Source organism: Mercurialis annua, linkage group LG7 (assembly GCF_937616625.2).
Source record: "Mercurialis annua linkage group LG7, ddMerAnnu1.2, whole genome shotgun sequence".
Lineage (NCBI taxonomy): Eukaryota > Viridiplantae > Streptophyta > Magnoliopsida > Malpighiales > Euphorbiaceae > Mercurialis > Mercurialis annua.
Window position 1 is genome coordinate 34,536,610 of NC_065576.1, and position 72,089 is coordinate 34,608,698.

A 72,089-nucleotide genomic window follows, 5' to 3' on the forward strand; every position below is an offset into this window, starting at 1 on the left:
ACTAAGTCACGCAATCAGGGGACCCGGACCGAGATACCCTATCATTGAGTAAACTCGTTTAACGTGAAGAAAACCGGAACGGAGAAGAAGGAAAACGGTATCTCTGTAAGAAAAGGAATCTGATACAGGGAACGAGCTAGCCAACATACCAATGTTGTCATATGACGGACCGACTTAACTCTATCAAAAGACCGAGTTAACCTCTTCCACCCTCAACAAACTTTTGGGACCATAGACAAGATCTCGGTCACGGAGAATGTTCCTCGCATAGCATATCTGAATCAACATTTGAGTCGCAGCAAGAAGTTGCCACGCCAGCTAACCGAATCGTGGGGACCAAAAGAAGGGAATTCATCCGCTGAGGTAGGTTTGCACCGGGTGAACCTATAAAAGGCACCTTACATGCAAACCCTCAGGTAATTACTTTTTACCCTACACCTTCTCTTTCTTTTCTCTTTCTTTTTCCCAGTCACATACTTGACCATCAGAGCAAGTTTCCGTTGTCCCCCACCGGGATTCGGTCTTACGGTTGTTGTTTTCTTATTCCTCAGGTTTCTGTTGACATATAGACTATAAAAGAAAAGTAAAGATAGAAATAAAATATTTATAATAAAAAATATAGTAATTAGCAATTTTAAGTGTCAATTTAAATATAATACGCTCATTATGATATTAAAAAAAATATATGTGATATAAATATTTTTATTCATGTGTAATTGAAAATAATAATTATATAAAGTTTATTCGATGATAAAATTAATATTTTCAGTAAAAAAAAATAAGTCAAAATTTTTGACTTATTATTTTAAGTGGTTTTTGGCTTAACTGAATAAATTAAATTAAACTTTTTTGTTATCAAACCAACTTAAAATAATTAAGTGCTTGATACATTAATTTAAATAATAAGTTGGGCTATCAAACACCCCTTTATTCTGGTTTAAATTAGAATTATATAGCTTGATTGTTATTTTTTGGTTATTTTTTCAAGATTAAATTACTATGAGGTCCCTCACATTTTACATAAATCACATTTTAGTCTCTCCTGTTTGAAAATTGAACTATATGACATCTCATTTTTGTTTCTGTCAACAGTTTAGTCCCTCGTCCATTTTTATTATTATTCAACGAAGTCAAAACACTTAGGAGTAAATTAATTTTCAAATATGAAGGACGAAATTGTTGACAAAAACAAAAGTGAGGGACCAAATCATTAAAAAAAAAACAAAAGTGAAGGACCATATAGTTTCGTTGACTTTGTTGACTAACATCAAAAATAGACGGAAGGGCTAAATCGTTGACAGAAACAAAAATGAGGGCCCATATCATTTGATTTTCAAACAAGAGGGACTAAACTGTAAATTATGTCAATTATTAGGGGTGTCATAGTAATTTACTCTTTTTTCAATCAAGATCGGTCAAAATATATCGGAATAATGATCTCATAATAAATTAAAAATTTGCGCGACTAAATTATTTTTAAGAAAATACAGTCAAAATGTCTTATTTTCTTATGTTCGCCCATCATTACCATTTCGTTTCTTATAGCAAAATAAGAACCTTATGGAAGTAAGAGGAGCTATAAAAAAACCATGGAACTTCCTCTTTGGGATATTCTCGTTGTTCGGGAGAAGAACCATCACCCGCTAGATGCAAAAAGAACTCACGAATTGTACGGCTCGGAAGAAGTAAACTAGAAATAACCATAACACCAAGGCACAATTAATTTAGCATAAAAACATCTAGATATAAATCCTACAAAACGAACACCAGCCGCATACATAACTAAACTAAGAGCTTAACATTCTTATCCATACTAACTTATCGAATGTAAATCAATTAATATGTGACTGATTATCACAATTATAGAGTTTCAAGTTCTAACTAGAGTTGATTTATTAAAAAAACAAATCATAAAACAAAAGAAAACAAATAATCAACACTCTTGCACAAGTTTGAAAGAAACAATAGATGGGGACTTAAATTTCAAAGTAAAAATATTCAAATCGGTTTCCTGGTAACCCTAACTTTTAAGCCCTGCTTCATGTGAAGAATGATGGAGTTACTTGCTGGGGACACATGATGTCCTTCCACTAAATCAATATTGTAAGAGTTGATGATGGAAGCTGCAACTGCCTTCATTTGAGAGAATGCGATTTCTTTTCCTAAACAAGTCCTTGGTCCTGCATTAAATGCTAAGAATTTGTATGATGGTTCGTGTTTTATCTTCCCTCCTTCACTAATCCATCTCTCTGGCTTGAATTCTAAACAATCTTCTCCCCAAATTGATCTCATTCTCCCCATTGAATATAACGAAAACATAATTTTAGTATTCGGTTTGACTTTATGCCCACTCGGAAGAACATCTTCTCGAATAGGAGCTTTGTGCTGGAATGGAACTGGTGGGTATAGCCTTAATGATTCACATAAAGCTCCATGAAGATAAACTAGACCGTTTAGCTCTTTCGGTTCGAATATGGAACAGTTTTCGGGTATTTTTGCGTTGATTTCTTCTCTTATCTTGGATACTACTTGTGGATTCTTGAAAACAAGCCAGAAAAACCATGTTAGTGCAGAACTAGTCGTGTCTCTTCCAGCTATCAAGAAATTTATAATGACATCTCTTAGGAACTTATCGTCTAATTTTGCGCTGTTAATTTCGGCATTGTTGCTCATGTATGATGTTAGCAAATCAACGCCTTCTCCATCTTCGGGATCAAGCTGTTTCTTTAGTTGTTCTCGTTTTCTTGATATGCATTGGGTTGCTACGTCGTCAAGAACTTCCCAAGCTTTTTGCATTCTCCATTCTGGACCAAACCGCAGCCACCTTTGTAACTTCCACGAAAATTCAGGGAAGAAGTGCCGATAAAACATTGCTTCTTCAGCATCGTGTATGGCCTTGGAGAACTCTACATCTGGAAAGTCGATGGATAGGCATTTCGGATTATAGCCTGTCACCAATACGCATGTAATATCAAATGTAAACCTTTGAAACAAATCTTGTAAGTCGACGATAGATCCTCGATCAGCGACGTGCTCAAGAACTGGAGCAAGCCCTTTCTCCATCATATTTTGACATGTTTTCATTGAGAAGTGGTGAAATCGCGGGTGATGAATCAATGCTTGAGCAAGTTTCCTTTGGTTCTTCCATGAATCATCATTCGAATTGAAGATTCCATCGCCCATGATGCTGAATATCTTGGAGAATTCAGGCCCTTTCGGAAAATTTGTGAAATTGGAGCTCAATATATAGTGGATGTTTAATGGTTCCACTGTGCCTAAAAACTTAACACTGGAAAACCAAGGACCTTTGTACGAAAATGTGAGACCATTTTGCTCTAGAACTTGTGTGATCCTATCATGAGCTTGGTGGATGTTTGAGATTGTATCCGGCAGCATTCCGAGGATCGGCCAATTTATGGGTTGGCCCTTGGTACTCGAGAGAGAACGAAGAATGACAAAGATTATAACTGCTAGAAAGATTTCTGAAAGGCTTATTAAGGCCATTGTTGCATAATGCATTTTTTGTTGCAGCCGCACTCTATATACATATATAAGACATGAAAATTAGTCAAATGTAACTAATACTATCTTTGAAATTATATATATATATATATATATATATATATATAAGGAGATTTGGAAATACAACTACACCAACGTGCATAGCATACCACATCTTTATTCGATATTAAAAGATTTCATTTCTGAAATCTAGATTTTGCTAAACCACATCTTTTGGGAAATGAAACACGGCATGTTATCATAGAATGAAGGAAAAGATTTCATTTTTGAAATCTCGATTTTGCGAGTGTTACACCACTAATACAACCTGAAAATAATTGTATTTAATGATTATTTTAATTATCCTAAGTGGGAGACCAAGCGGTATGCGAGCTTTTAGTGGTTATGTTATGATATCCGCATTGGTGTATAGTTTGGCCAATTATTAGCATTCTAGCTCAAACTCACCCCATTTCACTTCTAAATATTTGTTTTAAATTTGTTGAACACCTAATTAAATGGGACTAATCGAGGAAATTAACTCGCATTAGTGTCACAAAGGATTAAATTGATAGAAATAAAGTTTGGTTTACTTAAACATATTTTTTTATAGATATAGAAATTCGTCCAAAATTAAATGAAAAAGTAGAATAATTTACCATAAAAAAGTAGAATAATTTTCTAAGAATATTCCAATAATATAGAATTATTATTAGTATTATTAGCATAATATTTTTAAAAATAGTTCATTTTTATTATTTATATAATAAAGTTTTAATAGTAGTATAATAAAAAAAACTGCTTATCAAATAAGTATAAAAATTAATAAAAAAACCATTGAGAAAAATTATTTTTTTTATCTATAAATTGGCCCAATTTTAATAAAAATTTATACCAACTGACTATTATTTTCATTCATTCAATAAATTAAACGTAGCCCTAAATAAATAAAAATTTATTGAAATTGATATATTTGGTTTAAAAAAAATCATCTATTGAAATATTATATACTATATATAATTAATTATTTTATTTTTCAATAAATTAATGAACTTATTTTCAAAAATATGTGATATTTTAAAATTTAACAATATTCTATTAATCTTTAGTTTAATATTAATTTATTTAAATACATAACTTAAAAAAAAAAAAACAAGTTCAAAATTTGCTTAAGATGTATCAAAATGGTCCTGTGGCAACCATGCATCACCTCTCTTTCCAGGCATGGTGATCCCATACTGCCATTAGTAGTCAAACACAACCACATGTATTATTCACATTGTAAATATCTCTTTTACGGATTAGTAAATGTAGAAGTATGTGAAGTAACCGATGATGATTTTTTACATTCAGATGACGAGCTACTAATCTGCTTTATAAAATTCAAATAAACTTGATTAACATACAAAAAAAACTATAGAAACTAAAACATATTTGTCGCAATCAGTCTATAAAAATTCTAATATTTATGATAAAAATTTAAGATATTGGATTAATCGGCATGCCTTAATATTTATTGACCAATTTTCGGGGTTTGTTGACCCTTTTGAACCAAAATCTAACCTGAGTGACTTTTAAGATCTTTTCACTCTTTCAGAGACTAAAAAATTTTTTTTTTGCCATTTTTTATAGCATTTTTTATTCAGTCTAAAAATTGAAAAATAAATACAAGATAAACAATAATTAGTGATTAATTCAGTGGCCAACCTAGCACCACAATAAACGGGTCAATTGACCACCTTAATATTTTACTGTTTAATAATTTATATTCAAACTAATATAAAGTTATGTATTTAATTATTTTTTACGAGTATATTATCCACCTTATTCATGTAATTTATATCTAATGGTAATTTAAAATTATAATCCGTAAAGTTTTTCCCCTTTCCAAAATGATTTAGACTTCGCCCCTATATGACGTCAACTCTTACTTTTCAGTTGACGCCATCCTCTGTATTCACATATTTTCGATCCCAGTCAATAATTTTTTGTTTTATTTCTGACCTTCTCAAGTTTTCAAATAGCACTCGATATAGGCCAATAAACTTGTATTAACCCAAAAACGCTTATTTTTTTTATAATCAAATCACGTTTCTCTCATATTGCCAGAAAATTGACAGACATCCACCAAACACCTTAAAGGTTCAAAAGTATTCTAACTTTACATGTTTAAACTGTTTTTTTAGTTATGTTTAAACTGTTATATATAATCAGTGGCGAAACTGGAACCACAATAAAAGGGTCAATTGACCACCTTTGATTATGTTTTATTAGTATATTACACGTCTTATCCTTATAATTATTTCTAATAAAAATTTAAATTTACAATATATAAAATTTTGTGCTCCTTGAAAATATTTTATGGCTTCACCCCTGTGTATATTGATACTTCGTATTGCATTAAATGTATGTCCAAATTCAATTTTAACATGATTAATAAGAAAATCATGTTATTTAGTTCAAAACATATAGAAATCTTAAAACTGACATGTAATATGTAACTAGTGGTTGTATATGGTAATTTCTAAAATCACCTCATATATACATCCGATTTAAATTTTATGCATGTAATTAGAATAAAATTATTTCACTTTATTATGTGTTAAAAACATCCATGGTTAGATAATTATTTAAAGAATACTTGTTTGCTACTTATCGTGCCAATCCGTATTAAATCATATGTTAGTTTATAATGTATTTCATGTTTATGTCATTTTGTATAATTTATTTCTGTCATTTATTTTTTAATATTTATTTGCTTTTTAATTTATTTGATTGGGATGATATTGTTATGGCATGTATAACATGAAATTATCTACTTGACGTATGTCTCTTAAATTAATAAAAGTAATAAATTAAGTAGAAGAATTAATTGTGTTCACAATTTCGGTATCTTTTTGTCTAATGCACGATGTCTTGTGTCTCCGTAAGCGAATAACTCACCAAGTATAAGAGTTAATTTTTAGCATTGTTAGATGGCGACTCTATTTTTTAGTTAAAACCATATGTTATCATGAGATTGACTGAACTAGGCACCCCACAATTCTCCCCGTTCCCACATATGTCTTTGATAGAGATGATAGTTCCAGAATAAGGAGGGATCACGTGCCGAAATAGCGGCAACAAGTTTCCACCACTCGTTCAATTTGCCATTTTCCTTTAAATTAATAAAAATTATATTTTCAAAATGTGATTGTAAGTTTATTAAGAAATCATTCTAATTTTTTGTAGATTGATTTATTTTTTCTGATAAATATTTTTGATCAATCAAATTTGATATATTAATTTTGATTAATTTTTTTTAAATAATTTTTAGATTATAAATTATAAAAATCAATATAATTAGTTACATTGTTATTGAACCCATTTCTATAGTGTTTTATATGAAAGGCTTACAAATAGACTTACACCCTACAGCGGTCCATAAAAAGAAAAAGCTCATGATACAAAACCGTGGAAGATGAAGAAAAATATGGACAAATGTGCAATTGTGTTACAATATTGATAAAGAACAATTTGTTGATTATGTTTCTTTTATTCCTAGTGAGAATTATGTTGATTCTGTTTATATGATTCATGTTGTCAATTCTGTTGACAATGATAATTATGTTATAAATACTAAGGATTCTTGTTTAATTGATTATGATTATACAAGCAATTTATGACATTTTAGAATAAGACACTTTGCTAATTCTAGATTAGAATGTATGAACATATTGATTCATCAATAATAGTTCATGTTAGTACTTATTGCAAAACATCTCATTTATCAAAACAAAAAAAAAATTCCTTTTTTAAAAAGTAACTCTACTGTTAATAAATGTCTTGATCTTATACACATAGATTTATGGGGACCAACTAGGATTAACTCTTTATATGGACATAGATAACAGTTGTTAAAAAATGAAAGTAGGTTTAAATAGTTATTTTTATTAAAAAAAAATCTAAAGTAAGACTGTTAATTCATGATTTTTTTATAGTTATATGGAAACTCAATTCGATATTAAAGTTAAATGCTTAAAATCTCATAATGGACATGAGTTCCATATGCGTGTTTTCTTTGGTAATGAAGGAGTTGTTCAACAAACAACTTTTGCGTACACTCCAAAACAAAATGTAGCGGTGGAGAGAAAACATCAATATATACCTAAAGTGACTAGTGTTGGACGGCACAGTGGAATAACGTTGTCGAAAATAAAATTAAGGACGGCATAAATAAAATATAAATGACACTCAAATTTTTTAACGTGGTTCACCCTTAATGTAGGATTATGTCTATGGGGCAAAGTCCGAATAATTCTTCCACTATCAAAATAGTAGGCTTACAAAGATAGTAATTTTACAGAGAGATCTCACAAAAATAATGACACTCAAGTGTTTTTCACACATCCGAATTATCTCACTATTTTTATCTCGCAATTCTCTCACCTCTCACCCTTTAAAGAAAACGTTTCCCTACCTTGTCTATTAGCCCGAAGCTAATAGCACTCATAAAAGTTTTTGTGAAAAATTGATGATGATGTAAGACCTTCATCACCTCCTTGCTATTTATAAGCAAGGAGGTGAGCAGCCTCCAAGAAAATTTGCTTGGAGGCTATGTTGCTTGCTTGGAGTAGCCTGCAAGCAATTTGTTTGGAGGTTACTCCAAGTAAAAGAGTTTATATTTTTTTTTAATATTAAACATGTGGGGCTTATGTTGGAGGGACCACCACAACAAATCTCCCCCTCCCGACTACATGGGAGGCACCACCATTCCTGCTGCTTGTCGACAATATTCAAACTTTTCCCTTGGAAGTGTTTTGGTTAACATGCCAGATCCATTTTCATTAGTATGGATCGTTTTTAGCTGTCACTGCTTCATCTCCAATACATCTCGAATCCAATGATATCTCACATCAATATGTTTTAGATCTTGAATGAAAGGAGGAATTCTTCCCGAGGTGAATGACGCTTTGACTATCACAAAACATCTCGTACTTTGACTGGTGGAAACCAAGTTCACTTAAGAACTTCTTCATCCATAACAACTCTTTACAAGCTTCAGTTGCTGCAATAAACTCTGCTTCTGTTGTTGAGAGCGCAACACATTTCTGTAGTCTCGATTTCCATAACACAGCTTCCCTTGCAAATGAAATCAGATAACTTGATGTAGACTTCCTCGAGTCAACATCGCCAGCCATATCTGCATATGTGTAGCCAACTAACATAGGTTATCCATCTCCAAAAGAAAGACACATTCTTGATGTACCTTGAAGGTATCTAAGAATCCATTTCACTGCAGCTCAATGTTCTTTTCTAGGATTTGAAAGGAACCGACTCACTACTCCAATTGAGTGAGCAATATCTGGTCGTGCACACACCATGGCATACATAAAACTCCTAACTTCTGAAGCGTATAAAACTCTTTCCATCTCCTCCTTCTCTTTCTCAGTAGAAGGGCACTGTTCAGAACTCAATATAAAATGATTAGAAAGGGGACAGCTAACCGCTTTAGCTTTATCCATGTTGAAAATTTAAAGTACTTTTTGAATGTACTTCTCCTGTGATAAACATAGTCTCTTGGAGCCTCTATCTCTGGTTATCTTCATGCCTAGAATTTGCCTTGCCGAGCCCAAATCTTTCATAGAAAAAGACTTCCTCAACTGCTTTTTCAAGTTGTTGATTCTTGAAATATTCTGGCCAACGATCAACATGTCATCCACATAGAGCAAAAGTATAATAAAATCATCATCAGAGAGTTTCTGCACGAACGCACAATGGTCTAAAGTAGTCTTCATGTAGCCTTGCTCCCCCATAACAGACTCAAACTTCTTGTACCATTGCGTATAATAAAATCATCTTTGATCAAAGGTAAAGGATTATAGCTCATCAATTTGAAGTTTGTGTGGTTTGACTTTGAGTTATATGGTTAGGTTTGAATTTGATTTTTCTTGAAATTGTAAGCTTTGGATTGTTGATGATTAAATTGATTTGAGAGGTGAGTTGTGAGTGTTGGTTGCTATTGATTTGAAGCAAAATTGGTCCCTAACTCCGAAAAGGATTCTGGCAAATGAACCTTGTTCCAGAGAGGAAAGGAATTCTGCCATTAATGGAAGAATTGCTGCCGGGATGAAGCAGAATTCTGTCATTGGCAGAAAACCGTCGTGAGCAGAGCTGGGCTCTACTCCGGCTGGACTGCAATGGCAGTCCATATGGGCTTCTTGGACAGTCCCTAAAGGTCATGGAAGACGATAGTCCGATCATAAATAATTAGCTTGACGATTTGGCGATTTTATTTAGAATTGAATAAAATAGTGTGACATTTTGCGATAGAATGTTACGTTAGCTAAACGTAGATTGTTTATGAATTAATAAGTTAATTTGGAATATAGGATTAATGGGATTAATAAAAGATGAATGGATATAGAGCGTTAGTTTATTTAATACGGAAAATCAAAAAACAATAAGAATGGAATATGCAATAGAAAGTTCGACAAACTAATGACGCACTAAAAAGTTAAAAGCGAGATTAATTGTTAAGTCGATTATTTGATAAGGAAATCAAATAAACGTTATGATAAACCTGAAAGCATATATGTGATAGAATAGTATTTCAACAAATTTATATAGCACGTATCGCTATTACACGCAAAAATTTGACGAGTCGCGTATACGATTAATTCTCTTATCTAAGTGTTTAGTTTAATCCTTACTCGAGCCTTATTGTTAATTGTCATAGATCCGGAAAGGCGGCGTAATACCTGGCAAGAATGTCAGGGAACTTGACGGATATCGAGAACAAAGTTTTTGGAAAATAGAAAGTAGTGAGTTTATAAATATCTTTGCGTTTGAAGTATTTAAAATGCATTTGTTTTACGCAAATTGTATATACAATTGCATAGCATTATTTCAAATGAAATGCCTTGTTTAAAATGCATACATCATAGGTTTAAAACCTGTATGAATCCGATGAAACGAGCATTGCTATTGAGCGACAATAGGAACTGTTTGATAACTAGTTAAGATCAAAGATTATACAAGCATCAGAAATGGGCAGATACCTTCTCAAGAACACGACATGCATAGGTTGAACTCAGTGGATGTATCTCGCGACCTATGTCCAGGGAGTTGAATTTGATGGAATTATCCCGGGACTTGCCTCATTTATTGGATATAAGATAATACTAGTTAACTCGATTGAATTATCCTGGGACCATACTATATGGTTATAGTTAACTCGGTGGAACTATCTCGACACTAAACCATCAGTAATAAGTATCATAAATTTGTTCAAGACCGCAGTGGATATGGGTTATGACAGTAAAAGCTGAGGTTTAGGGTTTCAATTAGAGTATTATATGTGGATGCAAATAAATGATTGTTTATAGCATTGTTTGAATGTTTTATGCAATACTCATTTGTAAACTTATGAAATCACTCAGTTTTAACTGACCCCGTTGATATAACAATTTTTTCAGGTAAATAGTCTTTTTAAGAAGTAACGGACTTCTATCCTTGTTCTGAAATCCATGTTTTGGGAAGTATGTACAGAGGAAGTTCCTGTCAGTAGTGTAGCAGCTAGTTAAAGTCCTAGTTTATATATATATACCTTTTGTCAAACGGTTATAAAAAGCTACAGCTTTACTCTAATGTAATCAAAAGTGAATGGTTTTAAAAAACTACGCTTAAACCTTTTTTGCTACGAAATAGGGCTATGCTAGATGAAATATCGCGACGTAAGACCCTAGTTTCTATAAATTGTTTTCCGAGAACAAGCGAAAGTTTGTATTCGCAACTCTTTAAATAGTTTTGTTTACGAAAGGGTTTTTATGTATACGTTTGGGTTATAGAGATCGATTGAAAAAAAAATTATTGCATTTTTAGGCTTTCTACGGGTTTCAAAACTACCATTCCCATTCTATAGCGCCAATCTCGGCCCGAGATTTCGGGTCGTGACAAACGTGGTATCAAAGCATTGCTCTGAATAAGATCGAAGTTGTTTGTACCTAGGATGGACATTGTCAGTAGGTTATGCTAAGAACTACTGCACCTATAGGACTCCAGTCATGTCATTGATAAGTCCTCATTGTTTTCTAAATTTTGAAATCTTCCTTATAGGATACGAGTTTGTTTTGAGTTTAGGGTTGCAATTTGCAACTAAGTGCATATGCGTATATGGTCAGTTTTGCACTTATAAGAATATTGATCATGACATTGTTTGCTTTGGTCAGGATGGCTGACCAAAGGCAAGTAAGAACACGTGCAACTATAACACGCGAAATGGCACAAAGAGAACAAGGAGCCGAATAGGCTCAAGATGAATCTTCTATCCAAGGAAGACTACCTGAACCGGTTGAAGTAGCCGGAAGAGGTAGAGGCTGTGGAAGAGGCCGAGGTAGAGGCAGAGGTCAAACTGCCAATGTACAAGAACCAGAGATGCCTGCCCTAGGAATGCCACAACCTGCGAATCCCGCACGTTTTAACATGGACTGGTTTTTGAATGGAGTTGTGGCTTTGCAAACCAATCAGGCAGTAAATCAGACTATGCGTAGAGAGCAGATGAAGCAACAACAACAACGCTTAGTCGGAAACGTTGATTGAGATATCGTTCTAGCTTAAGTGCGTATTAAACCAACAGATTTCAATGGCTTTGGAGATGCATTAGAATTCCTAGAGAAAGTAGAGCGTAATGTTAGACGTTTCCAAGCTGATAAGAGACACTCTATTATTCTGGAAAAAATGTCATTGAAAGGACCAGGAAAGGATTGGTTTCAGCGACTAATTCAGTTAAATATGGGTCAGATGACATGGGCTGAATTTGATTGCTATTCATGGAATCCATTTCGAATTTATTCCTTCAAACCATCTTAAATAATTTATATCTCATATAGCTTCCTTAAAAGTTGAGGGATCGACTGTAGTATCCCGTGAGTTTCCAGCATGTTTCGCCCAGGTTTCAGATAGCTTCCGATTATTTTCTAATTTCTTTCGTGTTAATTTTGTCTGTGTGTTTGTTTTTAATTGGCTTGATTTGATCATTTGGTTTTTGGGATAAGATTTTTAGTATTTTTGTGCATGGTGGGATGTGAGTGTTATCGGGTTTTATAATCTTTGTGTTATGGTTATCGTTCAAAGTTTAAAAAATTGATTTAAAGCTTAGGTTCTTTTTAAATTTTGGAAGATCGTCCAGTATTTTAGACGATTGTCTAGACCAGTCTGTATAAAACATTTGGAAAATCGTCTAATATTTTAGAAGATCGTCAGTTCTTTTTAAACTTTGGACGATCGTCAAGTGTTTTAGACGATTGTCTAAACCGGTGTGTATAAGAAGTTGAATTTTTTTTAAACTTAATTTATACTCAAACTTCATAACACCAACAATATACATTTTCTCTCCCAACTCAAATCTCTTACCCTAAGCCTAACCGTGGAGATTTTAAGATCAAATAACATGTTCAAACACCCTTTCCAAAAATTAACCAGAATTTGGCACATGCATTAATGATTTTTAAGGTTTTTCGACTTGAACTTTTCTTGAAGCTTGATTTTCGGGTTTTCAAGCTGATTTCCATATTTTTAGTCTTCAAGAGGTTATTAATTTGTCAATGGAGTTACTCTTTCAAGTTTTATGTTGAATTGGTGAATACTTGTCGAGTTTTTCATGATTTTATGTAACTTTTGAGTTAGAAAATGCTTATGATCTTTATGCTTTGATTCTTGATTTTTGAGTTTGATTTCTTTGGCATAGAATCAGTTCATATAGTCTATAATTTCTGGAAAATTCAAATGCATGTGGGTTTGATGGGCTAGATGATGTGATTTGATGTTTAAGCATGCCAAGTGCTGATTGTATGGTGATTTATGCTTTTAAGGTGAATTGTAATGATTTCTTTGAACATACAACATGATTAAAATTCATATTAAATCTGGAAATATGTTTTGATGGGTGGATTTGCATGTTTGGTCCTTGGTTCATATGTTTTTGGCATGATTAATTAATTAAGGGTGAAATTGCCATTGTTTGCAGGTCTGGAGGCCATTGTGGCATGTTTGGCTAAGTGTTGGTACGAATATGGTTGCTATAAATTATGTGAGGGATGATTATGCATGTTTGGCTTAGTTGGTATGTTTTGGTGTTTTTGGCAAAATTCAAGTTTAGGGACCGACTTGCAATTTTTGGCAATTTGAAGGGCTAAATGGTAATTTTGTCAAATTTGTAATTTTGTTGTCATAGGGGCTGTTTGTCATGTTAGTAAAGTTGGTTTGGTTGCTTGGAAATGATTTGGTTTGAATTGGTTTGGTTTTGGTCGATTTTTAAAGTATAGCACTAAAGTGCACTTTTTATAAAATTCAAGGTTTATTTTGTAATTTGACCAAATCTACATGTTTGCCTAAAGGGGATTTTTTAATAAAATATTTTATGAAAGAAAATGAAATTGATTTGAAATGTTTTTACTTTTAACTAAGCGTTTTGCCGATTTTTTATAATCGGTGAGTTTTTGGCATTTTTGCCATTTGACGATATGGGAACCATGAGGGCTGATTTGAAATAAGTTTTATGATGAGAAGTTTTAAAATAGTTTTGGATTTACCTTAGAGTCTAGAAGCGTCACGAATAAGTACTTTGTCGATTTTTACGAAAAATGAGGTTTTCGTGTTCTTAAGCCGAAATTGTTTTAACGTTAGAACTCGTTCTCAAAATGGAAGTGAGTTAGCATATTTCTAGAAGAACTAGAGTTTAACTATGTTTTGAAATGTTTTACCGTGTTAACAGGTTTTCTAGTTTCAGGCTTGGTAACAGGGTTTCAGCCGAAACAATTGTTTAAACACTATAGCAAGTTTTGAAGGTTTTAAAATTACGTTGTGATTTTAAAAGTGGTTTTTATCATTTTCGGAAAGATGCTTTTTGAGCCGGAGTGTGGTCGGGATTCGAAAATCCTTTAAATTTGGGAATATTTGAATTTTTCGATTTACATGTTTCTACTTGTTTGGGTGTAATCGAGTATTGCCTTACTTGTATTTTGTTTTAATGCGTTATGGCTTGATTCAGTGTTTGCCTTTTTGATATGGCTTGTGTTAGAATTCTAAAGTTAGGCGGGGTCTTTTCTGCGTGATTAGATATTAATGTTACCTCTTGTTCCTAGACCCGTTTGTATCGAGGGAGTCTGCGTCGGAGACGGTGTAATCTTGAGGAGTGTTCCAGTGACGGAGGCAGTTTTTGTGAGTTTTATTTATTACATTTATTTTACTAAGTAAATGTATTTTAGCATTGAAAGATTTTAATTATGATTTTCGAAACAGATTCCGAACGATCGTATGGAAAACATGGAACGTGCTACTTAATGGGCGTCATTAGGGCTGCGGGTGTACCAGTGCGAATCGTACTTAGGAATATGACCATACACATGTATTGAGGATGATAGATCAAAATCGATGGATTAAGTTTCCGGGCTATATGTTTAGCGATAATACTCGGTTGATTAATTCTCGGGCTATGTGCTAGTGAGTGTACTCGAGCTTCACAAGTTAGGATTAAGTGAGTCGGCGATTTACTTGGTGATTAATTTTTCGGGCTTCACGACTCCTTGGATTGTGGAATTGATTGAGGTTTAAGTGTTTGATAGGCGGAGCGTCTCGGTGGATTAATTTTTCGGGATCCACGACCACTTGGAATATCGATGGTATTATTGAATATCATGATATTAAGGTTTAAGGCTCCATTGTTTTCACTATTGATTTATATATGTATTATGGTTTTGTTTTTTAACTTAATAATTAGATTTAACTTATAGAACTCATTCAGTTTCGACTGACCTGGTTGTTGTTTCAAAATTTCAGGTTTTATCGAGTAGTTTGTGGACTTCCATTTTCTTTCGAAGGTTAAATTTTCAGGGAAAATAAGTCCAGTTGTTTTACTTCTTTTGTCCGCGGTAGTTGTTAGACGTTGAGTATATCTGTTGTATTTTCGTTAATTTGTTTCCGCACTCTATTTAAAATGATGAAAAGATTTCATGTTTTTCTCTATCTTGCATTTATTTACGTTATGTTGCGGTGAGATGAGACTTGGAGTATCGGGTTGCCTACGAGCATGCAATTGTGTGTTTTAGGTAACTAAATTGTTCGTCGTTTTCTGAGGCTTGCTACGAGTTCTGGAGCAACCACTAGTGTCGGATGCGATGCCGTGAAATCGGGTCGTGACATCAACACTTGATCTTTTACTCCATGACTAAACAACTCTTGCTTATCATGCGGAAAAACTATATCTTTCCGGTGGACGAGATACTCTACTTTTTTTCGTTATGTTATTTTAGATACATCTTATACTAACTCTGACTCCTATATATTGTGTTTGATCAATTTTTATTGATTCATTCTTTTGTTCGTCTTTAGATGACTTCTCCTCTAATTCTATATTCCTTTCTTAGTCTGCCTCTTGAATAAATGATTTATCAAGAAAGACTATCACCGAGAAAAACTAATTGGTTGTTGGGTTAGAATATAGATATAACATCCTAAATTGTCTTTACGATATCTAACATAACCTTTCCATGAATTATTTTAATTTCAAATTTATCGGATATCAGTTTCTTGATATGATCCGAACACCCTCAAATATTAACATCCTTAAGATTTGATTGCACACCATATCTCATAAAGTATCTATTTAGTTGGAATTAGAATTTCATTTACGGTAAGAACTGCATGACCCCAAACCTATATGGGAAAGTCAGTATATAACTCATTATTATCATATCATGTCCCACAATGTACGATCCCTCCTTCTCAGACGCATCATTCAACCATGGTGACCCGGAGGAGTAAGTTGAGAAACAATACCATATTCTTTTTAGAAACGTACCTAATTCAATAATCAAGTATTCTTCTCTTTTTGATCACATAGTAAAGTCTTAATACTTTTTCGAATTTGGTTTTGTACTTCATTATTGAAGTATTTGAACATTTCAAAATCTTCATGTTTGTTCTTCACAAGACAATCTTAGCCATATCGTGATAACACATCGATATAGGTAGTGAAGTATAAGTATTTATCATGTTGCGTTCTCTAAACGTACCACATACATCACTATGTATGATTTCTTAAACGTCTTTAGTTCTACCACTTTGTACTACAAAGGATGATCAAATCATTTTACCTTTAAGATACGACTCACAAGTTGGAAGCGATATAAAATCGTGATGGCTCAAGATTCCCATCTAATCTAACTTGTTAAATACGTCTTGTGCAATTTATTCTTGTCATGAGCGCCAAAGTAGTTTAGTGGTTTGGTATTAAGATACACTTATTTAATAATATACCAAAACTTTATAAAAAAATGGAAGCACAGAAATTCTATTAAACTGAATTAACCGATCTATTTTACTTAATTCAGTTAAGGTTTTTAATAGTTCGATTTGGTTCGGTCTACTAACTATGCGAGTATGTAATGAACTATACTAATGTATTACTGCTACGCAATTATGGAGAAACTGCAAGTTTAGGGTTTACTTAAGATCTAAGTCTCAGTTTAAAGGAGAATTTAATCAAACGATGAATAAAATACTTACGATTTTGAAGAATTTTCTTTTATTATAAATGGAAATTCAAGCATTGGCTGAAACACAAGCTAGCAGACAATGTTGTTGTGGTTAGGGTATGTAAAAATCGAACCAGACTAAATAACCAAATTGAATCGATTAATTTAATTGATTCAATGTGGAATTATAAGAAAAGAAAATTATTTTTCGGGTAGGTTTTTTATTTTTTTTCTCCTCACCACACTCAAAATCCAATAAAACTAGCAATCAGAATAATAACCCCCAAGCAAGATGCCATGCTCAAGTTGCTGACAAATGAAGCTCCGCCATTGCGAGGAGGAGCGGGCGCTGCCGGAGTGGAACCACCGGGAGCTGCCGGAGTAGAACCACCAGGAGCTGGTGTTGATCCACCACCACCCATCAACTTCAAAACTCCCATGGATTTCATGTGATCCGAACTCATTTCATGGCCAGCAGGATGTCCAATAGTCACAGCAGGGCCATTTTGCCATACTTGATTAACCTCGGCCGCCTTCTCTGGCACCTTAACAGAACCGAAAATCACCAAATTATCGCCATTGGACTCACCGCTCAGATCCCAAACCTCGAACGATAGCTTGGATTCCGTAATAGGTCCAGGAGATTTAATATTATAAGTTTTTACCACAACCGCGTCCTTATCGGATTTATACGCAAGTAGAGCCTGTGCACCGGCCATACCCGTCGCGGTTGGATTAATAGCCCATGCAACCCAACCATCAGGCTTCGGAGGCGCAGAAACATAACCAATTGAAAGTGATGAATTGGTTGCATTATACGTGTAATGCAAGTAAGAATCCAATACAGGAAGATCAATGCAATCTGTGAATTTTTTATCGCTCGTAAATTTCTGTGATGTACAAGTGGTGGCAGAGTATGATGGGGTGATGAGCAAAGCTGCACATAGCGTGAGAGTTATTATAATTCTAGCAGAAGCCATATTATAAACTCAGAATTTAGAAAACGAAATAAAAAATTATGATTGGATTATGATGATGAATGTGTCATTTTATAAAGAGAAGACAGAGGCGTGTGGTCAGCATGTGATATGCTGTCTGATGCAATGTTTACGGAGTTAACTTGTGGTCTAATTACTTCAACTCTTTGAAATCTGAATTGTTTTGTCTATTTTTGTATGTTAACTGGATCGGTGACTGCTTCAATCCCTATTTGAGGTAATAATAAGTTTCATTTTGATATCTATTGAGAATGTCTAAATAAAGCATGAGCGTGTGTTGGCCCTACGTGTTCTATCTTGGATATATTTTTATTTTTAAGTCAATTTTGAATCTTTCTACTTTCTAGTATGTGGTTCATCGTTTGTTACACCAGTTTAATTCACTACAGAATTTATTAAGAACTTCATTTTTTATATTTCATGTACTAATAGTTATGTTACATTCAACTCAAAAATACATGACGATAATCCCAAAGCGCAGATGAGTTGGTAAGGCGCTCTTCTGACTTAATTAAGATTGCGGGTTCGAACCGTACTCATGTATGCAGCCGTTAAAACATGAGGGCCAAAATTTGTCTGCTGTAAGGGACCTACACGGTTCGAGTGAGGATTAGTTTGAATGTGGAAGGTTTAATGGTGTCGTCTCATCGTTAAGACCCGTTCAGGAAACCTCATGCACTCTGTACCAAAAAGAAAATACATAACAATTCATTAAATACAAATTGTAATGTAAAATCTAGAAGGATTAACCCATTTTAAGATCTCTTAACTTTCCGTGTTTTGGTTATCTGGTCCCTGAACTTCACTTTACCTTTTATGATCCGTGAATTTTGATTTTTCGCTTTCTCAAATTCTTAAACTTTGATTTTTCGCTTCTCAAGTCCTCAAACAGGTACGGATCACTAAACATAAGTTGACTAATAGTTTAGGGGTTTATCTCTCTCCCAAAATTGTAAACGAACAAAAAGAATTGACAGAGGATCTGAGAAAATAAAAAACTAAAGTTCGGCGACCAGAAAGGACGAAAGTGAAGTTCAAAATTTACATTAAAATATATCATCTTTTAATTTTTTCGTAGAGGCAAAATTTATTTATATCCACAACTTTAACTATGTTGTTCAATTTATCGTTAACATTAATTTAAATTTGTTTGTCAAATTTACAAATTGTTGTAAATATATCCAACACTCAATTTAAATCTACTTTTGAAGCACTTAACCCTTTACTTATCTCGGTGTTCCCCTATGTAAAGGCAGACCTAAGATCTCTTATTTTGATAAACTTTTGGATTCGATGCGCGTTAGATTAGCGGGGTGGAAGGCTAAATGCCTCTCTCCGGGAGGTAAACTTATTCTGATTAAATTTGTCCTTTGTAGCCTTCCTATTTACTCTCTTTCTATTCTCCCTGTTCTTATGACTATTCTTAAGGAATTAGAGAGAATTATGGCTAACTTTCTTTGGAACTCTAGAGATATTGATCGTTTTCATTGGATTTCTTGGAGCAAGATTTGTAGACCTATTTCTGCCGGTGGCCTTAATATTTGTAGACTTCCTGATATGTTGGAATCTCTTTTGGCTAAGATGGCTTGGCGCTTTATTTCCTTGGACTCGCTTTGGTCTTCTTTCATGCGTGATATGTATGGTTCTGTTACCCATTACCATTCTGCATCTTTTTGATTACTAGTGGTTCAACCCTTTGGCGTAAGATTCATTCCAATATTGATGATATTCTTGTTAATTCTATCTGGAATATTGGTTGTGGGAATGTTTCTTTTTGGTTTGATAATTGGAATGGAGTTTGTCTTGCTCCCTTTGCTCCCTTAGATTTTGATCCTTCTTTATCTATTGCTGATGGCCTTTCTGATATGGTTGCATCCTTTAGGTGTTTTTTCCACTTCTTTCTTCAATTCTTGGAAATTCTGCCCTTCCTCGTCTTCTTCTTGTCAGTGGAATTCTAGAATTTGGAGTATTGACATTCCCACTAGAATTAGTTTTTTTTCTTTAGAAGCTCTGGTATAGAGGCATCCCCACTGATAATAGGATTTGTAATTTCAAGATTCATTTTCCTTCTCGTTGTCATTGTTGCACCACGCCTTCGGTTGAGTCCTTTGATCACCTCTTCTTTCATGGCCATCTTGCTTCTTTCATATGGCGCTATTTGGTCCGTATTCTTGATGATTACTCTTTTCCTCTCACAATCCCGCATTTGTATTTATCTTTGCTTTATGGTAGTTTGTATAACCAGTTCAACAAAGTCAAAATGCAGTTGATGTGTTGTGCCCTTTGGGAAATCTGGAAGCATAGATGTGCTAGCTTTCATTCTGGTAATTCTCTTTCTTCGCATTCCACTCTTAGAGCTGTTATTAGGTGGATCCCAGATTTTCAACTTTCTCCTAGATTTCCTCTCATCTTTCGGGCAGAAAATCCATTCTCTTCAGGCTCTTCAAATTGGTATTATTCCTATCCTCCCTAAGAGAGTGTCTTGGCACAGATGGTTGACTCCCTCAAGTAATCTCAAGATCAACTTTGATGGTTCGTTTATGCTTGGTCGTGGTGTAATAGGTGGTATTATTAGAGATTCGTGTGGTACATGTATTAGTTGTTTTGCAGGTCCAGTGAGTGCTAGCACCAATCTAGATGCAGAGTTAGGGGGTCTTTTGCAGTGTTTGACAGTTTTTTCGGACTATTGGCCAGTTGTCGCTCAAGTGGAGTCTGATTCCAAAATTCTGGTGGAATCTGTTAAAGGCTCGATTGCTGCCCCTTCGATTATTGATAGGATCTTGCCTCATATTCATTCCTTAATGGACTCTACGATTTTCACTCACATCTTTAGAAAGCAGAATATCACGGCAGACGCTCTTTCCAAGATTGGCCACTCTTTGGCTGTTATTACTTCTTTTGATGTTTTATATTTACCTAGTTCAGTTTCTACTTTTCTTTTGCAAGACTATCATGGTTATATGTTTCCTAGAACTAGTTGAGTGCGTTATGCTCTTTTTTTATAGCTTTCTTTTTTATGCTTTGAGAGAATTTTTTATTTATTTATTTGTATCTCTCTTGGCTTATGTAACTACGGCAATTCCCTCCGCCATAAGTTAGGCTTTTAATAAAATTATGTGGCGGTTTAAAAAAAAAACTTAAATAAAAGATCGATTATGTATTTATGACATCAAAAATTTATAAAAGAATTCGAAAAATAAGTTTTTTTATTAAGAGTTAGATATATATATTTGTCACAATGTATAAAATTGTGGTCCAGAATATTCAAGTAATTCTTTAGAGATATATATTTGACAAAATGATCAAAATTATGAAGATAATAAAGTATTTTGCCTTTCATAGATCACATTCCGTTCGAATTCTAAGGTATTTAAAAAATAGAAATATAAAGCATTAGGAAAAACTAGAAATCTTGCCAAATTAAACTATAGTTGCAGCAATATGAAGCATGTTACAATATATTCTAAATGAAAAAAAAATCAAGAACGAAGACGAATTATCAGAATGCAACAAAACCAGTAATCAAAGCAAAAAATGGTACGATGAAATCCGAATTCCACTTCCGAACAGTAGAAATAGATCCTGACTTGTCCTGAGATGGTCCAGGAGTAGAAGCAGCAGCAACAAGCTCCAACACGCCTTTAGAGTTCATATTAGCATCAGCCATTTCATGCTGCTCAGGAACACCACTATCACTCACAGCTGACCCAACCTGCCAAACCTGGTTCAACCTTTCCGCATTTTTAGGCACTTTTACCGTCGCGAATATCACTATGTTTCCTTCGTAAGACTCCGCGCCTATATCCCAAACATCGAACGAGAGCTTGGATTCCTGAGGCGGATCGTGGCTACTTATGTTGAAAGTCTTGACAATCAGTAAACCGTCATTCGATTTAAATGATAATAAAGCCTGCGAACCTATCATGCCCGTTGATGTCGGGTTGATTGCCCACGCCACCCATCCGTCGAGTTTGGCAGGAGGGGCGACGAAGGCGATAGAAAGCGATGAGTTGGCATTGTTGTAAGTGAAATGCAGGAAGGAATTGAGGACAGGAAGATCAGTGCAGTTTGCAAAGAGTTTGTTGCTTTTAAATTTTTGCTTATTACAAGTTAATGAAACTGATGGAGAGATTAGCAGAGCTGAAGATAATATAAGGGCAATGTATAGAGTTTTGAAGTTAATCAACGCCATTGTGTCTGAAGGAAAATGTAAGTGTATAAATTATATTCTCGTGGCCTTTTAATATAAATTAAATTGATTAAAAAAAAATGTATATAAGTAAATAACAGAAGGAATAGTGCTGAGAATACAAGAATCGTGATGATCTAGGGAAGGAAAATGAATTGAAATTAATTCAGGGAAATTGCCAAAAATGGTTCGATATTTCCAATTTATATTGCATGCTATAATTTCTAAGTTCGTGGGAATTAGTCTATTTTGTTTTTTCCTTTTTCTTGACATATAATGAATTAGCTTTCTTTCACATGCATGATACAGATTTATATTTCATCAGATTTTGGTGTAAACAAAACAAATTAATTGGATATTAAACTTTTCAAATCACTTGACTTTTCTCAAATTAAAGAAAGATCATTAAATAAATTTTTCTTATAAAATTATCGCTAAACTATAACTTTTGTTATAAAAATATTTCTATTGTCATAAAAAGCTAATTTTTTTATAAATTACAAAAAAATTATTGAATATACCCTTAATTAAAAAAAGATTACTGAATTATGTCTCTTTTATAATTTCGGCTTGCCACATAAGTAAAAATGTTGAATTTTAGCGTGAGAACGGTAGGTCTTATATGGATGAACCCTTTTGTAATAAAAGATTTAATTTAATGACTATTTTATAAAAAAAGGTTTGTTTAATAATTTATCTGCAATTTTAAAAAAGTATAATGAGTTACAGAATTTAATATCCCCGATTAATCAGTGAAGAAGGGTTCGAAATGGCAGAGGGATTCTTCCACTCCACCACTTATTGTTGCACTTCGACTCTAATTACAAATGACTTTATTATCCATTAGCAAGAAGTATTTATCTTTTATCTTCTAATATTTCACAATATCTTTAATAATTACTGCTCTAGCTAGTTTTATTGCAATTCTATTTATCCAAAATTCCTAATGTCCATATATTTACAGCAAGAAATTCATAAATTAAAAAAAAAAAAGCAACAATACATATGGAAAAAATAAATTTAAAAGAATTAAAATTAATTTCTTTTGAACTATTTAAAACGTTGTTATGATTTACGTATTTTATAACTATTTGTGATTTATAGAACAAAGGCTCACTTTACCCCTCAACTTGGCACAAAGTATTAAAATCGTCAAAGTTATATATAAATTACGAACAAAGGATCACGAAAGGTTTGACCTTTTTAATCATTTGGTCAAAGTTATATATAAATCACGAACAAAGGATCACTTTGCCCCCTCAACTTGGCACAAAGTATCAGTCATATTTCAATACTAAATAATTAATTAAAAACTACCCTAATTAGTCATATTTCAATACTAAATAATTATAGTTTAAACCTAATTAATTCAGGGGCCTTTTTAGACTTTTTTCAAAAAAAATTCAAATTTTTTTCTCAGTTTCAGGCGAGAAGGAACTCTCCTCGCCGGAAAAAGGAAGTTGCTGCTCCTGAGGAGCAGCAGCTGCGGTCTGTTTCTGAGAGAATAAACCCGCCGTCTGTTCTCTAATGAACAGACGAAGGGTCTGTTCTCTGAAGAAGAGACCCGCCGTCTGTTCGATCCGCCGTCTGTTCTTCAGAGAACAGTCGGCGGTCTGTTCTCTGAAGAACATACCTGGATCTGTCAGAGAACAGATCCGGTTTGTTCTCTAAAGAACAGACCTGGTCTGTTCTTGAAGAAGAACAGATACCCAGATCTGTTCTTCTTCAATAACAGACCCACGGGTCTGTTCTTGAGGACCCACGGGTCCATAAAAAAATTTAATTTTTTTTTAATTTTTTTGTTAAAAATTTAACAAAATTTAATGTTTTGATTAAAAAATTGATTTGGGGATTGATTTGTTATATATAAAAAATTTTGGGGTTAATTTGTTATATAAAATTTTAAATTAAAAGGATTAAATTGTTTTTGTTTTAAATTATTAGGAGTTAATTTAAAATGTTATGAAATAATTAGGATCATTTTAACCTCTTTACCATTTAAAACTACCTAGGATAAAAGAAACCCGGGGAGTGTATCTCACTCTCTTAAGTGGGAGTGGGGAGGGGGATTTTGTACCAAATTTAACAAGTTCAGGGTAAAAGTGATCCCGTTTTGCTAATTTGGACATTTTTGATACTTTGTGCCAAGTTGAGGGGGCAAAGTGATCCTTTGTTCGTGATTTATATATAACTTTGACCAAATGATTAAAAAGGTCAAACCTTTCATGAAAGATTCACAAAAGTCTTAATTTTTCAATTGTATCCAATTTGTCCTGAAACACATGATTTCGTTTCAATATGTCCAATTATTTAATTTTGCTCATGTGGCGCCTACGTGGCGCTGATCTGACATGGCACACATCAGTGCCACATAAGTAAAAGTGTGTAGTTGGACAAAATAACGAAATCATGCGTTTCAGAACATATTGGATAAAAATTGAAAGATTTTGACTTTCGTGAAACTTTCATGAAAGTTTTGGCCTTTTTTAGTCATTTGGCTTATAATAAAACATTCTAGAAATATTTATAAAAATTATAAGGTAATAATAAGTATTAATGAATATATACATGAACATATACATAAATTTTATATAATGAGGTCTCTCTCTCTCTGTGTGTGTATTATATATATATATATATATATATATATTATAGATTAAAATTAAGAAATATATGTATTTTTTTATGAATGATTTAGTATTAAAATAATATTTAGACTTTTCCTTTTATATTTTAAAACTATTAAATAATTACATTACTAATACTATTATATAAATTATAGGGATAATGTCAAAAAAAATAATGAACTTTACACGTTTTTTCATTTTAATCACGCAATTTAAATTTTTTTATGTTCATGCACGAACTATCACTTTTTCTCAAATTTGTGCATGGTGCTGAGGTGGCATTCATTCATTGGTGTATAATGACCTCCACCTCACTGAATTGCACCAATAGAACCATGACACCTCAGCACCATGCATGAATTTGAAAAAAAATAGCAGTTCGTGTATGAAAATGAGAAAATTTAAACTACATGATTAAAATGAAAAAACGTGTAGAGTTGGTGAATCTTTATGACATTAACCCTAAATTATAACTATAAGATATTAAATATCCATTCAACCATCTATCACTTTATTTCGTAAAGCACTCTTAATTAAAAATTCAATAAATATACACTCAACATTTATTAGTAATTAACAAATACTCTATACTCCATTTATTTGTATAAATATTTGTATAATATTCTAATATACATTTATATTTTAAATATTAAAAGAGTTTAATATAAATTTATTTTTTAATTTGAAATTTATACTTTTATTTTATCATTATTGATGTGTTAACTTTAGATTTTTGAAAGTAATATTTTTTTATTTTAATTTTTAAAAAATTAAATTAAGTTGTCTAATGTATAAATAAGATATATAGTTGATCTCTTAATTTTACATACTGAAATTTATAAAACGATCATACCAGAGTCACATCGAGTTAGTTTCCCTTAGGGAGAGTTTGGGAGAAAATGTGAGAGATTTGGTACATAGTCACTTTAGAAGGAGAAGTTTCATATTTCTTTTCCCTCTCTCTTTCAAGCACTTCGCTGCTGGAATAATGCGAAATAAAAAATTAGACTCATGTCAGACCGCTCTGAACTCCGAACCGCCAACATTACGATCCTGGATTATAAAAGCTTGGTTAGCCTTGACCTGACAAGCTACTTATATTTATTTAAGTAATTTTATTAAAAATATATGACAAGATATCGTTTCCACTCATAATCCTACACGGGTACCTCTGGGAATATTATAAGAATGAGGAATTTTTCAAGGGAGGCGTTAACTAGCCAATTTTAAACACCTTTCTCCACTCACTCCGTTAAGGAAAGTAATACTTATGACTCTATTGCTAAGCGTAAATTTTCCAATCCTTGGGTGCCAAATGAGCTTTCAATGTCAAATTTGGGTATATTTTATAGTGTTATGGAGAAATTTCAAACTCGGGTTAAGGAGATTATTGGAATTTGATTATTCTATTTGTGAGAATTGGCGTAGAGTTCTTTAACACGGTTCTTCAATCTAATGAAGTTAGACCTACTTTGGATTTTAGGCTTACGGGTAGGCCATATTTGGTTGGTATGAAGGTTTTTCATGAACCCTTTGGGGTACCTGCAAAGGGAGCGATGGATGGCGGTAGTGCACTACACTCACCAGCATAGTGATAGGAGTAAAATTACTCCTATATTTTGAGTCATTTCTAAGCGTCTTTAATCGCTTTTATCGTATTATGCATACATTATTTAGTGTTTCTATACTTTATGGTGTGTGTTAGTATTTCAGAGGTTATTTAGTGATTATGGATCATTTGAGCAATAAAGAGTATAAATCATAGATTAGATCGAAGTCGTGAAGCTTAGGAATGAAAAAAGCACATTTACACACATGAAATATGACCCCGACGCATTCATTGACAATTTTGGAGAAGTTAAAGACTTCAATTGACTTCATGTTCTTCATATGAAAGAACGTAGACATCCTAAGCTTTCCAGCGGTTCAAGCACTGATTCATTTCGAGTTTTCTACATTGAGTTATGAAGTTTTTAAGTTTGTAGTTGTGCAGTTGGAATTAGGGTCTCGAACGAGAACTTAAGGTCTCGAATGAGACCTGTGAATTTTGCTTACCGAGAGTTTTTTCGTAGGAGAATTGCATCGAAACTTCAATTTAAGCCATGTCTCGAACGAGACATGCATTGTCTCGAACGAGACATGAGAAAAAGGACCGAATCAGTGTTCGAATTTGATTCTTCTCCTATTTCAACTTCAACGCAACTCTTAATCCAACTTCAACTTGTATTAGGAGTAATATTCTTCGTGGACTACCTCCACTATATAAAGGCATTGTAATAGCATTAGTTAATCAATCAATAAATTAATTAGACATTAGATTACATTAGTTATAATTTAATTTTTATTAAATAGCTTTTAGTTTAGTTTTTTCCAGCAGTTTATATAAGTAGTTTATAATTAGTTTCTGCAAGACGATTGTTGAAGATTTCAAGCTTAATCAAGACGATTCTTTTCGAAATTGACAACTCCGATATTTATTGTTTGATTATGCTTTATTCTTCATCATCCTTCTTGTTTTGTTTTAGTTTTAAAATGATTAACTAAAACCCTTGTTTGAGGGTTAATATGAACTTATAAATTGGTAATTATTTGGATTGGATGGATTAGTGTTAATTCGTGTTTTAATTACTAAAACTAATGCTTGAATTGAATTGATCACTTAGTTCATGATTTTGTGTTTAATTAACTAATTGAGAGATTGTTAATTAATTAGACATAGGTAATTAAAAACTTAGAGGAAAACGCCGTGAGAGCGGGTTGGAATTTAGGTAGTCGGTGAGTTTGCTTCATAATTATAATTTGATTATTTAATTCAATTTTAATATCGTGAGAGCGAGTTAATAATTGGTTAGTTAATTAGATTGTGATTTTATTCGGATCTTTGAGGCTTGAGAGGGCGAGATTCGGTGCATTAGAATAGCTTGATTCGCGATAAAATCACTAAAAAATCCTATTCAATAATTTTACTTATTTATTTGGGACTATCAATCCTTGAGCTTTTAATCTTATTATTTTAAATCATATTTTATTATTTGTTTTTAGTTTATATTAGTTTAATTAAATTACAAAATCCTATTGATTTTTCTAGCTAGCCGATTAAAGAATATTTGAAATTAGTGATTAAGTCCATTGTCTCTGTGGGATCGATACTTGGTCTTCCAAGTAATATTACTTGCGCGATATCGTACACTTGCGATTATTTGCCAACAAGTTTTTGGCGCCGTTGCCGGGGACAATTGCGTACTTAATAAATTAAGAGTATTATATTCTTGATTGTGTTAGCTTTTATTTTCTATTTTTTTATTTGATTTTTGTGTTTGTTGGATTTTACGTGGGGTGTTCTTGTTTTTGGGTGTGCAAGAAAATTTGGTATTTGTTGATTTATCCTCATTTTTTTTCGTGTACCTATTATGGAAGGAATAATGGCATGGAGTCAAAATTATATGCAGTACCAAAATGTTCAATATAATTGTGAAATTTGTGGGGATTTTGGTCATATTCGAGCTGAGTGTCATGTACTCTATCCAGATTGGAATGGACATGCCAACTATGTGGTGATCAATGGCAAGCTAGTGAAACTTATGGTTGGAACGATACTTGGGAGAACTTCAATGAAAATTTGAACTTTAATTCAAGTTATCACCCACATCAAAACGAATGGGATTTCAATTCCAACTTTGAAAATGAACCACAACAATCACCGGGTTTTCAGCAAAATTGGAATGTGGATGAAGGAAGCAAGATTGACGAATTAATTGAGGAGATGAGAACCGCTTTCCAAAATCAAGCCGCCGTCAACCACCGTCTTGAGACTCAAATTTCTCAATTAGCTATTTTGATTTAAATAGAGCTCAAGGTGGTCTACCATCTAATACAGAATCAAATCTAAAAGAGCAAGTAAACGCGATTGAGCTTCGAAGTGGAAAATCACTTGACAATCCGCATGTTACGAAGGTGGTTCAAGTTGACGATGTGCCGATCAATAGTGAGGATGAGATGGCTGAAATTTCATATGTCAAGCCGCCACCTCCACCTCCTTATATACCAAAGGTCCCTGTTCCGAGTCAACTCAAGAAGACGCTGGACAGCCAAAAAGGACTATTATCCGCAATCAAAGCTACTCCAATACAACATGTTATGGCCACAGACTTGGAAGATGATAATGCTTTAATGGAACATCATCCAATAAAGGTACTTGTAGAGGTCGAAAAAGAACAGTGTGAGGATGGTGAACTTGAAACTCCGATTTTCCACCCAATTACAACATACATGAGCTTAAATAATGAAAGTGGAGAGCAATTTGGTGTTACGGTACTCTACGAGGAATTTAATAAAACCTTTGATTTCAAAGATCCATTCTTAGAAGGGTTTGATTCCGAGTATGATGGAAATAATATTAAATATATGAATGTGCTTCATACTTCTTATGTTCCCTACTATAGAGTACAAGCATACTCTATATCATCCGAGTTTTATTTGAAGGAGCCAACAAGAAAAAAGAGGAAGAAGATGCTACCAAGACGGCTGCCTCATGTTAGGCTTTATTTTAGCAACCTTGCGCAAAGAGTCTAGCTTTAGACTCTAAGTAAAGCGCACTTGGGAGGCAATCCCAAGAGGTATTATTTTCCTTTCATCTTACACTCATGTTTTCAATTTTCAATTTTTTTATTATTTCATTGCATTGAGGACATTGCATGAAATAGTGTGAGCATGGGGAAAAAACATATCGTTTAGTTAGGAATTTTTATTTATTTATTATTGTTTGTTTATTTATGTTTTCTTAGGTTTAGTTTGTATTTGTGTTTATTTTTATTATTATTTTGTTTTTTGTGTGTTTTTGTGTTTAGTAGATTTTATTAGGGTGTTTTAGGATATTCGTAATTTATTTCAAAGTCTTGTATTGCTTTAATCTTTGTCTTTCAATTATGAAAATGTGTTAGTTGATTTGGGGTGTATCTTAATTAATTTGTCAATCCTAGATTTTCCCGAATCGATGAATGTATGAACGCGACTTCTTTAATTCGACAATTGATAAGTGATGCTTGCTTAATGACTTAATAATTCGTTGACATAATCCGATGAAACGAGGGTGAATTCAAAATTTAGACTTGTTCAAATCGTTGAAACATAATTGAATAACTTGATGCAGATGCATGACATGTCGATTGTTTATTTTTATAGTCATTTTTAAACTTTTGGCTTATGTAGAATAATTTTTGTAGGAATTCAGTTTATGGCATAACACTACACTTTTGAGAGTTTTTGAGCTTAATTTATTTGTTGAGAGTGTTGATTTCATGTTTTATTCCTAGAACTTCCTCGGTGTCCGTTCAAAGTTAAGTTTTCGGCAATTAGATGTTTATGACAATTAGGTATTGATGGATACGCAGTTGACCTCAGTACATATAGTCAAATGAGTATGGTAGACAGCAGATACCAAACAGCTGTCATTAGCCAGTAGACGCAGATCCTAACTGATATGATCTTCGGAATCCGGAAAGATTGGGATGGACTTAATCCCTATTTTCCAGCATGATTCCGAATTAAACACAATCACAAGAAGATGACCTCGGGTCAATTACTGAGAAAGGATTCTATATAAATAGACCAAAGACAAAAGGTAAAACCCTAATTCATTCTCTTAAACTACGTCATTTATCTTTAAACCTTACAAGGTATTTGACTTAGGCATCAGAGTGTGGTCGGACACAACGTCCGACTCATTCTAACCTGTGTTCGTGATCTCAAGTTGACAAGAGAAGATCCTAAGAGAAGATCCTACTATTCGCAGAACCATCATTTGGCGCCGTCTGTGGGAAACGATTTGTTCTTTCCTAAAAATCAATCAATTTTGGTTCTACGAACTGAAACAAACTCATGGACAACCATGATGAACCACCACCACCTGGAGTCGGAGTCAGAAATAGAGAGATGGCCGGAGGCAACAATCCAACTCTGTTAGCAAGAACAGACGGAATAGTCTTCCCCCTTCACCCACCTCCGGCGGGAACTGCGGGAACGACGGGTCCTTTGAGGACAAACACGGGAATCCCAGTGGGAATCGGAGCCGCAAGTACGGGCATCACACCACCGGTTTCCATACCCGGTTCAACAGCAGGGTTGATGGGCAGAGGAGCGCAACTACCCGGAACTAGTCAGGTATTTCCTCCTTGGAATTATTATACACCGCAAAACATGTATTATCCATCACCCCTGTATATTCAAAACGCACCAAGCTGGCCGCAGGCGTATACCCCATGGGGTAGCCAGTACCACCAGGGATATCAAAGACCCACCGCCCCGATTCCTTTTCCGTCCCTAGACGCAGAAGGAACCGTCACAGCGGTAACAGCTGGATACATTCCACCATATGTACCGCCAGGAGCCCAGCTACCACCGCTCTACCATGAGGCGGTGCTGAAGAGCTTTAACGACTTCCAAGATAGACTGATTGGAATCGCGAAGGAGAAAACGGTAGAAGCAGATAAAGCACCAGCACAGAGAAAGCAACAATCGGAACCAATCCCAAGAGGGCGAGACAAAGACGCACGGAAAGATAAAGAAATGCCCCCCCGGCGTGTTCTCACTGCTCCACTCCCAGGAGACGTGGGAAAAGAAAAAGGGAGGAACGACGCACAGCAAGGCGAGAAAGCAAGGGATAGAGAAGTCGTGAAGGAGCAGAGAGAATACGTAGACCTGGAGAAGGAAGAAGGAGAAGGTAGACGGAGGGAACGAGACGCAGAAAGCCACTCTTCAAACAGAAGAAGAGCAGTTGGAGAGAAGAACACTCTGGATGAGAAGATTAAGCATGCGATGAGGAAGTACCAGAAGGATAGCTACGAAGACGATGAAGGAGGAGATGATTTTTCACCACTGAAAAGGGAGGTATTAGACGTGAGATTCCCTTCTCGTTTCAAACTAACTGCGTTCGAGCCCTTCGATGGGACCGGAGACCCAAAAAGCCATATCTCAAAATTCAAGACGATAATGTTACTTCAAGATGTTTCAGATCCGATGCTATGCAGAGTATTCCCTGCCACCCTCAAGGGATCAGCGCAGAAATGGTACCTCGGACTGAAGTCCAATACCATCGGAACATTTGCAGAACTGGCAACGGCATTCAAAGGGCGTTTCCGCACGAACATCCCGCTGCAGAAGAACTCAAGTGACTTACGGAAGTGCCGACAAGGTGAAGGCGAGACGTTGAAGAAATTTGTAGAAAGATTCAATAAAGAAGCAGTCCAGATAGAGCACCTAAACCATGATACAGCCATAGAAGCCATGAAGATGGGAACTAGGTTCGAACGATTGAGAGACAAGATCTTAATGAAAAAGCCTTCCACTTTCCAAGAATTGATGGCAATAGCACATAAGTATGTAGAACTGGATGAAGCAAGAAGAACGCTGACAAAACAGTATGAGGAGGACAAACCAGAGAGATACCGCAGTAGAGGAGGAGACGACAGGGCACAGAGATTTGGAAGAGGAAACAAGCCATTTGACTTCACACCTTTGAATAGAGCACCAGTGGAAATATTCAGCTGGATGAAGAACAATAGAGTCATGTACAATGCACCCAGGAAGCTACACCCAGACAAAGAGAGAGATAAGAGCAAGTATTGCAGATTCCATGAAGGATATGGCCACGACACAGACAGATGCTGGGACTTGAAGCGGGAGATAGAACAGCTGATCCAGTCAGGAGTGTTGAAGAAGTTTGTACGGACAGAAGGAAGTGCAGAAAAAAGGAAACCGGAACATATAGAAAAAGAAGAGGCAAACAAAAGATTCAAAGAACCTATGGGCGTGATCAACATGATAGAAGGAGGGGAACCCTATTCGAAGGCACAGAAGAAGAAGATACGTAAGGGCGTGTACTCGATAAGCACTAGAGCATCCGCAGAGGAGCTGCCGTTAGTCACCTTTGGACCAGAAGATGGAAGACATGTGCAGGAACCGCACAACGATGCGCTAGTAATCAAAGCATTGATTAACAATTTTAGAGTAATGAGGATCCTGGTGGACGAAGGAAGCACAGTTAACCTCCTTACCTTGCACGTCTTCAGGGGGATAAGGGGATCAGTAACGGATCTCAGACAGGTTTCCGTGCCGTTGGTTGGCTTAGGAGGAAAGCCTATCAGACCGGAAGGGATGGTAGAGCTGGAGATAATTCTGGGAGAAGCAGAAGAAGGGCCACTGAAGACCATGACAGCAGTTTTCAACGTGGTGGATATCCCTTTGGCATATAATGCCATTTTGGGAAGACCTTTCCTATACCAGTGTGGTGCGGTAACCAGCATCAGATGGCTGACACTTAAAATTCCGGACGAAGAAGGGATAGTAATTGTTAAAGGAAGCCAGTTAGCCGCACGAGAATGCAACTTGATCACTGAAGAAAAAGGCGAAAGTCTGAACATCGAAGCGTTCCCTGAAGATCCAGAAGAAGAAGAAGGAGATAGGAACGCCCCAGTGGGCAACATGAGGGAGTTCCAAATCACCCAGAAGAAAACAGTGATGATCGGGACAGAAATACCAGAGGCTGTGGCCGTAGAAATCACGAGTGTATTACAGAAGAACGGAGACACCTTTGCCGCAGATGCCTCAGAAGTGGTAGGAATTGACCCAGCGATAGCTTCCCATAAATTGACTGTTTACAAAGATGCCAAACCAGTAGTACAGAAGAAGAGACGTTTCGCAGAAGATCGAAGGAAGGTCATAGAGGAAGAAGTCAGGAAGTTGGAGGCAGCCAAGTTTATAAGGGAGGTGATGTACCCGGAATGGGTTGCTAACGTCGTCTTGGTGAAAAAAGCAAATGGAGGATACCGCATGTGCGTAGATTTCACGGATTTAAACAAAGCATGCCCAAAGGACAGCTATCCGCTGCCGAATATTGATCAGCTGGTAGATTCAACAGCTTGCTATCAGCTGTATAGTCTCGCAGACGCTAAACAGGGTTATCATCAGATACCAATGAACGAAGCAGATCAGGAGAAGACATCTTTTACTACCGACTTGGGAACGTATTGTTACAACGTCATGCCATTTGGGCTGAAGAACGCTGGAGCAACATACCAACGACTGGTGAACTTCATGTTTAAGGATCAACTAGGAAGGAACATAGAGGTCTATGTGGACGACTTGATCATAAAAAGCAGCACACCCGAAGAGCACGCCAAGGACCTGGAAGAAACCTTTGCGGTACTGAATAAATTTAACATGAAGTTAAATCCGGAGAAGTGCGCGTTCGGCATTAAAGCCGGGAAGTTCCTGGGGTACTTAGTGAGTCAGAGGGGCATAGAGGCAAACCCATAAAAGATTCAAGCCATCCTAGACATGGTAGCACCGCGAAGTATCAGAGAAGTCCAAAAACTAAACGGAAGGGTAACAGCGTTGGGGCGATTTGTCTCTTCGTCGGCAAAGAGATGTCTCCCCTTTTTCAAGCAATTGCGCAACATGAAGAAGTTCGAATGGAATGATGAATGTCAGAAAGCTTTCGAGGAATTGAAAGTCTTTTTAACCAGCCCACCGTTACTCAGTCGCCCAAAAGCAGGAGAAATTCTGTATCTGTACCTGTCAGCAGGTAAAGAAACGATCGCGTCGGTACTAGTAAGAGAGGAAGAAGAAGAGCAGCTGCCTATTTACTACTCCAGCAGAACGTTGAAAGGCGCAGAGTTAAATTACCCGACAATTGACAAGTTGGCATTAATGGTGGTAGTAGCAGCGAAGAAGTTACGGCCATATTTTCAAGGGCATACGGTTATCGTACGCACTAACCAACCTCTGAGGAAGGCATTGCAGAGACCAAAAACTTCAGGAAGGATGGTCAGCTGGTCCGTCCAGTTGGGAGAACATGATATACGATATGAGCCGAGAAAAACGTTGAAGGCGCAGGCACTCGCAGACTTTGTGGTGGAGATGACGGAGAAACCAGACACTGAAGAACCCAGAGAAGCAGTCACTTGGAATCTCTATGTAGATGGAGCATCTAACGACCTCGGAGCGGGAGCAGGAGTTGTTTTAGAGGGACCAATGGGAATAACAATCGAGTATGCAGTACATTTGACGTTCAAAGCAACGAATAACGTGGCAGGTATGGTATCAATCTATCATTCAAATATACATACCATCTATTGCAATAAACTAATAATACTGCAGAATACGAAGCTCTCATAACAGGACTGTCAATTGCGAAAGCAATGAAAACCGAAGTCCTATGAGTCCATAGCGACTCCCAGTTAGTCACAGGACAAATAGGAGGACAGTTCCAAGCAAAGGAAGCCATGATGGCGAAATATAGGGAGAAAGCGAAAGAACTCTTGAATGACATAGAGAGATTTGGTGGAGAATGGGAAATCTTCCCCATACCCAGAGAAGAGAACGCAGCCGCGGACGCAATCGCCAAGGCAGCAGCCGCAAAGAGCCAGCGTTTCATGGAGATGAAAATGACAGAGGAGCGTTCGATTTCTTCCGTAGATACGGAGGAGGAAGTGTTACCTATAGAAGAGGTAGACACCTGGATGCAGAGACTATTGGCATACCTAACAGAAGGCATTCTACCAGAGCAAACAGCTGAAGCCGCAAAAGTAGTTCGACAATCAGCATCATACTCAGTCCTAGAGGGAGTACTCTACAGGGCATCAGCTACGCACCCATGGTCTCGATGCCTGACCAAGACAGAGGGCCTATACGTTCTGCAGGAAATCCATGAGGGGATCTGCGGAGCCCATGAGGCGTCAGCAGCCCTGGTTAGGAAAGCATCTTTATAAGGATTCTACTGGCTGTCAATGAAGAAGGACGCAGAAGACCTAGTACTTAAGTGTGATAAGTGTCAAAAGTTTGGCGCAGTAATACGAACACCCGCATCTGAGCAACATCCCATCGGTAGTCCATGGCCATTCATGACTTGGGGCGTAGATATACTGGGACCCTTCCCCCCAGCGCGGGGACAAGTAAAGTTCATCGTGGTAGCCGTAGATCACTTCACCAAATGGGTGGAGGTAGAGCCAATGAAGACAATCACTACGGAAAAGATCCAAACTTGGCTATCAAGAGAAGTTATGGGAAGGTAAAACACGTTGTATTTTTTATCATATACTTGTATACATTCGCATGTGCTAACATAAATAGACAGGTTTGGCATACCACATTCCTTAGTCACCGACAACGGAAAGCAATTCGATTGCCGCAAGTTCAGAGCATACTGTGAAGGGTTGAACATAAAGCTGAAGTTCACCTCAGTAGCCCACCCGCAGACGAATGGACTTACAGAAGTAACCAACAGAACTATCCTCACAGGAATAAAGAAGAGACTCGATGATCTGAAGGGGAGATGGATTGATGAACTGTACAAAGTCATTTGGGCGTACCGCACCACGCCCAGAAAAGCCACCGGAGAAACCCCCTTCAGTCTGGTGTATGGCACAGAAGCTGTATTACCAGTAGAAATCGGCATGCCCTCACTAAGGGTGCAAGTTTTTGATGAAGAGAAGAATGAAGAGTCCATGCGAGTATGTCTGGATCTTTTGGAAGAAAGAAGACACCAGACAGCTGTGAAAGCTGAAGCATACCGGAGGCAGATGGCTAGATACCACAACGCCAAAGTAAAAGGAAGAAGCTTTGTGGTAGGAGATTTGATACTCCGGAAGGCTGAAATTGGTAAAGGAGCAGCAGGAGTTGGCAAATTAGGAGCCAATTGGGATGGACCATTTCGAGTCGTAGAGGTAGTAGGAAAAGGGGCTTACAGAATCGCTCGCCTAGAAGGGCAGATTCGCCCCCGAACATTGAATATTAATGACATGAAGAAATATTTCCAGTAGATGTATTTGCTATCATTCTCAAATTTTAATAAAGCATGGCATCTGTTATTTTCCCTTTAAGTCTAATTAGCATCATTAACTACCAAAAATAACAGTTCTAAAAATAGTGGGCCAGTTCAAATAAAACGTAAGTACCCCAAAAGAAAGAACTAAGAAGTTTTTGTCCAAAAGGCAATTACAAAAGAAAGCTAGCTTAACAGAATAGATATGTAAAAGAAGGGCTTCACAGCCTACACCACTTCCTCCGCAGAAGGCGCAATCTCTGTGACGGAAGCATCTTCCTCTCCAGCAGACAGCGCTTTCTCAGGAACAGCATCCACGCCAGGGGTATCTTCAGGAATAACATCAGAAAGACGCTCAACCAAAACAGAAGAATCAGCTGTAGGAAGCTCTTCGGTAACCTCTTTTTCAACATCATCTGCGCTCTTAAGGGCCGCAGTCTCAGAAAGCGGAGGCTTGTCAAACGCCAACCCTTCATCAGAAGTCGATGTAGCCCCAGACGCTGAACGCGGCGTTAGAGGCGCAGAAGCAACCCTCTTCTCCATAGAAGCATCTACAGGCAACTTCTTCTTAGCAGTTGTCTTCGCCATGACGCGCTGACCCAAGGCACGGAGGTCAATGGCTAAGAACTTCCCAATGTCGTAGTCAGGATAGTCTTGACAAACCACCCCGACGGCAGTAGCACAGAAGTCGGTTAAACAGCCGGAAATGTAGGCATTCACATCTTTTCTATTCTCTTTTTGCTCAGACAGCAACCTATCGCGGACCCGTTGCACCTCCAAAAGAGAAGCGTCATGATCAGCAACTTTTCGCTCCAGGATCTTGCCTTTGTCAACAGCCGCTTGGAGAGAGTTTTTCAGCTTCTGCGTTTCCGCCTGCGCAGACTGTCGCAGAGACGCAAGCTCTCGTTCATACTTTTCCATCAGGTGATCCTTCTGCTGACGCAGAAAGGAGACACCTTGAACCACCTAAATACATAATAGATAAGTCACGATAGCAGAACAAACAAAGTAAAAAGAAGAGTAAGAAATTAACGAAAGAGATACTTACATGCAGCAAGGAAGCATCAAACTTATCAAAAATCTCATCAACGGGCACCTGCCTCCACGCATCCATATCTCCATTCAATTGAAGAAACTGGGAGTACAGACCAGACACATCCACGTCGTGAACGGACGCAGATCCAAAGTGCTCTTCAATCCAGGCACGAGGATCAGGACACAAATCCAAGTCAAGCTTCCGGCGTTTCGCAGACGCCTGTTTCAATCGGGTAGAGGGCTCAGGCACCTTTCTGGAGGAAGAATCCCCTTTCTTCATAGGAGGTTTGTTCAACGCAGACCGCGACGCAGGCATTGTTTGAGAGCCCCCAGACGCAGTAGGAGTAGAAGAAGCAAGAGCAGACGCAGAAGGTGTTACACCAGGCAACTCCTCCACAACAATCTTGATGTCATCTAGGTAGTTCATTTCTGAAGACACAGCAAAAGCAGATCAATACACATAACAAAAATTACAACAAAGGAGAGATTAGCATACCCTTTTCAGAAGAACTTAGATCCATAAGTGACGCAGATTCGGTAGGTTCGTGAGAAAGAGATTGGCTACCCGCACTAGGATCTGGGGATCCACCAGAATCGTCCACTAGGGGAGCGTACTCAGGAAACAAGCGGGCCAAGTAATTGTTAACAAGGTCAGGAGCACTGAAACATTTGAGGCGCGCAACACCAATAAGCTGTTCCAGAAGAAGCAGATCCTTCTTCGGAGGTTTGGTAACAGAAATTTCCAAAGGTTTGTCCAACCAAACAAGGGGAAATGAAGCAAATGCATTTTCATGACCAACACAGAAGAACAAATTTTGCCAACCCTTATTGAGTTTAGGAAGACCAGCAAGAAGACGCTTGCCACGAACAAAAGGAAGATAAAGGTAAAACTCGTTGGCTCGCCGGGAAACATTGAACACTTCGGCCACTAAACCTAAGGTGGGAATTAGACCTTTCTGGTGAACTAGTTCAGCAAACGCACACAGCAACCGGATTGCATTTGGATGAATTTGTCCTAGAGGTATTTTGTGGGTAAGAATGAAACTATGAAGGAAAGGAGTGAGAGGAAAACGAAGACCACCTCGAAACTGTTCTTTGTAAACAACAATACGATTGGCGTCAGGGCGATAGTTAGCACTAAAGGATGGATCACAGGAATGCAAGGTGTAATCAAAAGGAATGTCGTATGTCTCGCGTATACCAGGAAGCATACTGCCATCAATCTTAGAGGTAAACTCAATTAAATCCCTACGGTAATCTACAGTGGTCCCAGAAGAAGGAGTGGCAACACTAGAACGGGTGCGAGTCATGATGCGAAGAAAATAAAAATAAAAAGGAGAAAGAAAATACCTGGTAAAAATGGAGGGGACGATCGCCAAGAAAGAAGGAAGAAAGTAGAAATTTGCAAGAAAGAAGGAAGAAAACAGAAACTCGCTAGAATGAAAGAAGTAATGGGAGAAAGAAGAAAGAGAAGCAGTTATAGGGGAAGGTAAAAAAGAACACGTGGAGATGGGAGAAAGCGTAAGGAACGGAACGGACGGGTATTATTTTGATTTTCAAAATTTTGAAATTTCAAAAAGTGAGCCACGCGGCATGAAGAAAGAATAATTACTTCATAACTAAGGTTACCCTGCATTTAAATTATCCGGGTAGTGCTTCAAACAACCATAAATAGTTGCGCTACGGAATAGAGAGGGGAGGGGCTAATGATGGATACGCAGTTGACCTCAGTACATATAGTCAAATGAGTATGGTAGACAGCAGATACCAAACAGCTGTCATTAGCCAGTAGACGCAGATCCTGACTGATATGATCTTCGGAATCCGGAAAGATTGGGATGGACTTAATCCCTATTTTCCAGCATGAGTCCGAATTAAACACAATCACAAGAAGATGACCTCGGGTCAATTACTGAGAAAGGATTCTATATAAATAGACCAAAGACCAAAGGTAAAACCCTAATTCATTCTCTTAAACTACGTCATTTATCTTTAAACCTTACAAGGTATTTGACTTAGGCATCGGAGTGTGGTCGGACACAACGTCCGACTCATTCTAACCTGTGTTCGTGATCTCAGGTTGACAAGAGAAGATCCTAAGAGAAGATCCTACTATTCGCAGAACCATCAGGTATACCCCTTTCTTTTAGATAACTTAAATAGACTACCCTTTTATCCCCTAGTTACACCAATTTGACCCTTAAACCTTTTTATTGTTTTTACCGTATTTTACCTTTACCGTTCTATGTTTTACCTCTTTTGTTTACCTTGTCGACTTAATATACTATTTGTTAACATTATGATGAATATAGGTGATTCGAAACTCAAGATTAGTGAAAAGAAAAAGTAAACTACTTTGTACTTAAAAAAAGATAAAGTTTGCGCCTTGGAAAAGATTGAAAAACAAAAAAAAAGGAGATAAAAATTTGCAAGTAATAGCTCAAAAAGAAAAAAAAATTCTGAGATTGCAAAAAGCAATGAGTAAAGCGTATTTCAAATAGAAAAGAAAGTTAAAAGTTCACATAAAACGCAAAAGCGGAGTTAGATCAACCTAGAAGTTAATAGTAGTAATAAATAGTCTATTAAGTTCATAATTAGCCTTTATTTTATCATTTTTACCTACCCTTTACCTTAGCCACATTACAACCCCATTAAAGACCATATGATTTTTGTTGGTTACCGAACTAAGTAGCGGAGTCCGTGACTATGAGCAAACTTATGCTGAGTATTCATGTTTTCAAGTGTGAGCTTTACTTTGATATATACCCTATACACTTGTTGATATATTAATGCCAGTAGTTCGGTTTTTACTAATTTGTGCTATGATTCGCCTAAGTGAGAAATCGATTTTTTACATGTCCCGCAAGTGATAGTAAATCTTGAAGTGTGATTCAATTTAACCTTGTACTAATGAGTTAGTAATCGTTGTAGTGTTGAGATATGTTATGGAATTATATTTGTTATTTGATTGCATCGTTTTTTAGTTGTCGGTTTTAGAAGTTTTGTTTTTATATTGTTGATAGGTTTCGGGGATTTCTATTATTGATTTATTTTTTTAAGATTGTGCCATTAACAAAGCATTGAGTTGTTTGTGATTTTTTACTCATAAATCGACTATACGGAAATTATGGCACATTTTACGTAATTTGGGGCATATTTCACGTAAATTTAAATTTTTCCAAATTTCTTACCCAAATTTGTAAATTTCATTAATGAATGCTTAAACTCTATAGAAATCTTTAGAAAGAGCTAATTTTATAATATTCAAGCAATTTTTCACGATCGGATTGAAATATAAAAACGCATTAAGATACTTTTTTCAGAAAGCATTGGGCTCTTTCTGAGCTTTTGCTCATAAATCAATTCTACGTAAATTGGAGCACATTTCACGTATATTGGGGCATATTCCACGTAAATTGGGGCACATTTCACGTTAATTTATTTTTTTTCTAATTTGTTAGCCAAAATATTAAATTTCATTATTGAATGCTTCAACTCCATAAAAATTGTCAGAAAGAGCTAATTCTGTAACATTCCCGCTTTTTTCACGATCAGATTGAAAAATAAAAAACGCATTTCGTAATATTGTAATATTGCGGCTAATTTTGTAATATTCCCGCTTTTTGATTCTTTCCTCATAAATCAACTTCACGGAAATTATAGCACATTTCACAAAAATTGGAGCACATTTCACGTAAATTTAAATTTTTTCTAATTTGTTACTCAAACTTTAAAATTTCATTATTAAATGTTTCAACTCCATAAAAATTATTAGAAAGAGCTAAGTTTGTAATATTCCGACAATTTTTTACGATCAGATTGAAATATGAAAAATGCATTAAAGATGTTTTTTTGACAAAGCATTGGGTTATATGTATTTTTTCACACAAATTGGAGCACATTTTACGTAAATTGGGGCACATTTCACGTAAATTTGAATTTTTTCTAATTTGTAAGCCAAAGTTTTTGATTTTATTATTGAATGTTTAATCTATATAAAAATTATTAAAATGAGTTAATTTTTAATATTTCCAAAAAAATTCACGATCGAATTTAAATATAAAAAAACAATTAATGATTTTTTTACATAAATATTTAGATTATATTTTGCAAATAATGTTTTTGTTATTATATGAAAGATTTTAATTTTATTGGATGAAAACATTATAATTTATGATATCTTATATAAATTTTAATTTTATGTAACGATAGACTTATTTAAACTTTCATATTATTAAAAATAAATTCAAGAATATAAATAAATTATATATAAAAAATAAGTGACTTAAATAGATTATTTACCTATACAAAACCTATTAAACAGTTAAGCTACATTAAACTTTTTTCATTGGATTAAAAAACAAAGTATGTTACTTTGTTTAAAAAGGTCTAATTACTTTAAAAAAAAATCCCACCTTATAATATTTTTTCAGTTATACCATGACTTAGGAAAAAATTCATTTGCACCCTTTTTTTTAATTTTTTGTTTTCAACCGTACCCTAAAGTATCAAATTGAACTTTTTTCATTTTTTAAAAGTTTAAAATAGTCCTTCATTTTTTAACTTAAATTCTAATTAAACTTTAATATTATTAATAGTACAAAAATGCCTTCTTCTTTGCAAAATCAAACTTATAATAATTATTTTAAATATATAATATTTTTTAAATTTTTGTTCTTCACGAGGAGGAGCAGCAAATCTACTCCTCCTTCAGAAGTAACTTATCCATGTACTCAAGGTGTAACTTATCCATTGTCATAATTCATACGACAATGAGTAACTAAACCTTTCGTTCGAGGGTTGATATGAACGTTTATTTATATAATTGACTGACCTTGGATGTTTTGGTGATTTATCGTGTTTCGGTTATTGAACTTAATGCTTGGATTAAATTGACAAATTAATTCATGATGCATGTTTAGTTAACTAATTGGGAAATTATTAATTAAATAAATCTAAGTAATGGGAAACTTAAAGGACAACACCACGAGAGTGGGTTGGAATTTAAGTAATCTTGGGTTTGCTTCATAGTCACAAATTAGTTGGTTAATTGGTTTTTAATAACACGAGAGTGAGTTAATTATCAATTAATTAATAGGTGTTAAAATTTGGTGTTGATTAATATTCTTCATTCTTGAATGTTTTTGATCAATTCATTCATTGCCCTATGTTTTAATTATTGACTCGAGAGAGCTTAGTTAAGATAGATCAGTTAATCAACAACGTATGAATTAATAACACTAGAGGGAGTTAATGAATACGTGTTCTTAAGGGTTTTCTTAATAAATATCATTTAATCATTTGACTAGGTTCATTATAACACGAGAGTGAGTAATTTGCCTATAAATTGGTTATTTGCTTATTTTTATCTGTAGTAACTCGAGAGAGAGCTATAGGTGTTTTTGACTAGCATGAACTATAATTTGGCAATACAACTGAGTTGTGATCATTTCGGTATTTGAGACTCGAGAGAGCGGGATTCGATGTTTTAGAATAGCTCGATTCTAGATAATCACCAAGATGTTCATTATTCATGATTTTATATTTTTATTCGGAATTATCAACCCTTGAACCCTTTACTCTTATTATTTCCAAAAATTATCTTTTAAATCATTTTAACTTTATTGATTTCAATTACTTAATTTATTTGTTAATTGGTTACTTTTAATTATTTTGGTCATGAATTCTCAAACCATTTTCGTAGCTAGCCGGTCAAAAGAATTCTCAAAATTAGTCGTTAAATCCATTGTCTATGTGGGATCGATATCCGTAATTCCGGATTATAGTACTTGCGCGATACCGCCACTTGCGGTTCGCTAACAACAAGTTTTTGGCGCCGTTGCCGGAGACAATTGCGTATTTAATAAATTAAGAGTCAAGAATTCTTGGGTGTGTTAGCATTTATTTTTATTTACTTCATTTTATTGGATTTTACTTGTAGTTGTGTTGTTTTTGTTTTGTGCAGGAAATTTGATCAAAGTGTATGTACAATTGTTTACACTGGCCCAGGAAATTACTGAGTAAATTTTCATATGGGCTTATTAGGGATTCAGACCCAACGGAAAGCCTTTTTATTATTGCTTTTTCTATTTATTAGGAATTTGTAGCTCATTAAGAGTAATTTTCTATTAGAGTTTTCGTCCTAGTTGAATTAGGAGTCTTGATTATGAGGAGCTATAAATAGCTCAGAGCTTCATTATTTTTGTATCAACAAATTAATCAATCAAAAACCAAGCCCAGTGCTTTTTATCTCGCAATCTCCAGATTGTTTTAATTTAGGAGTAGTTTTCGGTATTAATCTCGCCTGAGTTCGTAGCTCCCAGATTATTACTTTTAAATCACGTGGTTAAGTGTTTTTAACCAAACAAGCCCTGTGAATATCTACATAGGTTCGTTAAAGTATCAAACCTCAAACCGATCCCGATTATAAATTCAAAGATTCGAGTCCGGAATATTTCCAGGCGAACATCTTTTGGTGACTCCACTGGGGACCAGTTTATAGTTAGCACAAAAACGGACTTTAAGGACGATTCCAGGCATGCTCGGTCTATACGCCGACAACAGCTGAAGGGGGGTGACGCAGTAGACGAATCTGATTCGGACAGATCTGAAACCATGGCCAAGGACAAACAGGTGAACAAATCAAACAAGGTGCCGAATACAACGGATACCGAGGGGAACCTGCCTAAGGACAAGAATGACGACGCGACCGATGATACGATGGATTACTCACGTCAGCTTCCTCCTTCTCGCCCATCTTTATCACAGGCCGATTTTTCGGCCATCAGGGGCGAGATAGCACAGGAGAACAAGCAGATGTTCGATGGTGCTATGCATCATATGTCCGAAGTAATGAGGAACATCATGGCCGAACAAACGTCGGTCCAAAGTCAGATCCAAGGAAACTTGGACGGCCTCAACAAGGCGATGGAGAACCTAGGGCGATTATTTTCCGGGCAATCCACTGCCGATCAGGGTTACAGGAGGGCCGAACAGAACCAAACACCGAACCGTTTTGGTCATCCAGGTAGTTCGGCCGAAACAACGCAACAACCCAACAAGATGGGATATACATATGGTTCCGTCAAACTCTTGACAAGAAATGAGGCCGAATTCGAAGGAAGGACCGATCACCCGGGGGCGAGCTCTTCGAGTCCTCAAGGCGAAACCAGACCATAAGGCGCAGCTACTGGAGCCAACACCCAAGAGCCTAACGTGGGCGAACGAACATTCTCAGAAGGGGGCAATCCAAATATATATAACCAAGGGCAGCTCGTGGACATGCTAGAAAGACTCGGGGTAGACTTGAGACCTATGCCTCGGCCATCGTACATGAAGCCGTATCCAGACTGGATCGACAAGTTATACCCTTTCCCGAGGGGTTATAAAGTGCCTGAGTTTAGTCTATTTTCAGGTGAGGAGAAGGGGCAATCGACGGTCGAACATGTCGCCCGGTTCTCGTCTCAATGTGGCGAAGCGGCGGCTCACGATTTTTGGAAGCTCCGGTTGTTCTCCAGCTCTTTGACAAAGATGACGTTTACATGGTATTCCAGACTGTCGCCAAATTCAGTGGATACGTGGAAAGACCTCGAAATCCTCTTCCATGAGGAATTTTACAGGGCACCACCTGATGTCACCTTGGCCGACCTCGCCCGTATCTCGCAGCTACCAAGCGAATCGGCATAAAAATATATCGGCCGCTTCAGAAACCTCAGGACTAGGTGCTCCACCAAAATGTCTGAGGCCGATTGCTTTCCAATGGTGGTGAGAGGTATGAGCTTCGCCATGAGGGAGCACTTCGAGGGCCATAGGTTTCGTGACTTGTTCGAGCTAACGAACAGGGTGACGAGCTACGAGAGACTCCTCCAAGAAAAGGAGCAGAGGAGAGGCGCATCTAAGGGAACCTACTACAAAGATCAGCTGGACGTGGCCGTTGTGTCTGACAGCGAGGATAGTGGTTCCGAAGATGAAGTCAACATGGCCGAATTTTTGGGAACAAATCCCCTGGAATGTTCGGCCTTGCGGAAGCCTTGTTTTGTTAAGAAAAATAAAACCGCGGTAGTACAGAAGGAGTATTCGTTCGACCTAACCAAAGCCGACGACATATTCGATGCCTTGTTCAAGGATGGACAGATCGCCCTATGCGAGGGACACGTAATCCCGCCACCAGAGGAACTGGTCGGCAAGGATTATTGCAAGTACCACAACTCCTGGAGACACAGCACAAACAACTGTGTAAACTTCAGAAATGTGATCCAGAAGGAGATTAACGAAGGGAAACTTCTATTTCCAACAAAGAAAGAGGCCAAGGTAAAGTATGTTTCTATTAATACTGTTCGGCCTCACTTTGATAGCTTCCTAGAGCAAGGGCAAATACGGAGCAAGTGGAATCCTAGAAGGCCCAAACCCAGAGTGGAGACCGATGGATCAAAGTGGCGAGGAGAGAAAGGACGATCTCAGCAACAGAAAAGGAAACGCCACAGCTCGCCCACTGCAGATATGACTTGCCCATCATGCAGTACATGTTTCAAGGTCAAGGAAGGCGAGAACACGAGGGAACATCCCAAGACCTTTAAACCGAAATCGCCTACGGAGCAGTGGCAGAGGCATGAGCCACAACGAAGGTCTAGCACCAACGTATTTAAAAGGATATTTCGGCCAACGGAGGAGACCCCTCGTATGACGAAAACCCAGAAGAGGCGAATGCAAAGGCTGAGACAAGAGTCGAGAGCGAATCATGACGCGAAATTGGCTCCTAGAGAAGAGCAAGGAAACAGACCTATAACCGACAGGTTGGGAGTCAAGAACTGCGCCGACACGATCACTAAATCAGACGGACGGCGAAACCCCAAGGTCAGGAAGATGTGGGTCCCGAAACAAGAAAATCGGTAGATAGTTCGGCCGATACTGCCTGCACGACGACAGTTCGCAAGGGCAAAGAAGATATCGGCGACAAATTGTCCTACAAAGACGTACTCGTATCGCACCAAGACGGCCAGTTAAAGGCAAAATTGCCCAAAGACCGAGAGGTCATCGTGTCGCACAAGAAGGGAGTGTTAAAAGCTTGGGTCCCGGTAGTAAGGGACGAATATGGAGTAAAGGTGGTCACACTCCCCGACTCATACAGAAGTAAGCCCGGACAGAAGGCGACGTTAGAAGGCGATGTCATCGTGCCGAGAGGAGATAGCGCCGACAGTACAGCGGTAGTATCTCTTAGCAAACCTCTAACGAGGATGACAAGGCACATTCGGCCTTTGTACATCAAGGCCGATTTGAACGGAGTGTCAATCAACAGGGTCCTTATCGATAACGGGGCTGGGGTTAACATACTACCGGCGAAAATGCTTAAAAAAACTAGGCATAACGCGGGATCAGCTTGACCCAACTGATGTTTACATGACTGATTTCGCAGGAGGCGAAACGCCGGCCGAGGGGTACATCACCCTCCGAATAAAGGTCGGACGAGTAGAAACCGAAGAAGGGTTTTTTGTGGTCAATGCCCGGAGCAACTACAACATTTTGCTCGTCCGAGATTGGATACACTTTAACATGTGTATACCGTCGACCATGCACCAGATGCTCTTCATATGGCGAGATGACGGTGAGGCCGAAGTCGTGCAGGGTGATCCTAACCCCTTCGGCGAAGACCATAACGTGCTCGAAGCACGTTTATATGACGAGGAAGTGCGCAACATACAATCCCTTAGTTCAAAAGGGGAAACAAGCGTTCCTCGCCTACTTGTTAACTCGGATCGGCCAGTATCAGTGACCCTTGGGGGCAAAGGCCGATCTACCATCCTCAAAAGTTCACAATGATAGCACGACATAATGAATTGAGGGAGAAGATCAGGCAGTTGGCCTCGCTGTATAACATTACATCAGCCGAATGCATCTACGAAGACCAAGAGCAAGACCCAACGGGATCGCTGCGAGTTGGGGATATATGATTGGCAACAGGGAAATTGGAAGATGATCTCGCCCAAGTACAAGACGAACTTCTCGAAGTGAATTTGGGAACAGATGAATCGCCCAAGCCTATATATGTCAACGCAGGATTAGACGAGGGATTCAGAGGACAGCTGATCGCTTTACACATTGAGTTTCGCGATTGTTTTGCCTGGTCGTATGCTGAGATGCCGGGCCTTAATCCTGATATCGCCGAGCATAAGCTGCCATTGAAAAGTGGGTTTCGGCCATTTCGGCAACCTCCCCGGCGAATGTCCAGGGAAGTTGATACCCTCATCCAGGACGAAATTAAGCGTCTAGAAGATGCTAAGTTTATTTGGGAAGCTCAGTACACCGAATGGCTCTCTAACATCGTACCACTGATGAAGAAAAACGGAAAGCTAAGAGTATGCGTAGATTTTCGAAACCTCAACCTGGCCACACCTAAGGACGAATATCCGATGCCGGTGGCCGATATGCTAATAGACAGGGCAGCAGGGCACACGATACTCAGTTTCCTCGACGCACACTCTGGGTACAACCAAGTACCAATCAGCAAAGAGGACATCTCTAAAACAGCCTTCCGATGCCCCGGGTCGATTGGAGCGTACGAATGGGTCGTGATGCCTTTCGGCTTGAAAAACGCGGGGGTAACATATCAGAGAGCGATGAACAAAATGTTCAGAGGCCTCGACTGCCTTGAAGTTTACATCGACGACGTAGTGATCAAATCGAATACTAGTGAAGTCCATCTGGCCGACCTTCAGAAAGGTTTCGAACGTATACGATTTAATGGGTTGAAGATGAATCCTCTGAAATGCGCGTTCGGTGTTTCGGATGGAAACTTCTTGGGCTTCTTGGTTCACCAGCGGGGAGTAGAGATAGATAATAACAAAGCCAAGGCGATCATCAATGCTGAACCACCCAAAACCAAGAAGCAGCTCCAGAGGCTCATCGGTCAAATTAATTTCCTTCGGCGATTCATAACAAACATAGCAGGCCGACTTCGCAGCTTGAGTGTTTTGCTGCGAGGAAAAGAGACCGATGAGTGGATATGGACGGACGAGCAACAGAGGGTGTTCGATGATTTAAAAGGTTACTTGGCAACACCTCCGGTCATGACCCCCCCAAAGCCGAACAAACCATTGTTGCTGTATCTATCGGCTGCACACGAATCCCTAGGTTGTATGCTCGCCCAAGAGGATGATGGGGTCAAAAGAGCAGTCTACTGTTTGAGCCGAGGATTGACGGACACAGAAATTCGCTATACCGACATAGAAAAAATGTGTCTATGCCTATACTTCACATGTTGCAAGCTGCGATACTATATGTTGCCGGTCGTAGTGTACGTATTATCCCAGACCGATATCATTAAGTATATCTTATCAAAACCATACTTAAGAAATCGGATTGGGAAATGGGCGATTGCGATGTCCGAATTCACATTGGTGTATGTTCCCCAAAGAGCAGTGAAAGGACAAGTGTTGGCAGATTTCTTGGCCTATCACCCTGGCATTACCCTCAGGGAAGAAACAGTCACGTTTTTTGACATCGCCATATGGGAGATGTGGTTCGACGGGTCCAGAACAAGCCAGGGGGCAGTCGCCAGAGTACACATCATCACCCCCTTGGGGGCATCCTACCACTTGTCATTCAGACTCCAGTTTGAATGTACCAACAATCAAGCAGAATATGAGGCCCTAATATTCGGTTTCGAGATTTTAACCGAGCTGGGGGCAAATGCGGTCAGCGTAAAAGGGGATTCTTTGCTAGTCATTAAACAAGTGACAGGAGAGTTCAAATGCGAGTCCGAGCTACTGGTGAGATATTGCAACAAGGCGAAGCACCTGATCGAAGGCTTTCAAGATACAAGGATAGAATACACAGAGAGGGCCGATAACAGTGTCGCAAACGACCTAGCTCAGCACGGTAGTGGGTACAAGGTAAACCTCCAGTTCGACGCTATAGAAAGGGAGACGCCGAATCTCCATACTGGGGGCATCACTGTCGACGAGAAACAATTCTCGGTCTACCAGCTGGATATTACCCAAGATTGGAGGGTCGAGCTCCTGAAGTGGTTCGAAAAGCCAGACCGTACGAATAGAAGGTTGAGAACTTTAGCCCTAAATTACGTGGTGTTAGCCGGCAAATTATATAAGAAGGGCTTGGAAGGGCTACTCTTCAGGTGTATCGGCCCAAAAGAAGAGATGCTTGCAATGGATGAAGTACATGAAGGAATAGCAGGCGCTCACCAGGCGGGCCCTAGAATGAGGTGGCTAATTCATAAATACGGCTTTTATTGGTCAAAAATGGAACAGGATTGCATAAGATATGCCAAAGGTTGCAAAGCCTGTCAGAGATGCGGCCCGATACAGCATGTCCCGGCCGAAGAGCTTCACTCCATTATCAAGCCATGGCCATTTAGAGGATGGGCAGTCGACCTAATAGGGAAGATATACCCTGGCTCGTCAGACGGTCATACTTTTGTAATTGTCACCACTTGCTATTTTACCAAATGGGTCGAAGCTAAGCCCTTGAAGTCGCCGACGCAAGAAGCTGTGATCAAGTTCTTCAAAGAGTACATTGTCCACCGACACGGGTTGCCCGAGTCTATAACCACAGATCAAGGGACGATGTTCACAGTAGGCGATATAGTTTGGTGGGCTTCTCAAATGAAGATAAAAATGTTACATTCGACGCCATACTATGCCCAAGCCAATGGACAGGCCAAAGCCACGAACAAAGCTATCAAGCTTATAGTTCAAAAGATGATTGAAGAGAACCCAAGACAATGGCATGTGCTTTTATCAGAAGCAGTTTGGGCGAATAGAACCAGTCAGAAGTCGTCCACCGGGACTTCACCTTTCAGATTGGTGTATGGTTATGACGCGATGTTGCCAATGGAACTGACTGTCACGTCTACTCGCCGCAGATACCAGAACGAATTATCCAAGGACGACTACTTCGATAAAATGGTGATAGACGCGTTAGACCTTGACGAAGACCGATTGACAGCGTTAGATCACCTTAAAGCTCAGAAAAGAAGAGTCGAAAGAGCTTACAACAAACGGGTAAAACGAAAGACATTTACAGTGGGCGATATAGTATGGAAGGCAGTCTTGCCTATCGGCCATAAAGATAACCGGTTCGGCAAATGGAGCCCGAATTGGGAAGGCCCCTTTATTGTGGCAACAAGTTAACAGGTGGTGCTTACTTGTTGGCGAACATTGATGGAGAAGAGCACGACAGGGCGATCAACGGTCAGTTCTTAAAGAAATACGTCCCTAGTTGTTGGGAGAACGTAGACCGATGGCTATTTGGAGCCAACGAGGAATAGTTGCGACCGTAAACTTCCGCCGAGTATCCTAGGATGATAAAATTCATAGTATGCTCGGCGACATCGTGTAAACGCCGATCATTTGGTAGTACCATTTACGTTTCGGCGATTCACAGTAGTTGAGTTTTTTCAACGGGCACTCCGTTTTTCTCAAACATTTTGTAATTGTTTTTTTTATATCGTATCGGACCAACTACGGACCGATAATATGAGAAGTAATAATCAGACATTAACAGATGCAAGTTGTGAATAATGATAAAACTTTCGGCTCTCTGGCCGAATAAGCAATAAAATTGTCAAAATCAAACAGATACGGCCCCCAGGCCGATCAACGAGTACGAAAATTCGAAACTATTACAAAACACAAAATATTTAAATTGTTCTGGACTTGGAAAATCTAAAAATGGCTAAATATATCGCCCATTTCACTCCGAACAGTGCTAAAGGCTTTGCGAGCATCCTCCACCTGTGGCTTCACCTTTGCAATGCTCTGTTTGAGAGCGCCTCGGCTCTTTTTAACATCGATCCCTTGAAGCAAGCTCTTGTCCATGGAGACCTCCAGCTCGCCGATCTCCTTCTCTTCAATGTCTAGCTCTTGCTTGATAACAACAAGTTGATCCTGGAGGGTTTTGGCACGGTCACGGTGAGTAGTGAGGGTGTTGGCAAATAATCGCAAGTGTACGATATCGCGCAAGTAATATAACTTGGAAGACCAAGTATCGATCCCACAGAGACAATGGACTTAATCACTAATTTCAAATATTCTTTAATCGGCTAACTAGAAAAATCAATAGGATTTGTAATTTAATTAAACTAATATAAACTGAAAACAAATAATAAAATATGATTTAAAACAATAAGATTAAAAAGCTCAAGGATTGATAATCCCAAATAAATAAGTAAAATTATGGAATAGGATTTCTTAGTGATTTTATCGTGAATCGAGCTATTCTAAAGCACCGAATCCCGCCCTCTCAGGCCTCAAAGATCCGAATAAAATCACAACGTAATTAACTAACCAATTATTAACTCGCTCTCACGATATTAAAACTGAATTAAATAACTAAATTGTAATTATGTAGCAAACTCAACGACTACCTAAATTCCAACCCGCTCTCACGGCGTTTTCCTCTAAGTTCTTAATTATCTATGTCTATTTAATTAACAATCTCTCAATTAGTTAACTAAACACAAACTCATGAACTAAGTAGCTAATTTAATCCAAGCAATAAGATTAATAATTAAGACACGAATTAACACTAATCCATCCAATCCAAATAATTACCAATTTATAAGTTCATATCAACCCTCGAACAAGGGTTTTAGTTACTCATATTAAAACTGAAACAAAACAAGAAGGATGATGAAGAAGAAAGCATAATTAAACAATAAATACCGGAGTTGTCAATTTCGGAAAGAATCGTCTTGATTAAACTTGAAATCTTCAACAATCGTCTTGCAGAAACTAATTATAAACTACTTATAAACTGCTGGAAAAAAACTAAACTAAAAGCTATTTGATAAAAACTAAATTATAACTAATGTAATCTAAATTATTCTACATGTTAAATTGAGTCTAGTACAAGGTCTTTATATAGTAGGAGAAGTTCCGGAGTCTTCTAATTCGTATTACAAATCAATTTGTAATAGGAATTGTAATTGTAATTTGAGGAGGAATTTCAGTCCAATTCAAAGTCTGCTGCACGCGTAATTTTCTTCTTTCCCGTTCGGGAAACCATAGTTCCGTTCGTGACATGCCCAATTTTCTTCTTTCCCGAACGGAAGCCTCTTTAACGTTCGAAAAAACTGTAGACCGAAAGCTTTGAGATTTTGATTCCTTCTTGAGTCCCGAACGGAACAAGGCCTTCTCGTTCGGGACTCATGCTCATTCTGCATGGTTCCCGTTCGTGAAACCTTTGTTTCGAACGGGAACAACCCCTTTTTTCCTCAATCTCGTTCGTGAACTTCAATTCCTTCGTCCGCAAGCTACGCTTTTTACTCGTACACGGAATCCACCATAATTTTGCCCCAAATAGTCGTTTTTCACCTAATTTCCACTGAAACACTAACAAACACCATTAAACGTAAAAACGCCAAATAATGTATAAAAACAATACTACACATGATGAAAACCGAGTAAAATCGACCCTAAATATAGGAGTAAAATACTCCTATCAGAGGGTCGCAACAGCCGACTTCACATGAGCTTTAAGCGCTTCCAGTTTCTCCTTGGCTTCGGCCTCCTGGCTCGCCAGTTTTTCAGCTTCTGTCTGGACCGATGCTAACTCATCATGAATCTTCTGGAAGGCAGGTAAAGAGGCCGACAGTTTCGCCATAGCTCCACAAGCTTTCTCACTAAGTACCTCTGGCGGAGCATCGGCCAGTGCTGTTGCAGCCTTCCTCTACTTTTCAACTTCTAGAGGCGATTTGAAGATAGAGGTACCCTCAGACTTCATCTTTGAAATGATGTCCAAGTGATCGCCCCAGTTTTCAGAAGGGCCGCTGCTCACCTCTGCGTGAAATTCACTCTCCATGACGAGTGGTTGATCATCATCACTATCAGAATCCAAGAAAGCAGCCGCCTTCGCCGCCACATCATCCTGATTGGATGGACTTAGGGGGATCTGCCATGTGTGACCACAATAAAAGATAAGGTGCTAGGCGATTAGTTTACAACAAGAAATTATTTAAATTACCTTAGAGTTTTTAGTAGTTGGCTTGGCAGTGAAGTTCAGATACTCTGAAGCCAAGGGCGATAAGGGTTGTGGGGTCTCCATTCGCCTCAGAATCTCCAAAGCTTTAGGAGTCTGGGAGCTAGTCGCCAGTGAAGACTGATTGTTACCTTCACCTTCGAAAGGCTGAGATTCGCCCCGAGATTGAGCATCACCGCCAGTTTGTGTATCGCCCTTGGAGGACGAATGGCAGCTCTGGGAAGGAGTGGCAACAGGAGATGGATCAAACATATGAGATCCTTTACGTTCGGCCACCTCCTTGACCGACTTGCCTTTGGACTCAGCACGCCCTTTCTTCGCCTTCGGCTCTTTGCTGGAAGTCTTGGCAGCTCGCTTCTTCTTGGATTTTTTCGCCATAGGATTTTCTTCCTCATGGTCATTTTCCCAGTTATCTTCCTTCTCGAAGTGGGGAATACCAACTGAAATAAGACACCAAGTGTTAGTGAAAAAGGGTCAAGCGAGTTAACCAAAAAATACTTTCAAAATACCTGGGATTTTCTGGTAACCGATGCGCACCAATTCGGCTACAGATTCTTCGTAAGGTGGGCATCGGATGCCAGTATACGTAACTCCTAAATCGGTTAAGTCAACTTTAGCTATCTTTTTTCTAGATTTTGGTTTTTTAATAGGGGCGATCGTAGCATAATTACATTTTGGTACATGAGGGGATTTGTACTTAAATTTGGGGCGAACCTTTTCTAAAAAGAGTTGATAGGGCAGGTGTTTATATTTTTCTCCCAAATTCTATCCCATTTTTTGTAAAAATTAGACCGAGCTATCCTCCTATGTTCTTGCATTTTAAGGTTCATTCCTGGGCGATCTAAGGGGTCGAATTTGAATTTATAAAAGCGTTCAAAGCGAGAAATTTCAAAATGATAACCGAGAATACCTGTGAAAGATTGACGTTTTGGGGCCTGCAAAAGAAATAAATCGGCATGAGTAGGTTTTCTGGTTAAAGGGGGTAAATCAAAATTATGAAGTGAAAGAATTTCCTTGGGCGATAAATCATAGTATGATTGGACGATGGAATTCTACCAGTCGGTGAATCCAGGAGTACAAACAGGGGTGACACAAGGGCGAGACAATTCAGACAAAGGAGGAAGATAGGCTCTGTTTAGACGGGTTATGTATTGGAGTTCGGCGAAGTTTTCAATAGAAGTTCTATGGGTCCCGCGATTATTGAAGGCGATCAATAAAGGACAGGGAATTCCTTGGGCGAAGCCAAACTGGCGAGACACATAGTTAGGACAGTTAGGTTCGACCCCGCTACGATCGTATTCCAGTCCCACTATTAAATTCCTTGATTTAAGGGCACTTCCCCAGTAAGGACCGCCGAGCTTTAATCGTGGATCGGCCTCAATCGTCTCTTCCATGTTTTCAGTGTCCCACCCGGCGAGGAGCCAAGACGGAGGGTAGGTAAATTGGAGAGCAGGGCACATTAACTCTGGCGATCTTATTGCATGGTTGTTAAAGACTTGCAATACGTCCAAAATATGTGAGAGGCGTGTACCGGCCGAAATCAGTTGGAAGCCGTAGAGTTTGGCTTTAATAGGTGGACTGAGCTCAAACAGTTCAGGAAAGTACATGGCTAACCAAAGCTGGGCGATCCAAAGTGGGCCTCCAGGGCACTTGAAGGTTCTGGGATCCTTAAGTGGCACAATGTCGCCCAACGAGCGATACAAATGGGCTAAGATAAATTTACCAAGGTTGCATCGGCGTCCTTCGGCGAGTGCAGCAGCAAGTATGAAGCAATCTTCGGTCACCCGGAATGATGAAGTGCATAAGACGTATTTGGCGAGGAAGAAGGCCAAAAAGGCGATGTGCTCTTTATGATCAGGCTTGTATGGTTCCTCGCCCATGAAAAATTTTACGAAGGAGCCATAGCTTTTTTGTGCCTTTGTCAAGTTGAACTTCGGGCATTCGGCGTAGAGGTTAGGAGTGATTCGCTCGCCGTTGATTAGGATGTTAAGCATCAAGGCCAAGTCGAGGAGAGTGATAGTCATCGGCCCGGATTTAAAACAGAAGCAGTTGATTGCACTTGACCAATAAAGCGATGCTCCCATGATGTAATGTTTGGCGATGGGTCTGCTCGCCTTGCACAATTCGATAAGGTCGAAGATTCCTACGTCCATCCATAACTGGCGATAATGAGGAGAGAGTCTGACCACCCAGTTGGAGAAACCCGTATGTTCGATCGGCCAGTTCCTGAAAGTAGTGCCGACCCATACTGATGATTGGTGTGGTAAGGAGAATCTGGGGAGTGCGTTTTCGGTGAAAGGAGAAGCTAGGTCACATAGGTGGCTGGGGGAAGTTATGATAGGACCGACACAAATTTGGTTATCGCCGTCGTCGGTAATTACCTTGAATTCAGTATTCGGGGCGTTGGTTCGGACTTCATCAATCTTGGCCGATACTTTTCAGCTAGGTTCACGTTTGGGGCAGCCATGATAACTGCAAAGAATGGAGATACCTCAGTTAGGCGATTGACTAAAAGGGCGAATCGAAATTAAGAAAGGCGAGGACGAAAGCTTACCAGAAAAGACTTAGTAAATTACTTGAGGTTGCTGAGGAGAGAGAAAGCTTGATAAATGCAGAGAGAGTAGGTGAGTGATGAAATGAGAGGGTATTTTTTTTAAAAGACAAAATCAGAGGAAGCCGAAAGATCGTGGGGCCAAGACGTGACATCGTGGAGGACAGCTGGCAATGACGTGGCAGGAAAGGGGGTACCGAGAAGTCAATAGATGCGCACCCCTTTAAATTTGTCTTTCAGAGATTTGGGCCTCAGTGTTGGGCCGGGTAATACCAAAAGAAGAAGGAAAAGAACAAGCCCAAAAATAATTGTTTCAAGCTTGTTGGGGGCATTGTTTACACCGGCCCAGGAAATTACTGGGTAAAGTTTCATATGGGCTTATTAGGGATTCAGGCCCAACGGAAAGCCTTTTTATTATTGCTTTTTCTATTTATTAGGAATTTGTAGCTCATTAGGAGTAATTTTCTATTAGAGTTTTAGTCCTAGTTGAATTAGGAGTCTTGATTATGAGGAGCTATAAATAGCTCAGAGCTTCATTATTTTTGTATCAACAAATCAATCAATCAAAAACCAAGCCCAGTGCTTTTTATCTCGCAATCTCCGGATTGTTTTAATTTAGGAGTAGTTTTCGGTATTAATCTCGCCTGAGTTTGTAGCTCCCAGATTATTACTTTTAAATCACGTGGTTAAGTGTTTTTAACCAAACAAGCCCTGTGAATATCTACATAGGTTCGTTAAAGTATCAAACCTCAAACCGATCCCATTATAAATTTAAATATTCGAGTCCGGAATATTTCCAAACGAACAACAATACACGTCGATCCAAGCTTCCGCTGGAACCTTTTCAACAGGACTTCACCAGTTTCGAGAGAAGTATTCGAATATCATCCCAAAAATCAGATACTATCGGGGATGATGCTAGACATCATGACGAGTATGTCCCGCCATTTGCAAATGTTGATATCATTCCGCCTCACTATCCACAAAATGCTGAGGTAGCACCAGTTCAACAAAGGCAACCACGGAATCAAAACAGACAACAACAACAAGCACCTCAAAGGCGCACTTTGGGTGAATTCTTTTTACCAGATGTTGATCATGCTAATTTTGGATGTTTTGCACCACCTATTAGGCAAATACTTTTAAGATCAAAACTAGCACGATTATTCTACTTGAAAATGGATCCTAATTTTATGGGTTGCCAAGCGAAGATCGAAATGCTCATATTTCTAACTTTTTGGAGGTGTGCAATACGTTCAAGATTTCCAATGTGACAGAGGATCAAATCAATCTACATCTAGCAACTCCATCACTACTTGGAGACAACTCGCTCAACCTTTTCTCAACAAATACTTCCCTTTGGGGAAGACTGCAAAATTGACGAAAGAAATTATAGATTTCTTTCAACATGATGGAGAAGCTTTATATGGAGCGTGGGAGAGATTCAATGAACTTCAACGAAGTTGCCCACATCATCACCTCCAGAAGGAACATTTAATTCAAATATTTTATAATGGAATTAACGAGCATACTAGAGCTATTATTGATACAGCTTCAGGAGGCTCAATCATGAGAAAGATGTATGAAGAAGCTCTTGCATTGCTAGATGAGTTGGCAATATATAACAGTTCTTGGCCTACAGAGAGGCTGAGGCAGTCAACCCAAAGGGGCATGATAACACTAGAGCAAATCCAAGAGTTGGAGGCAAAGAACGCTGCTCTTCAAGCTCAAGTGAAGATGTATAAAAGGCAAGCGGGTCAAAGGAATGCTCCAGTGGCAGAAGTTCAATCAGGATGTGATTTTTGTGGAGAGTTTAGTCACTCGGGAGGAGAATGCTTAGTTGCGGGATATGCCACAAATGAGCAAGTTAATTAGTTTGGATGACAAAGTCAAGGGAATGATCCATATTCAAACACCTATAATCCGGGATGGGAGAATCATCCAAATTTTTCCTGGAAGGATACGAATCATGTGGGTCAAGCCAACGCAAATACTCAATCAAGTGAGGGAAGTTCTAATTTTCAATCGGGCAACTGTTATCAATCTAACCAAGGTAACTTTAATTCTGGAGATAGACCACAACATCCTCCTGGATTTGAACAGAGCAGGAATCATAATGAACAGAGCAAGCTCGATAAAATGTTGGAGAAAATGGAGCGATTCGAGAGGTTTGAAGCGGAAGCGCGACAAAAAGAAAAAAATCAAGCATCTGCCTTGCATCATATCGAGGTGCAATTATCAAAATTAGCAAGCTTTATCCAAGGTACAACCCGAGGAGATTTACCTTCTACTACCGAAACTAATCCAAGAGAGTTTGTGAAAGCTATCACACTCCGAAGTGGCAAGGTTTTTGATGATCCTCATGGTAAGAAGCCTATCGAAGTTAATGATGAGTGAAGTGCTAATGAGGCAAGTTCGAGTAAGCCAAGGGTTAGTGAGGAGTTTGTGGTTGAAGTTGAGACTCCTTATGCACCACCACCTCCATATGTTCCTAAGGTACAGTTTCCAAGTCGACTCAATGATATGAGTATTTTACTCCTATTTTAGAGTGTCGTTTCCGCATGCTTTTATTATGATTTGTCATGTTTTTATGGTATTCCAAATGCCTTATTACGTGTTTTAGTATTTCAGGTACTTGCGGAAGCGGTTTGGTGCAAAAGTTGGAAAAGTCGACAAAAGAGATGCGAAAGCTCATTTGCAATTCTGAAAAGTTGACCCCTCTGCACTATTTGGCCATTTTGAGTCGGGTAGAGGTCTCTAATGAGTTCATGTTCTTCATGAAAGATGAAGTAGACATCCCAAGCTTTCCAGGAGTTAAGGAGTCGACTCAATCGGACATTTTTACACCAAGATACAAAGTTTTGAAGATCGCAATCCGGAGCCCAAAGGGTAGCTCGAATCGAGCTCACCTATTTCATTGTGTAGCTCGATTCAAGCCACACTATCCTGAACTTAGATTACTTGAGCTCGAATCGAGCTCCTCACTTAACCATAGTGAGCTCGATTCGAGCCAAGGCATACAAAAGGGGGGATTTCGGATTTGAATCATCAAAAGGCTTGATTCACTTTGCTATTTTGGGCCCAACACTCTTGTAGTTGATGTTTTTGTTTTCTTTTTTGTCTAGTACTATATAGACAATATTATCTCTATTTTAGGTCATAACTTTATTACTCAATTTTATTCCTTTTGATTATTGTTTCTCTTAGAATAGATTGAATCTTTTTTGAACTTAGTGCTCCATAGCTTCCACCATTGTTGGTGCTTTGAAGCTTTTATTGCTTTGTAAGAACAAGATCTTCAATATTAATACTAGCTTATTTATCATTGAATCTTCATTATCTCTTATGGTTTATTGCTCTACTCATTTAATTAAGGTAATCCTTCTTTACTCTATAATGCTCTTTTGTTCTTATTTATTGTTTGCTTGTATTGCTTTAAGCATGAGTGGCTAAACCCCCTTGTTTTGGGGTTGATATGAATCCTAGTTACTGCATGATTAAGTGAGGGGTTAGGGTTTGTGTTGATGTTCAAATTAATGCTCCTAAGGCTTGCTTAGATTAGCTACCTAAGTATTGTTATTAGATTAAGACTCACCTCGAGAGAAGGTTTGTTAATTGGAAAGAATTGATTAGATGATTAATTAGTGACACCATGAGAGTGTATTAGTAATTAAGTGGCATGTAATAACCCAAAATAATTTAAGGTAATTACGTCAAGCCACTTGTCGAGATTTCCGATAAATTAAATTAAGAAGAATTTAATTTAATTATATCGGGAATTTAGGATAAATTCCAACAAGTTAATTAGCGGGATTTGAGGATTTAACTTCAGAAATTAATATAAAATAAATTATAAATCCCGTGACGGATTTTATTTCGCCAAAGTCCGCGAAATAATTTATAGTATTTTTGATAAAAGTTTTGAATCGATCGGAGATCGTTTAAAATTTGGACGCGGATAGGTTTTGGACTAAATTGAAACTGTTCAAAAGTTTCGAAGACCAAAGTGCAAATTAGCTGGATATATATATATAAACATTGCCTTCAGATGAAGGAATCATCCAGACTTCATCTTCTTTCCTCATTTCTTCGTTTCAAACGGCGATAACGTACGGTTCGTCGCGCGGTTTCCGTTTCTCGTCCGTTTTCGACATTCTATAACTCAAAACGATCGTATTTCAGTGACGTATCACGGTAAGCTTGACGTTTTATCGTTTAAACGGATATATTTTGAGTTATATCGATTCAAAGTTTTAGGTCACGAAACGATTTTATTGTTTTATCGATTATAGGATTGAATTTGAATGTTTTGAAGTTAGAAATAGCGTTTCAGATGCGTTTAGAGCGTTTTAACGCGTTGGAGCACGTCGGAAATTGACCCGGGGCAAAAGCCCGTGGCTGTGCGTCGCACAGCCAAACTGTGCTAACGCACAACTAGACTGTGCGAACGCACAGTGTATGGACTGTGCAAATGCATAATCAGGTGACTGTGCGATCGCACAGTCACGGACTGTGCGAATACACAGTCTGCCAGGACTGTGCGAACGCACAGTCACACTGCGCGGACGCACAGTCCCCTGTGTAATCGCACAGGCAGATGTGCGTACGCACAGTGTTTTCACCTATCGATCCGTTTTGAAGAAAGTATTTCGTACGCGCATATCGAGATTCGAAATGGATTAACATTCGATTAATTATTGATTAATTAGAGGCGTTAACCTAATAAGGTTAAACAAGAATTAAGTTAAAAGTGGTATTCGATCCGTAAACGAGTTGAATACCGTTTAACGGGATATACATAAGAAGCACGACGGTTAATGAGAGTTTAGCATGTCGAGTCTTGAGTCTAGAGTCAATCTTAGAATAGGATTCTGACACAAGTCAAATGTTTTAAAAATTTGTTTTAGATCCGGCGAGGCAAGAAGCAGCTGGACCAGTAGTTCGGGAAGCTTGACGTTCCTAAGCCCCAACGTATTTTTAGATAAGCGTTTTCTATGAGTTTATACGATTTGCTTTTAATGTATTTATTTAAGCAATTACTTTATATTTCCTTGCGTTTGATTTGCATGTTTATAGTGCGAAGTCTTTATATGAATTGCATATACGCTTGATTTGAAACCAGTATTGATCCGATGGAACGTGCTACCTATTGAGCGGCAATAGGACTGTGTGATCACCAGTTTCGATTTGATATAGCTGTGAATACGATTAAGAACACGAATTTCGAAGTCAGATGTACGACTGTGATACGAGAGTGAACTCGATTACAGTGTAACCTGAGCCCCGTATCTGGTGGGTTAGACCCATCATTGGAATTAAGAGAATTATCGCGACTGTCGTGGTAGAGTGTGAATACTCCCGGGTCGGACTATTGGATAAGTTTTCCTCTGAATACATACGTTTAACATGTTCGAGGATTAGGGTTTCAATCGGATCTGGTACTTGGCTGCATATGATTGATTACGGTTTTATGTTTTATTTGAATACTTATTAGTAAATGTATGAACTCACTCAGTATATTCCCATATACTGACCCCTCACAGACTTTCTTTCAGGTGAAAGACGCTTTTGAAGCAACGAACTTCTATCCTACTTCTAGAAGTCTATATTTTTAAAAGTATGTAAAGAAACAATACTTTACTCCTAAAGCTGCAGTAGATAGCTGTTTTGTAAATCAGCTTGTAATATATGGTTTTTTGTAAATATAACTTTAATATTTTAAAGTATATATGTTTTACGCTTGCTGCGTTTTGATATTGAGATTGCTAGAGGATATGTATGCCTGGCATGTGTTTTCAGCATGACACGTGTTTACGTTTGTCATGCATGACGTTTATGATTTGCAAAAAATTATTTTACGTTTTTAGGTTTGCTACGGGTTTCGGAGCAACCACTCCCATTCCCTAGCGCCGGTCTCGGCCCATGAGATTGGGTCGTGACAATGTTGGTATCAGAGCATGGTCCATTTACCATTGCTTTTATCAGAAGAGTGATTGATTTTACTAGGAATCTACTGCAGCACATAGGATTCGAATATTGTCTTTGTTAAGTATTCATTTGATTTTCAAACTTTCAGCTTTCCCTCTAGGATGTGAGTCTGTCATACGTGTGTATTCGCATATGATGAGATGCGCGTTTAATACGATTTACATTGCGATTATGCCGCTAAATAACGTTGTTTGTCTTGGTCAGGATGTCTGACCAACGACAAGAAGAAGAGCGAGCTGCCGCTGCAGCACGAAATGTTATAGAAGGGGTACATGATGTTCATCCAGAAGCTCAAGATGAGTCTTCTGTTCAGTGTGGGCTTAACTTACCACCTGAAGCGGCTGGTGATGGTGGTGGCCAAGAGGCCTAGGCGCAGGCACCTGGAGTGCAGGCGCAAGCTCAGCAACCTAATGTCGTAGGTTTTGACCTAAATCAGTTTCTTACGGGAATTGCGGCTATGCAAGCCAATCAGGCCGAGGTGCAGAATATGCATCGTGAACAGCTACAGCAGCAACATCAACGTAATGTTGCTTTCACTGATCGAGACATTGTCTTGGCTTATATGCGCCTCAAGCCAACTAAGTTTGATGGATCAGGTGATGCTCTAGATTTCCTCAAAAAAGTAGAACGTAATGCTCGACGTCTGCAAGCTAACGAGAGACAGACCATCATTATGGTGGAAATGTCAATGAAAGGACCCGCGAAAGATTGGTTTCAGCAGCACATTCAGCCAACCATGGACACTATGACTTGGGCTGAATTTATGAATCGCTATAGGGAATTTTTCTTACCGTTTGCGGTGACGGAAAGTTATCGTAACCAGTGGTTGACCCTGAGTAGAGGCAATCGGTCCGTGCAGGAGTTTGTGACTGAGTTCACTAGAGTGAGTCGATTTGAACTCGATTTGACGGCAGATCCAGTTAGAGTGAACTCGAGGTTTGTAGAAGGTTTTGGAGCTAAGTTTGTGAGTTTGACATCTGATATAAGTAAACCTTTAGTGCAACTGATTGATAGCGCCAGGCAGATAGAGATTTCTCTGATCCGGTTTGGGAGAATTCCTGATCCTTCTAACGTTGTACCTATGCGGAGTGATACGTTTCACAGCGTGCAGAGCGCTCCAACACAGTCATATGTTGGGAGTTACTTTAGGCCGATACAACATCAGCGAGAACGTAAGAAAGCTCGACATGGATCTCGAGCTGGAACTACTAGCACAGGATTTGGTGCTAGATCTACTAGTGGTTTGGGAGGCGGAGTTCCTATATGTCTGAACTGTAATAGGAGGCACTACGGCGCGTGTTACACTACTACTGGAGCATGTTTCAACTCTGGTCAACGAGGTCATTTTGCTAGAGATTTTCCGAGACAGATGGCTCAAGGCTCCATGACTACAGTGGTACAGCCTTCCTATCAACAGCAGAGGACTGCGCATCAGGCAGCGTCAGGATATGATCAGACAGGAAGTACCTTTACTGGCCAGAGAGGCCGTGGGTATGCAAATCGAGGAGGAAGAAATGGCGGAGGTTTCGGTACTGGTCAGACTTCGTAGGCTGGTGGAAGTCAGGCCAGAGTCTTTGCACTGAATCCTCAGGAGGCTCAGGCTTCCAATGCGGTAGTGCAAGGTACCTTTCCTATCGCTTCTCAAGACGCATTAATTTTATTGATCCGGGCGCTACGCATTCATTTGTTTCTCCTAGCTTCGCTAGTAAATTAGGAGTGCAACCAGCGTATCTTAGGAATCCTTTGTCCGTAGCTACTCCAGTTGGCGAGAGTGTAGAAGTTAGTATCGTTTATCCATCTTTTCCTGTGAGAGTTCAAGGACGAGAATTGTTAGTGGACTTGATTTTACTTGAGGTATTAGCTTTTGACGTCATACTAGGAATGGATTGGATAGCTCAGCACTACGCCAACGTGGATTGCCGAAAGAAGACAGTAACGTTTAATACGCATGGAATTGAAGCGGTTTCAATTCAGGGTGATAAGATGGAACCTTCTACGAGTATTATTTCGGCTATTAAAGCTTGTCGTATGTTAACAAAGGGATATCAAGGATTCTTAGCAATAGTATGAGACGTGGAGAAGAAAAGTTCGAGTTTAAGTGATGTACCAGTTGTATTGGAATATCTTGACGTTTTTCCAGAGGAATTACCTGGATTACCCCCAGATCGTGAGATTGAGTTCTGTATCAAATTGGCTCCTGGCACGAAGCCAATATCGATACCACCTTATCGAATGGCACCAGCAGAGCTCAAGGAGCTAAAGGATCAATTAGAAGAGTTATTTGATCGTGGTTTCATCAGACCAAGTGTATCCCCGTGGGGTGCACCAGTGTTATTCGTGAAAATGAAGGATGGATCGCTCCGACTATGTATTGACTATCGACAACTGAACAAGGTGACGATCAAGAATAAGTATCCGTAACGTAGAATCGATGATTTATTCGACCAGTTACAAGGAGCAAAGTATTTCTCCAAGATCGACCTGAGATCAGGCTATCATCAGCTGAAAATTCGTGATGATGTCAGAAAACTGCTTTTCGAACTCATTACGGACATTACGAGTTTCTCGTCATGTCATTCGGATTAATGAATGCGCCAGCAGCCTTCATGGATCTAATGAATAGAATATTCAAACTATACTTGGATCATTTTATAATCGTGTTTATCGACGATATTTTGATCTATTCACGTACAGAAGGAGAGCACGCTCAGCATTTGCGGATAGTACTACAGACGTTAAGAGAGCATCGGCTTTACGCGAAATTCTCTAAATGCGAATTTTGGCTAACGGAGGTGGCATTCTTAGGTCATGTGGTTTCACAAAGTGGAATCAAGGTTGACCCAAAGAAGATTGAAGCTGTGATAGAATGGAAGCGGCCTGAATCAGGTTCGGAGGTTAGGAGTTTGCTTGGTTTAGCAGGATACTACAAACGATTCGTACAAGACTTTTCAAAGATTGTTGTTCCTTTGACGAAGTTAACTCAGAAGAACGCGAAGTTCAACTGGACGGACCAGTGTGAACTCAGTTTTCTGAAACTAAAAGAGTGTCTGATGACAGCACCAGTCTTAGCGCTACCAGAAGGAACAGAAGGATTCACAGTATACTATGATGCGTCAAGAGTTGGACTAGGATGTGTCCTAATTCAACGTGGATGAGTAATCGCGTATGCCTCGCGACAGCTTAAAAAGCACGAAACAAATTACCCGACGCATGATCTGGAATTATTAGCGGTGATTTTTGCGCTAAAGATTTAGAGACATTATTTATACGGCGCCGCGTGCGAAATATTTACGGATCACAAGAGTCTCAAATATATTTTTGATCAACGGGAGTTAAACCTCAGATAGAGGAGATGGATGGAACTATTAAAAGACTATGACTGCACGATTCAATACCATCCGGGCAAAGCCAACGTTGTGGCGGATGCGTTAAGCAAAAAATCAGCAGGAAGTCTCGCGCATATTGCAACGACATGGCGGAGACCATTAATTAACGAGATTCATACGATGTTTAGCAAAGGAGTGGAGTTCGAGATTTCATCACTCGACCTAATGGCCCAGTTAACAATACGATCAACGTTGGTAGATCGAATCAAAGAGTTGCAAACAGATGATCCTCAATTAAAGCATTTAATTGAAGAAGTACAACAAGGAAAGAATCAAGATTTCACTATCATCAACGAAATCTTGAAATATGCCAATCGAATGTGCGTTCCAAACGTAGAAGACTTGAAACAGAAGATGATGGAAGAAACACATGGAACGATGTATAGCGTTCATCCAGGTTCTGCGAAGATGTACCACGACATCAAGACAACGTATTGGTGGAGTGGAATGAAGAAGGACATTGCGGAGTTTGTGGCTAAATGCCCGACTTGTCAGCAAGTCAAGCTAGAACATCAGCGGCCTTACGGATTTCTGCAGCCGTTACCCATCCCGGAGTGGAAATGGGAGCAAATCACGATGGATTTCGTAGTCGGATTACCCAAGACGCAGAAAGGTTTTGATTCCATTTGGGTAATCGTGGATCGCTTGACAAAGTCAGCACACTTCATTCCTATCAAGATGACTTATTCTGCAGCAAAGTTGGCGGAGGTTTATATCGACAAAATCGTGAGCCTACACGGAGTTCCAGTGCCAATCGTGTCTGACAGAGGTTCCGTATTTACCTCTCATTTCTAGAAAAGTTTACAAGAAGCGTTAGGCAAGCGATTGAACTTCAGCACTAAGTTTCATCCTTAGACAGACAGCCAGTCTGAACGGACGATTCGAACATTAGAAGATATGCTTCGACTTTGCGTACTAGACTTCGGAGGTAGTTGGGATGCGTACCTACCTTTAGTCGAGTTCGCCTACAACAACAGTTATCATTCGAGCATTGAGATGGCTCCATACGAAGCCCTATACGGGCGTAAATGTCGATCCCCTATCTGTTGGGATGAAGTCGGTGAACGGAAGCTCACTGGAGCAGAGATCATCCAGATTATATCGGAGAAAGTACCGTTAATTAAGCAACGGTTAACTACTGCTTCCAGTCGACAGAAGAGTTACGCATATCCCAAGAGGAAAGACATCGAATGTCAGATCGGAGATTACGTGTTTCTCAAGGTATCACCGATGAAGGGAGTTATTCGTTTCAGAAAGAAGGGCAAGTTGGCTCCGAGATACGTCGGACCATACCAGATCGTGGAGCGTATAGGCTCTGTTGCCTACAAGCTAGACTTGCCACCGGAGATGTCGCAACTTCATCCTGTCTTCCATATTTCCATGCTTCAGAAATATGTACCAGACCCATCTCGAATAATTCAACCACAAATTGTGGACGTAAGCGAAGAGTTAACCTACGAAGAACAGCCTGTGCAGATTGTCGACACGCAGATACGACAACTTCGGACGAAGAGAATTCCAATGGTGAAAGTCCTTTGGAGAAGTCAGTCCATAGAAGAATGCACGTGGGAGACAGAGGAGGATATGAGGCAGAAATATCCTTATCTATTTATTCAAGGTACGTGGCTAAATTTTAAATTCGAGGACGAATTTATTTTAAGGGGGGTGAATGTAATACCCCAAAATAATTTAAGGTAATTACGTCGTGCCACGTGTCGAGATTTTCGATAAATTAAATTAAGAAGAATTTAATTTAATTATATCGGGAATTTAGGATAAATTCCAAAAAGTTAATTAGCGGGATTTGAGGATTTAACTTAAGAAATTAATATAAAATAAATTATAAATCCCGTGAGGGATTTTATTTCGCTAAAGTCCGCGAAATAATTTATAGTATTTTTGATAAAAGTTTTGAATCGATCGGAGATCGTTTAAAATTTGGACGCGGATAGGTTTTGGACTAAATTGAAACTTTTGAAAAGTTTCAAGGACTAATGTTTTATAAATCAGCTTGTAATATATGGTTTTCTGTAAATAAAACTTTAATATTTTAAAGTATATATGTTTTACGCTTGCAGCGTTTTGATATTGAGATTGCCAGAGGATATGTATGCATGGCATGTGTTTTCAGCATGACACGTGTTTACGTTTGTCATGCATGACGTTTATGATTTGCGAAAAATTATTTTACGTTTTTAGACTTGCTACGGGTTTCGGAGCAAACACTCCCATTCCCTAGCGCCGGTCTCGGCCCATGAGATTGGGTCGTGACATGGCCTTTGGGTTGTGATTTATTGTAATTACCCTAATTGTGTTTAGTGCTACGAGAGTAGGTTAAGCTTGATTAGTTGTGATTTTGTAGCTCTTTGAGGCTCGAGAGAGCGGGAGTTGCGATTTAGAAACGCTCGGCCCTCATTTTATGACCCTAGACCCGAACCCCGATAATGCATGACCTAGGTGGATTGTTGACCTCCAAACCTCATTTATCATTTGAATTCTCGTTTATTGTTAATCGCTTTTAGTCTTTTACAATTGTTAAATTAGTTGTCAATTCTAGTTGTTAATTACAAGTTCGTTGTTAGTTGAATTGTTAGTGTTAAATTGATACTTGAAACGAATCCCTTTTCGTTGCTTTCCGAATTGAATTTCACAATCGATTTCACTCACTTTAAACCTATTATCGTCTCCAACAAGCTTTCTAAGGATCAAGAGAGGAGGGTTGTGCAAGTTGTGAAAGATCATGTGTTAGCTATGGGGTGGCAAATATCCGACATTCGAGGCATGAGTCCTCAAGTGGTGATGCACAAGATCCACCTTGAGGATGAAGCCAAGAAGTGTACTCAAAGACAAAGAAGATTGAACCCTAACATGAAGGAAGTTGTGCACAAGGAAATAGTGAAGCTTCTAGATGCCGAGATTATATATCCGATTTCGGATAGTGGTTGGGTTATATATCTGATGCAGTAGATAGGTGCAATGCGTACCTAAGAAGGGAGGAATGACGGTAGTAAAGAACAAAAAGGGGGAACAAATCTCTACGAGAACGGTGACCGGTTGGAGAGTTTGTATCGATTATCGGAGATTGAATGCGTTGACCCGAAAGGACCACTACCCTCTACCGTTTATTGATTAAATGCTTGAGAGAGTGGCGGGACACAAGTACTACTGCTTCCTCGACGGTTACTTCGGATACAATCAAATACTCATTTTTTCGGATGATCAAGAAAAAACGACATTCACTTGCCCCTATGGAACTTTTGCATATCGGCGGATGCCTTTTGGGCTTTGCAATGCCCCGGCCACCTTTCAACGTTACATGACGTCTATCTTGTAATGACAATTAATTTCGTCACGTTATATTAAATTACTTCTTGTGATAAATTAAATTTATCACAACTAACTAACTATAATGACAATTAATCTCGCCACATTATGTTAAATTACTTGTTGTGATAAATTAAATTTATCACAGCTAATTAATTATTATGGCAATTAATTTCGTCACTTTATGATAGATTACTTGTGATAAATATTTTTTTGTCACTTCACAATCTTTTTGTCACTAAAAACTCGGCGTATGTAGTGGAAATGTATATTAATTGTGATAAATATAGTTTTGTCACTACATAATCTTTTTGTCACTAATAACTCGGTGTATGTAGTGACAAATTTATATGAATTGTGATAAATATTTTTTTGTCACGTTATTAGCGTTTTGTCACTAGAAGTCGATGTATATTACGAATTTTTTTGACAAGATTTGATTACTTGTGATATACATTTTCGTCACAATAAATATGAATGTAACAAAACAATTTTATCACAATAGAAAATTCATGGTGACAAACTATAAAATGGACTTATTGGGACTTGTTTGTTGTGACCAATAAAATTTGTCACAATAACGTTGTGACAAATTTTGGGCTTAACGTGATAAATTTTGTTCGTCCCAACAAGCCAAATTTTTTGTAGTGTCTGTTCTCCTAAACTATCCAATTATCCAGTAGCTTTAGTTTAGCTGTAGTTTCTATTTTCGCATCCGGATATTTTGAACAATTTGCTTTGTTTTTAATTTGATTTCTTCATATTCCTGAGTCAATGATGACACCAGATTTTCTCATTCATATGATGTCTCACCTGATGGGCATGCTATTTTTAATTGTTTCAATATGCATACATAAGATGAAATCGAGCTATTTCATTGGTCCATCCAATAACCGGTACAAGGAAATAAACACTTCCGGAGATAATCCTGTTTCAATAGGACAATACCCTTGAGAAAATATGAGTTGATCAAACTGTCTCAAAAAGACAGAGGCCTGCTAGAGGATCCCGGTCCATTGGCTAAAAAAGACTTGGCCACAAAAAGTTCTACGAAAGGGAGGCACACGCTAAAACGGATCGTCTAGCCCGGATAGGACAAAACATTAAAAAGAAAAAGAGAGAGAGAAATCCACCGCCCAGCTACCATCGCCCAGTATCCTATCTTGGAGCGGGACGGTCTAAGTAGTGAACCGCAACACTCACTAGAAGTCCTCCCTAGATCATCGGTTACGATCGAGTAGACCACTCATATAAAAAATAGGCAATCCTGAAAATCCGCATGGACCGATTGATAACAGGGGTAAACCGCTTGAAACAAGAAATATCTCAATTGTATTGACTATTGAATGAACCGGTTTAATAGATCTTTTATAATGTATGCATATCGAAATCATTGTCTAGCGCATGTTCCTAGAAAGGAAAGACAGAGGATCATGAATCCCCCACAGCATAAATCTTTGAGACAATGGAACAGAAAATTTCAAAAACTTTTCAAAAAATTCAAAATTTCCTCATGCATTCACAGTCGCGCCAAGAAAAACGTTGAAATGCGCATTAACTGTCATAGAAACAAACATATTCATCCAGAACAGATAGCATCCGCCCGGAGCGAGCCCAGCCGAAGACCAGATTATTCATCAAAACATTCAGTTTCCCTGGAACAAAAACTGAACGCTCCGATGAGGGGGCAACGCAAAGAACGACGCAGGGATCAGAACCCACTCTATAAGACAGCAGAAAATATGGCCAATTTTTGCAAATTCGGGTTCAAAAAGCAGAAGAAAGCAGAAAATACGACCAATTTTCGCAAAATTAGGATCCAAAAGCAGCAACCATCAGACCATTACCTTCAGAAATCAGCTCCAGAAACTCAAGAAGCAGCAACCGCCAGACCGCTATCTGCAGGAATACGCTCCAGAAACAACAAACTCGAGGCTGGTACTCTCAAAAGAAAACTCCAGAGCCACAAGGATCAACAAACGACAAGCCTCTACCTCCAGATGAATTACAGAACAGGCGACATGCCTTCGCTACCCAGAGACAAAAATCTGATAGCAGGGGGCACCGAAGTCCTCTAATAGAGAAGCAGAATACTTCCGCAACCACACAAAAGGAACAGAAGAATTCCTCATTCGAAGATTCGGGAGATTTAAGTTCCCCATCAGCCATAAACCACAGGCGTCAGCCTTACATCACCCAGAAACTACGGGCACCAACCTCAAGAACAGTAGAGACACTGGGGGCGTCAGGTCTCCATCAGCAGCAAGAACCGGGGGCATCAGGTCTCCACCAGCCAGAAAACCGGGGGCATCATATCTCCAACAACCCAGAGGAACGGGGGCATCAGGTCTCCAACCAGCCAGAGGAACGGGAGCATCGGGTCTCCATCCAGACAGAAAATCAAGGGCATCAGGTCTCCACCAGCCAGAGAACCGGGGGCATCAGGTCTCCAACCAGCCAGAAGACCGGGGGCATCAGGTCTCTAACCAGCCAGAGAACCGGGGGCATCAGGTCTCTACAAGCCAGAAAACCAGGGGCATCAGGTCTCCAACCAGCCAGAAGACCGGGGGCATCAGGTCTCCACCAGCAGAAAAACCAGGGGCATCAGGTCTCCACCAGCCAGAAAACCGGGGGCATCAGGTCTCCAACCAGCCAGAAGACCGTGGGCATCAGGTCTCCACCAGCAGAAGAACTGGGGGCATCAGGTCTCCACTAGCCAGAAAACCGGGGGCATCAGGTCTCCACCAGCAGAAGAACCGGGGGCATCAGGTCTCTACCAGCTAGAGGACGGGGGCATCAGGTCTCCAACCAGCCAGAGGAACGGGGGCATCAGGTCTCCACCAGCCAGAGGAACGGGGGCATCAGGTCTCCAACCAGCCAGAGGAACGGGGGCATCAGGTCTCCACCAGCCAGAGGAACGGGGGCATCAGGTCTCCAACCAGCCAGAGGAACGGGGGCATCAGGTCTCCACCAGCCAGAGGAACGGGGGCATCAGGTCTCAAACCAGCCAGAGGAACGGGGGCATCAGGTCTCCACCAGCCAGAGAACCGGGGGCATCAGGTCTCAAACCAGCCAGAGGAACGGGGGCATCAGGTCTCTATCAACCATAAACTAGAAGCAGAAATGGAGAGGCCGGAAAAGGCTAGCACAAACATGGCAAGCAAA

The 72,089-nt window shown here is 38.5% G+C and overlaps 5 protein-coding genes and 1 non-coding gene across 6 annotated transcripts; 2 read left to right on the forward strand and 4 right to left on the reverse strand.

Annotated features, from left to right (window-relative positions):
• Positions 1-1,818: 1,818 nt before the first annotated feature.
• LOC126656389 (alkane hydroxylase MAH1-like) lies at positions 1,819-3,551 on the reverse strand. Its single transcript, XM_050350957.2, has one exon. It carries the CDS (start codon positions 3,517-3,519, stop codon positions 1,999-2,001), a length of 1,521 nt encoding a protein of 506 aa, XP_050206914.1. The 5' UTR covers positions 3,520-3,551; the 3' UTR covers positions 1,819-1,998.
• Positions 3,552-17,042: 13,491 nt separating this feature from the next.
• On the reverse strand, positions 17,043-18,043 carry LOC126656238 (auxin-induced in root cultures protein 12-like). Its single transcript, XM_050350751.2, has one exon. It carries the CDS (start codon positions 17,993-17,995, stop codon positions 17,261-17,263), a length of 735 nt encoding a protein of 244 aa, XP_050206708.1. The 5' UTR covers positions 17,996-18,043; the 3' UTR covers positions 17,043-17,260.
• Positions 18,044-21,512: 3,469 nt separating this feature from the next.
• Positions 21,513-22,205, reverse strand: LOC126657073 (auxin-induced in root cultures protein 12-like). Its single transcript, XM_050351696.1, has one exon. The coding sequence runs from the start codon at positions 22,203-22,205 to the stop codon at positions 21,513-21,515; it is 693 nt and encodes a 230-aa protein (XP_050207653.1).
• A 12,907-nt stretch (positions 22,206-35,112) lies between these two features.
• Positions 35,113-35,595, forward strand: LOC126657075 (uncharacterized). Its single transcript, XM_050351697.1, has one exon. The coding sequence runs from the start codon at positions 35,113-35,115 to the stop codon at positions 35,593-35,595; it is 483 nt and encodes a 160-aa protein (XP_050207654.1).
• A 22,005-nt stretch (positions 35,596-57,600) lies between these two features.
• On the reverse strand, positions 57,601-57,707 carry LOC126658897 (small nucleolar RNA R71). Its single transcript, XR_007634464.1, has one exon. It is a non-coding gene; the product is annotated as a small nucleolar RNA R71 (small nucleolar RNA).
• Positions 57,708-62,950: 5,243 nt separating this feature from the next.
• On the forward strand, positions 62,951-65,369 carry LOC126657076 (uncharacterized). The gene is made up of 4 exons (XM_050351699.1): positions 62,951-63,479; positions 63,968-64,068; positions 64,740-65,019; positions 65,272-65,369. The coding sequence occupies exons 1-4, from the start codon at positions 62,951-62,953 to the stop codon at positions 65,367-65,369; spliced, it is 1,008 nt and encodes a 335-aa protein (XP_050207656.1).
• The last annotated feature ends 6,720 nt before the right edge of the window (positions 65,370-72,089 follow it).

Coding starts and splice junctions, on each gene's coding strand:
- LOC126656389 (XM_050350957.2), bottom strand. CDS start 3,519: ATGCATTATGCAACAATGGCCTTAATAAGCCTTTCAGAAATCTTTCTA.
- LOC126656238 (XM_050350751.2), bottom strand. CDS start 17,995: ATGGCTTCTGCTAGAATTATAATAACTCTCACGCTATGTGCAGCTTTG.
- LOC126657073 (XM_050351696.1), bottom strand. CDS start 22,205: ATGGCGTTGATTAACTTCAAAACTCTATACATTGCCCTTATATTATCT.
- LOC126657075 (XM_050351697.1), top strand. CDS start 35,113: ATGGCGAAATATAGGGAGAAAGCGAAAGAACTCTTGAATGACATAGAG.
- LOC126657076 (XM_050351699.1), top strand. CDS start 62,951: ATGGACACTATGACTTGGGCTGAATTTATGAATCGCTATAGGGAATTT. Junction 63,480..63,967: donor GGGAGGCGGAGTTCCTATAT/GTCTGAACTGTA, acceptor CTTTGTCCGTAG/CTACTCCAGTTGGCGAGAGT. Junction 65,020..65,271: donor AACGGAGGTGGCATTCTTAG/GTCATGTGGTTT, acceptor GTCTGATGACAG/CACCAGTCTTAGCGCTACCA.